The sequence below is a fragment of the Pan troglodytes genome, chromosome 20 (genome assembly GCF_028858775.2).
Source record: "Pan troglodytes isolate AG18354 chromosome 20, NHGRI_mPanTro3-v2.0_pri, whole genome shotgun sequence".
NCBI classification, from domain to species: Eukaryota; Metazoa; Chordata; class Mammalia; order Primates; family Hominidae; genus Pan; species Pan troglodytes.
In genome coordinates this window covers 26,145,122-26,217,210 of record NC_072418.2, presented here as the reverse complement: position 1 = coordinate 26,217,210, position 72,089 = coordinate 26,145,122, and the positions used below count along the sequence as shown (strand labels likewise).

Below are 72,089 nucleotides of genomic sequence, written 5' to 3'. Positions count from 1 at the left end.
AAAAAGCTTTCTCCAGTGAATGTAAATTCTAAAATAAAATGAAGCAATTGTCTCTCCAGATGTGCAGAAATCAGTATAAAGACCCAGAAATACACAGGAAACACAGATAAGCAAGGTTTATGCCACTTTTAAAGAAATTCCATAATTCTTCAGTACTCTAAGAAAAAAAAATTATTGAAATGACTTTATAAGACTTTTAAAAAGGGCCAGGTGCAGTGGGTCACTCCTGCAATCCCAGCACTTTGGGAGGCCGAGGTGGGTGGATCATGAGGTCAGCAGTTCGAGACCAGCCTGACCAATGTGGTGAAACCCTGTCTCTACTAAAAAATACAAAAAAAAAATTAGCTAGGTGTGGTGGTGGGCACCTGTAATCCCAACTACTTGGGAGGCTGAGGCAGGAGAGTCTCTTCAAATTGGAAGGTGGAGGTTGCAGTGAGCCAAGATTGCACCACCGCACTCTAGCCTGGACAATGAGAGCAAAACTCCATCTCAAAAAAAAAAAAAAAAAAAAGACTTTAAAAAGACTTCAAAATATAGATTTTAAAGAAGCTCAAAGATGTTGCGGGAAGTCAGGGACCCCAAACGGAGGGACCAGCTGGAGCCACGGTAGAGGAACATAAATTGTGAAGATTTCATGGATATTTACCACTTCCCAAATAATACTCTTATAATTTCTTATGCCTGTCTTACTTTAATCTCTTAATCATGTTATCTTCATAAGCTGAAGGTGTACGTCACCTCAGGACCCTGTGATAACTGTGTTAACTGTACAAATTGATTGTAAAACGTGTGTTTGAACAATATGAAATCAGTGCAGATATCGCTAAATTCTTTTCCTAGCAAGGAATATTGATATTAATACTCTAGGAAAAGAATTTCATTCCTGGGGGGAGGTCTATAAACGGCCATTCTGGGAATGTCTGTTCTATGCGATTGAGATAAGGACTGAGATAAGCCCTGGTCTCCTGCAGTACCCTCAGCTTACTAGGATTGGGAAACTCCAGCCTGGTAAATTTTTGGTCAGACCAGTTCTCTGCTCTCAAACCTTGTTTTCTGTTAAGATGTTTATCAAGACAATACGTGCACCGCTGTAGAAACCCTTATCAGGAGTTTCTGATATTGCCCTTTGAAGCACGTGATCTTTGTGACCTACTCCCTGTTCTTACACCCCCTCCCCTTTTGAAATCCTTAATAAAAACCTGCTGGTTTTGTGGCTCAGGTGGGCATCATGGTCCTACCGATATGTGATGTCACCCCCAGCGGCCCAGCTGTAAAATTCCTACCTTTGTACTCTTTATTTCTCAGACTGGCCGACAATTATGGAAAATAGAAAGAACCTATGTTGAAATACTGGGGGCAAGTTCCCCCAATATCTGGCATGCCAACATGGTTTTATCCTAAGTGCATGTGGGAACCCGATTCCCTTTGGTAGGTGTGGAGAAATGTTTATTGGTCCAGACCACAGAAACGCTTGTTCGGCTCCCTGATGATTGGTGAGTTGTCTGTGTACTGTCTGGGGGTAAGTATGGGTCACACAGAGTCTAAACATTATGCTTATCTCTACTATATTAAATTCCTGTTAAAACAGGGAGGAGTTTGAGTGACCATGGAAAATATGGTCACCCTATTCAGGGTGGTGGAAGAACACTGTCCTTGCTTTCCTGAAAAGGGAACGTTAGATGTGGAACTATGGGATCGTGTTGGTGTAAAATTCCAGGAACTGGTCCCGACAGGAAATTATGTTCCTGTCACCGTTTGGGGTGATTTGGCCTTGTAAGTGCCATCCTAATGACATACCAATCCCATAACCCCCTGCAGTTACCACAATTTTCTGAATCTGGCAACCCTCTCTCTACCTCTTCCTCAGCTTTCCTCTTCTGTTCGGCCTTTGTTATCTGCTCAGCGTCTCCCTTCACCTACTCCTCCCCCACCTGATGATGTTGAGGATTCAATATCTAACTCTGGTGACTTTGGCTTAATGTCACCCCCAGATGATCTTATTTCTTTTCATGAAGAACCAATACTTGTGGCTCTCACGGCCCTGACACAGACAGCCCAGGACCATATCTATGCTAACTCTTCCCTCTCCAAACCTTTGCGGTCTTTGCCTCTGGAGCCACCTAATGGCTCTGGGACCAAACTATAATTCACCTGTACTTCTGCAGACCATCCCCCATCTACTGCAGCCCCTCACCCTCCTGTCATTTTGGTCCCTCATCCAGTCACTTTGCCATCCATTCAACCTGCTTCTCTGTACGTTTCTTCATGAATGGACGCCAATAATCACCAGTATGCTTCTGCCTCTTCTGCTCCCCCATGCCCCTTTCTCACACTCTCATACCAGTCTGACTTCCTCAACTTAGTTTCCCTTATCTACACATGCTTTTCCTGTCATTTCTATGCTGACTCTGTCTCATGTTCCTGCTCTTGAAACTTCCACCCAACGCTTATTATGCCAAAACAAACAAACAAGTGGATTAGAGGTGTGGGCTTATCTGGTCGTGCTGGAACCTCCTAATGCTCGGATACAAGTGCATCAGTATGTGCCTCTCAATCTTACGTTTTTAAAAGAATTCAAGGATGCTTGTACTCAGTATGGTCCTACTTCTCCATATGCTAAAATGGTATTACAGACTCTTTGTACTGAGGTCATTCTGCTTCCTTTAGACTGGGACATTTTGGCAAAAGCTGTTCTAACTCCATCTCAGCATTTACAATTCCATACCTGGTGGTCAGAGAAGGCCCGTCTGCAGGCTCAGCTAAATTGTGCTGATGGCATTCTAATTACTCAAGCTCAGTTCACAGGCTCTGATAATTAATCTGATACTACTGTTCAATCAAGTTTTGATGCTTTCACCATGGAACAAGTAACAAAGTTGTGTATGAGAGCTTGGGATAAATTACGTGCCCCAGGCGAAGCTCCTGTTTCTTGTACTACTGTTAAATAGGGTCACAATGAATTATATCCTGATTTTTTGGTTAAATTACAAGATGCTGTTCAAAAATCTGTCTCTGATGAGCACGCTCAAGGTATTCTCCTTCATATGTTAGCTTTTGAGAATGCGAACCATGAGTGTAAAATGGCCATTCGTTCCATCCAACGACAAAATTTACCTGATCACAAGGTGTTGCCTGCATATATTAAAGCTTGTGAAGGCATTAGATCAGAGACCCACAAAGCTATTCTGTGGGTATGGGCCATGAAGGATGGCAATCAAACTGGCTCAACTGATTCTTTTCTTGGAGCCTGCTATAATTGCAGTCAACTTGGTCATACTCAAAAAAATTGCACCGTTAAAAACTTAAAAGCAGCCAAGCTGGCTCAACAAACACAGTCAAATGCTGCTGCTACTGTTTGCCCACATTGCCATAAAGGTAAACATTGGGCAAGTACTTGCCATTCTAAGTCTGATATAGACGGAAATCCCTTGCCACAAAACCAGGGAAACGGAAAGCAGGGCCAGTCCCAGGCCCCAATATCAAATGGAACACCTCAGACTCAGACCAATGTGTTCCCACTTCAAGCAGTCCCAATGCAGCCCCCAGCACAAACAAATTTACCTACAGCCAACCCAGATGGGTCCCAGCCTCTTCTGTCTCAGTACAATGCTTGTCCACCTTCACAGTAGGGGGGTGGAGTAGTAGATCTCTGTAGTACCATTCCTCTAAATTTACTACCTAATTCTTTGCCTTTAATTGTCCCCATGGGGGTCACTGGCCCTTTACCTCAAGGTTCAGTGGGCCTGGTGTTAGGTAGGGCATCCACCTCTGCTAAAGGAATCACTGTTCATACTAGTCTCATTAATTCTGATTCCTGTAATGAGATTAAACTTATGGTGTCTGCCAAGGTTCCTGTTTCCATTCCGGTCAGTGAGTCAGTTGCTCAATTACTTTTACTACCTAATATTGTTTTAAACAAAGGAGATAAGACACGGGGCCCTGGGATGGGCTCCAGCAGTGAAAAAGCCGCTTATTGGATTAATGTAATTTCTGAACAATAGTCCACCTGCACCATACACATTCAAGGAAAAAAGTTTGATGGCCTAGTAGATACTGGGATTGATGTTTCTATTATTTCCTCTAATTTATGGCCTTCCTCCTGGCTTAAACATCCCACTAACATGGGACTAGTAGGTGTTGGAAAAGCTGATGAAATTCCCCAGAGAACATTTATCTTGCCTTGCACTGGCCCTGATGGTCAAAAGGGTACAATTCAGCCTTATATCATGCAAATCCCCATTAATCTTTGGGGTAGAGATTTGCTGGCACAATGGGGGACTGAAATTAATATTTCACATAACTCTTATAGTGCTCCCACCCAACATATAATGAAAAACATGGGGTTTGTTCCCAGACTCGGTACCAGCCCAAAACATGAAGGAATTACTAAACCTCTCCAAGTTACTGTAAAAGAAGACAGGGTTGGTTTAGGTTATCCCTTTTAATGGCAGCCAATGCCATGCCTCCTAATCCTGTGCCTTTATAATGGGAATTGGAAACACCTGTTTGATCAGTGGCTGCTCTCTAAAGAAAAACTGGAGGCTTTAACTCAATTGGTTTCTGAATAGTTACAACTTGGACATGTGGAATCTTCTTTCCCCCCTGGAATTCTCATGTGTTTCTAGTAAAAAAGAAATCAGGCAAGTGGCGGATGGTAACTGATTTAAGGGCCATTAATGTTGTAATTAAACCTATGGGAGCCGTCCAACCTGGCATGCCTGCCCCTGCTTTAATACCTAAGAATTGGCCTCTCATAGTTATTGATCTTAAAGACTGTTTCTTTCATACTGCTTTACATAAATCGTATTGTGAAAAATTTGCCTTTACCATCTATCAATAATCAGGAGCCTGCAGTTCATTATCAATGGAAAGTACTTCCTCAGGGAATGCTGAATAGCCCTACCATCTGCCAGCTTTATATTGGACAGATGCTTTCACCAGTTCGAGCTCAATTTCCCCAGGCCTATATTCTTCATTATATTGATATTAATTCCTGACCCCACTGACAAAGAATTGACTGTTATCAATTTTTGAGCCGCTGAGTTACAGAAGCTGGATTACACATTGCTCAGGATAAAATTCAACAGACACCTCCTGTTCAATATTTAGGAATGGCAGTTGATAAAGAATGTATTCAACCTCAAAATGTTCAGATTAGGAGAGATTCTTTGAAAACCTTAAGTGATTTCCAAAAACTTTTGGGTAACTATTGGGAGCAAGCCCCCCAAAATCTGGCCATAAACTGGCCCCAAGACTGGCCATAAACAAAATCTCTGCAGCAATATAACATGTCCATAATGGCCCTAACGCCCAAGCTGAAAGGTTCTGGGTTTACGGGAATGAGGGCAAGGAACACCTGGCCCACCCAGGGCGGAAAATCGCTCAAAGGCATTCTTAAGCCACAAACAAAAACATGAGTGATCTGTGTCTTAAGGGCATCTTCCTGCTGCAATTAATTTGGCCCATCCTTTCATTTTCCTTAAGGGATACTTTTAGTTAGTTTAACATCTATAGAAACAATGTTAATGACTGGTTTGCTGTTAATAAATACGTAGGTAAATCTCTGTCCAGGGCTCTCAGCTCTGAAGGCTGTGAGACCCCTGATTTCCCATTTCACACCTCTATATTTCTGTGTGTGTGTCTTTAATTCCTCTAGCGCCACTGGGTTAGGGTCTTCCTGACCGAGCTGGTCTCAGCAAGTGGCGTCCATTCGTGGGGGCTCCAATCCAGGTCTAAGGGTCGCCAGAGCAATGGTTGGAATGGAAAGCTAGTTGGAGGACACCCAAGTACTCTTAAAGCAATCCCTGTGGTGTGAGTAAGAAGGGGAGCTAGGAAGCATCAGGGTAACAATGGGACAGGTATGGGGTCTGGTTCCTTCCACCTTGGAACTTTTTCACACTGATGACGAGGAACAAGAGTATAGCGAAGTAACAGAAGAGGTTACAGAGCATGTTTATTTGCCAGCTAAAGATAAAGTGGCAAAGGAGAGGTTTATCCCTACCCTTCTGCACCCCCTCCTTATTATTTTGAAGAAAATGACCCCCCAGATCTTTCTTTTCCAGAGGACACTGGGCAAAAAGTAGTTGCCCCAGTGACTGTTCGAGCAGCGCCTTGAGCGACGGCTCTTAGTTCTATTCAGGCAGGAATTCAGCAAGCTAGAAGAGAGGGTGATTTAGAGGCTTGGCAGTTCCGTTAGAATACACCCCCCAGATCAACAGGGAAATATTATAGCTACATTTGAGCCTTTTCCTTTTAAATTACTCAAAGAATTAAAACAAGCAATAAGTCAGTATGGACCAGGTTCTCCTTTTGTAATGGGACTGTTAAAGAATGTTACTGTTTCCAGTAGAAAGATTCCTACTGATTAAAACGCTCTTACTCAAGCTTGTCTAACTCCTGCTCAGTTCTAACAATTGAAAACTTGGTGGGCAGATGAAGCTTCCATTCAGGCTGCTCACAATGCCCAGGCCCATCCTCAAATTAATATAACTCAGACCAACTTTTGGGGGTTGGCGGCTGGGCTGGTTTAGATGCACAACTGGTCATGCAGGAAGATGTCACAGAACAGCTTAGAGGAGTGTGCATTAGAGCTTGGGAAAAATCACTTCAGGTGGGGAACAATACCCTTCCTTTAGTGCTATAAAACAGGGACCCAGAGAACCATATGTTGATTTTATAGCTCGGTTACAGGAGTCTCTTAAAAAGATGATTTCAGATTTGGCTGCTCAGGATATAGTGTTGCAGTTATTAGCTTTTGACAACGCTAATCCCGATTGCCAGGCTGCTCTGCAACCTATCAGAGGGAAAGCACATTTAGTTGATTATATCAAGGCCTGTGATGGTATCGGAGGTAATCTGCATAAAGCTACCTTGTTGACACAGGCAGTGGCAGGACTGAGAGTGGACAAAGGAAATACTCCATTTTCTGGAGCTTAACTATGGGAAGCATGATCACACTAAAAAAGAATGTAGAAAAAATCAGCAAGTCAGGTCGCCAGATATGGGAAAAAAGAAAACCGTTAAGCCTGAAATGTCTCCAAAATGTAAAAAAGGAAAACACTGGGCTAGTCAGCGTCACTCTAAGTTTGATAAAGAAGGGAACCCAATTTCGAGAAACACCACGAGGGGACCGTCCCGGGCCCAGTTCTAAACTGGGGCATTTCCAGCTCAGGCTGTACTCACCCCTGTGCAATATCTGTCCCCTGCCACAGCCGGTAGTGCTGCAGTAGATTTATGCTGCACAAAAGCTGTGAGCCTTCTGCCTGGGGAACCCCCCCAAAACGTCCCAACAGGAGTTTGTGGACCCTTGCCAGCAGGGACTATAGTGTTACTTTTAGGAAGGTCTAGTTTAAGTTTAAAAGGCATACAAATACGGCCGGGCGCGGTGGCTCACACCTGTAATCCTAGCACTTTGGGAGGCCAAGGCGGGCGGATCACGAGGTCAGGAGATCGAGACCATCCTGACTAACACGGTGAAACTACATCTCTACTAAAAATACAAAAAATTAGCCAGGCGTGTTGGCGGACACCTGTAGTCCCAGCTACTTGGGAGGCTGAGGCAGGAGAATGGCGTGAACCCGGGAGGCAGAGCTTGCAGTGAGCAAGATCACGCCACTGCACTCCAGCCTGGGCAACATAGCGAGACTCCATCTCAAAAAAAAGAAAAAAAAGAAAAAGAAAAAAATAAAATAAAAGGCATACAAATACATACAGGAGTCATTGATTCAGATTATAAGGGGGAAATTCAAATTGTTGTATCTACTTCTGTTCCCTGGAAAGCAGAGCCAGGAAAGCACATAGCACAGCTTCTGATTGTGCCATATGTGGGAATGGGAAAAAGTGAAATTAAATGAACAGGAGGATTTGGAAGCACAAATAAACAAGGCAAAGCAGCTTATTGGGTAAATCAAATTACTGATGAACATCCTACCTGTGAAATAGCTATTCAAGAAAAGAAATTTAAAGGTTTGGTAGATACAGGAGTGGATATTTCAATTATTTCTCTACAGCACTGGTCGTCCATGTGACCAAATCAACCCACTCAATTTAACATAGTTGGAGTTGGTAAAGCCACTGAAGTATATCAAAGTAGTTATATTTTGCATAGTGAAGGGCCCGATGGACAACCTGGGACTATTCAACAAATTATGACTTCTGTACCTATAAATTTATGGGGGAAAGATTTATTACAACAATGGGGAGCACAAGTTCTAATTCCAGAACAATTATATAGCCCTCAAAATCAACATACAATGCATGAAATGAGGTATGTCCCTGGTATGGGACTAGAAAAAAATTTGCAAGGTTTGAAAGAGCTGCTTCAAGCAGAAAAACAAAGTTCCCGCCAAAAATCAGGAAATAATTTTTGATGGCGGACATTGTTAAGCCTCCAGAACCTATATCTTTAAAATGATTAACAGATGAGCCAATTTGGATGGAACAATGGCCACTAAGTAAAGAAAAACTGGAGGCTTTAGAGAAATTAGTTGCTGAACAATTAGAAAATGGGTACATAGCTCCAACATTTTCTCCTTGGAATTCTCCAGTTTTCCTAACTAGGAAAAAAATCAGGAAAATGGAGAATGTTAACTGACTTAAGAGCCATCAATTCAGTTATACAACCTATGGGGGCATTAAAGCCAGGATTGCTTTCTCTTGCTATAATTCCAAAAAACTGGCCTTTAATAGTCATAGATTTAAAAGACTGTTTCTTTACTATCCCTTTAGCTGAGCAAGACTGTGAATGGTTTGCATTTACAATTCCTGCAGTAAACAACCTGCAGCCTGCTAAGCATTTTCATTGTTTTACAGATGGGTCTAGTAATGGTAAAGCTTCTTATTCTGGCTCAAAAAGTAAAGTTTTCCAGACACCCTATACTTCAGCTCAAAAAGCAGAGCTTGTAGCTGTAATTGAAGTATTGACTGTTTTTGATATGCCTATTAATGTGATTTCTCATTCCACACAGTTAATTGAAAATGCTCAGTTACGATTTCATACAGAAGAACAACTGATGACAAAAACAAAAAAAGGAGGCAAAATAGGGATTACAGGACAGCCCATAAACAATTGAATCTAGCATTATTTGGTGAAGAGATCCGATTACAAAAAGTTGGGAAATAGGTAAAATAATAACTTGGGGTAGAGGTTATGCTTGTATTTCTCCAGGCAAAATCAACAGCCAATTTGGATACCATCAAGACACCTGAAACCTTATCATGAGCCAGATGCCGAGGAAGAGATTCCGGGAGGATCCCGAGGACCCCTCTGTTGCAGCCATGTTGAGATTGACACTGAGGAGGACCCCAGCTGTCACGAGCAACACCTGTCGAACACAGCCACCCACCTGGGGACAGATCAAGAAGCTGTCATAGATGGCAGAAGAAAACCTGAGGAAAGCGGGACAACCAGTCACAATGAATAATTTAATGGTAGGTATGATAGCGGTTATCACCACTGCAGTGAGTATTCCTTCAGTAAGGGCTGGTAATAATGCCTGGATGCAATCACTCTGACACAGTTACACATGCTTTCTGATCTCAGTATTTACCATAATAACCTGCTCCTATAATTGAAGCATAGCACCCTCAAAAACCTATTTGTAAACAGGATTGGACCCAGTTAGAAAAAATGAACGTACTTGTTTAGGAAGATTGCTTTGCAGAACAGGCAGAGGTGCTGCACAACAATTCCTATGGAATCATTATTAACTGGTCCCCTAACGGGATGTTTAGGTTAAATTTCACCTCTCAGTCTACATGCCACGGTCACACTATGTTCAGATGATCTGAACAAAACGGTCAGATGGTAGAAATAAGTACAGCAAAAGTTCCTATTATCTGGAACCATGTCGGTATAGTGGCACCTCAACCTCAAATGATATGGCCCGCTCTAGGAGCTAAACATAAGGATTTGTGGAAACTATTAAATGCTCTTAATAAGATCAAAATTTGGGAAAGAATAAAAAAGCATCTAGAAGGACACTCTACAATCTTGTTTTTAGATACAGCAAAATTAAAAATATATATATTTAAAGCATCCCAGGCACACCTGACCTTAATGCCAGGAACTGGAGTGCTTAAAGGAGCTGCAGACAAATTAGCAGCTAGTAACCCATTTAAATGGATAAAAACACTTGGAAGCTCTGTGATTTCAATGATGATTGTGCTTTTAATCTGTGTTGTCTTTGTATAGTCTGCAGATGCAGATCCTGACTCCTGCCAGAAGTAGCTCACCGTGACAAAACTGCCTTTGTTTTTATCTCTTTGCTAATCAAAGAAGGGAGACATGTTGGGAGCAAGCCCCCCAAAATCTGGCCATAAACTGGCCCCAAGACTGGCCATAAATAAAATCTCTGCAGCACTGTAACATGTCCGTAATGGCCCTAATGCCCAAGCTGTAAGGTTGTCGGTTTACGGGAATGAGGGCAAGGAACTCCTGGCCCACCCAGGGTGGAAAACTGCTTAAAGGCATTCTTAAGCCACAAACAAAAGCCTGAGCAATCTGTCTCTTAAAGGCGTGTTCCTGCTGCAGTTAACTAGCCCAACCTATTCAATTAATTACGCCCATCCCTTCGTTTCCCTTAAGGGATACTTTTAGTTAATTTAACATCTATAGAAACAATGTTAATGACTGGTTTGCTGTTAATAAATACGTGAGTAAATGTCTGTTCAGGGCTCTCAGCTCTGAAGGCTGTGAGACCCCTGATTTCCCACTTCACAGCTCTATATTTGTGTGTGTGTGTGTGTGTGTGTGTGTGTGTGTGTGTGTGTGTGTCTCTTTAATTCCTCTAGCGCCGCTGGGTTAGGGTCTCCCTGACCGAGCTGGTCTCAGCAGGTAACATTAATTATTTAAGACCTACTTTAGGCATTCCAACATATGTGCTAACTTGTTTTCTATGCTGCATGAAGATTCCCATCTCCACAGTCCCAGAACTTTGATCCCTGAGGCTTCATTGGAACTGGAATTCATAGAAGAATCCAAACTGCCCAGTTGTCTAGGGTACAGCTGTCTCAGCCTTTTCAGCTTCTAGTTTTCGCTTCATTCCACTCCCCTACTGGGCTAATAGTTCAACATAATGATTTAGTAGAGTGGTGTTTTCTTCCTCATTCTAAAATAGCCACCCTAATTGGACAAGCTCGGTGCAGAATAGTTCAAATTTCCGGATTTGATCCAAATTTAATTGTGGTTCGTTTAAATCGGCTCAAAGTTCAGGCCGCTTCTCAACATTCCATACTGTGGCAAATTCACTTGGCTGATTTTATCAGCATTATTGACAATCATTTTCCAAAAAACAAATTGTTTGATTTTATAAAAATGACTTATTGGGTGGTCCCTCGACTGACCAAAGATCAGCCCATTCCTGAGGCCGTTACAGCGTTCACTGATGGCTCCAGTAACGGAAATGCTGGTTATGTGGGTCCTACAGACAAGCTTATTTCTACCCCTTATACAACTGCTCAAAAGGCAGAGTTAATTGCTGTAATTACTGCCTTACAGGGTTTCCCCAAACCTTTAAATATTGTCTCTGATTCTGCTTATGTTATGCATGCCACTAAAAATATAGAAACCACTACTATTAAACATATTGATAATTCTGAATTGGCTTATCTTCAAGGTTACAACAGGTGGTTCACCAATGTAGACACCCTTTCTATATTTCACATATTAGATCTCATACCACTTTACCAGGACCCATGGGTGCTGGTAACCAAAAGGTAGACTGTTTGGTCTCTTTTGCAACCCAAGAGGCTCAGAAGTTCCATAATCTCACTCATGTCAATGCTGCTGGATTAAAAGATAAATTTGCTCTCACCTGGAAAGAGGCTAAGCTTACTGTCCACTGCTGCTCTCAGGGCCAAGTTTTTATACTTCCAAATCAGGAACCTGGTATTAATCCCAGAGGCCTAACTCCTAAAGATTTATGGCAAATGGATGTGACTCACATTAGCTCCTTTGCAAGACTTTCATAGGTACATGTTTCTGTAGACACCTTTTCAGGCTTTATTTGGGCTACTTGCCAAACAGGAGAAGGCACGGCCCATGTTAAAAGACGTAAGTATTCTTGCTTTGCAGTTATGGGGCTTCCATATCAGATAAAAACAGACAATGCCCCTGGATATGTTAGTAAGGCTTTTGATTTATTTATGCAACAATGGGAAATTTCCCATATTACCAGAATCCCTTACAATCCTCAGGGACAGGCTGTTGTGGAAAGGGCCAATCACACCTTAAAAACTCAATTGTCCAAACAGTCTAAACAACAAAAGAATAATTTAACCACTCCTCATTCCCAATTACATTTAGCATTGTTTACTTCAAACTTTCTGAACGTTCCTAAAGACAATACTCTGACTGCAGCTGAAAGCCATTATACAGGCAAAAAAAAATTCTCCCTAAATGAAGGCAAGTCAGTGTTATGGAAAAATTCCCAGACCAATACCTGGGAACCTGGAACGATTATAACGTGCGGAAGAGGGTATGCTTGTATTTCACCAGGAGATCATCAATCCCCTGTCTGGGTGCCCACTAGGAGACTTAAACTTCGTGTGAATACTGACAATGAAAACCACAGAGAAAAGACGTCTGTGTCAGAGACCACCCTCATACCTGGTGAGATCTGTGCCGACTCCTTAGAAACTGGCACACAAATCAAAATGGGTCTGGTTCAATCCTCCCTAATGGCAATGGAGACCCCTCTAACTAATCCCACTTCTCCTAAACCAAAAAATCTCACCATTTCTATTAGCCTTAAAAATAACATCCCTCTGTTCTTCTCTTCCTCCTTCAGCACTGGATCTTGCTTAAAATAGGTTTTATTTAATATTTCTCCTCCTTATACTTTCTGTCTCACCAATTTCCCCTCATACTGACTTACCTGCTACACAAACTTATTCTTATTGGGCTTATGTGCCTTTTCCTCCACTTATTTGACCTCTCATCTGGATGGATGCTCCTGCAGAAATCTATACTAACAATAGTGTGTGGATGCCTGGAGCTAGAGATGACCATTGCCCCGCTCAACCAGGAGAAGGCGGCACTGCATTTAATGTTACTAGGGGTTATAAATACCCTCCTCTGTGCCTCAGACATGCACCTGGTTGTATCCATCTACAAACTCAAGTCTGGGCTGCTTATCTTCCGGAGAGATTAGCTACAAGAGAACCGGGACATTTGGTCTCCGGCCTCTCCCTTTCTCCTTTAAGACAAATGAAAAGGGAAGCAATAGGAGATACCCCATACTTTCAATATAAACCTGTAGGAAAACTATGTCCTAAAAATGTTGAGGGCCCATCTAAAACTTTAATTTGGGAAGATTGTGTTAACTGACATGCAGTAGTATTTAAAAAAATGACTCATATGGTTTAGTAATAGACTGGGCACCAAAGGGCTATTTAAAAAACAATTGCTCTGCTGGCAGGAGGGAATGCCTGGAGGCTACTTATTTTATTTCTTATTGGAAGGATGCGGATCATCATTCTACTTTGGATAGGAGGTTCAGCTCATTCTTTCCCTTGAAATGGGAAGATAAGGGCATTACCCACCTGAGGCCTTGTATGATATTCCCCATTCTGTGCCCAGAACACCCAGAACTTTGGAAATTGGCTATTGCCATGTCCGGGCTGTGAGTATGGAAAGCGGAAACTTTTCTGTCTGTTGTCACCACTGCCGCCCCTCGCATCCATGATTCTGAACCCCATGATAAATCCCCTTTAAACCCTTTTCCTCTTTTTGATGCCAATCTTCCTTTATGGGACCCTAATTGGCATTATAATTCTTCTCAATCCAGGTATGCCCCTCTACCTCTTTGGCATCCCTGGGCACCTCAGATTGCTTCATTATGGTGGAGAGCATCGGGCATTGCCACTGCTGCTCCCCTCCCTCAGTATCAAGGTAGATTCAAGCATTCTGCTTTGTTTACCTCCAATCTGACTATTCCTATACAGAGTTGTGTTAAGCCTCGTTACATGCTGTTAGTGGGAAATATCAAAATTTGGACAAACAAACTGCCCAATGTATTAATTGTCATTTATACACTTGTATTAACTCCCATTTTGACTCCAGGAAAAGTGAAATGTTGGTTTGAGCTCGAGAAGGAATCTGGATACTGGTAACTTTACCCAGACCTTGGGAATCTTCCCCCTCAGTACATTTAATTAATGAATGTTACAATGAATTCTCAAAAGAGCTAAGAGATTTGTTTTCACTTTAGTTGCTGTGATCATGGGTGTAATTACAGTCACTGCACTGGTCACCACTGCTGGAGTGGCATTACACCAATCTATTCAAATGGCTCATTTTGTCAATGATTGGCAAGCCAATTCCACCCAAATGTGGAATTCTCAACAAGGCATCAATCAAAAATTAGTTCACCAAATGAATGATTTAAGACAGTCTGTTATTTGGCTTGGGGATCAGCTAATGAGTCTCGATCATCACATGCAAATGCAGTGCAATTGGAATACTTCTGATTTCTGTATCACACCATATTCCTACAACAAGACTGATCATTCATGGGAAATGGTCAAAGGACACCTTCTCAGTAGGGAAGATAATTTATCCTTGGACATAACTAAATTAAAGAAACAAATTTTTGAAGTCTCTCAAGCTGGTTTATACATTGTGCCTGGAGTTGAGGCATTAGATCAGGTGGCAGAAAGTCTTTCTGGACTAAACCCCATGACTTGGATTAAGTCTACTGGGGGCTCCACTGTAGTAATGTTTGGAATTATGATTATCTGTTTAATCGGCTTGTTTTTAGTGTGCTGGACCAGTCAAAGAATCATGTGTAAAAATTGAGAGAACAAACAAGCCTTCATCGCCATGGCACGTTTATATAAAAAGAAAGGGAGAGATGTTGTGGGAAGTCAGGGACCCCAAACGGAGGGACCAGCTGGAGCCACAGCAGAGGAACATAAATTGTGAAGATTTCATGGATATTTATCACTTCCCAAATAATATTCTTATAATTTCTTATGCCTATCTTACTTTAATCTCTTAATCCTGTTATCTTCATAAGCTGAGGATGTACGTCACCTCAGAACCTTGTGATAATTGTGTTAACTGTACAAATTGATTGTAAAACATGCGTGTTTGAACAATATGAAATCAGTGCACCTTGAAAAAGAACAGAATAGCAGCGATTTTAGGGAACAAGGGAAGACAACCATAACATCTGACTGCCTGCGGGGTCGGGCAAAAAGAGCCATATTTTTCTTCTTGCAGAGAGCCTATAAATGGATGTGCAAGTAGGGAAGATATCCCTAAGTTCTTCTCTTAGCAAGGAATATTGACATTAATACTCTGGGAAAAGAATTGCATTCCTGGGGGGAGGTCTATAAATGGCCGCTCTGGGAATTTCTGTCCTATGTGTTTGAGATAAGTACTGAGATACGCCCTGGTCTCCTGCAGTACCCTCAGGCTTACTAGGATTGGGAAACTCCAGCCTGGTAAATTTTTGGTCAGACCAGTTCTCTGCTCTCAAACCCTGTTTTCTGTTAAGATGTTTATCAAGACAATACGTGCACCACTGAACATAGGCTCTTATCAGGAGTTTCTGATATTGCCCTTTGAAGCAAGTGATCTTTGTGACCTACTCCCTGTTCTTACACCCCCTCCCCTTTTGAAATCCTTAATAAAAACCTGCTGGTTTTGTGGCTCAGGTGGGCATCATGGTCCTACCGATATGTGATGTCACCCCCGGCAGCCCAGCTGTAAAATTCCTCTCTTTGTACTCTTTCTCTTTATTTCTCAGACTGACTGACATTTATGGAAAATAGAAAGAACCTATGTTGAAATATGGGGGGTGGGTTTCCCCAATACAAAGAGATGCAAGAGAAATCTGAAAACCAATATAAAAATAAATAAATAAATTTAGAGTATGAGTAAGAAATGTGCCAAGGAGACAAACATCCTTAAAAAAAAAAAAAAAAAAAAAAAAAGAAACAAAAATTGAAGAACTTAAAGATTTAATGAAGGAAAAAGAAAATACATTCAAAAATTCAATAATAGACTGAAACAAGCATAAAAAGAATTTTCAGACCTTTAAACAGGCCTTTTAAAATAATTTACTGAGACAAAAATAAGGAGAGAAATGAAAAAGAATGAACAAAGATTTGGAGATATTTGCAACTACATAAAGTGACTAAACAAAAATTATCAGTTTCTGAGGAAGAAAAAACATCCAAAAGTTTAGAAAACCTATTTAAGAAAATAATTGATGAAAACTTCCCAACTCTAGCAATAGAATTAGACATACATATACAGGAAGCTCAGCAATCACCACCAGAATACAATGCAAAACAGACCTCAATATGGCACATAATAATCAGAATATCTAAACTCAAAGTGAAAGAAGTAATTCTAAAATCAGCCAAAGAAAAGCATCTAGTCATTTATAAATAGAACCACATCAGACTAAAAGCAGACTTCTCAGCAGAAACTTTACTGGCCAGAAGAGAACAGGATGGTACTTTTAGAGTGTTGAAAGAAAAATGCCAGCCAAAAATTTTACACCAAGCTAGATTAACCTTCACAAGTGAAGAAGAAATAAAGTCTTATCCTGACAAATAAAGGCTGGGGAAACTAACTACCAATAGACTGGGCCTACAAAAGATGTTCCAGGGATTTCCAATATAAAAACAAAAGATTGATATTCACCATCATTAAAACATATAAAAGTATAAAACAGGCCTTATAAAACAAAGAGAGAAATAAATCACAACAGGACATAATTTTGTTAAACCACAAATATAAATAGATAAAAAGAAAAAATAAAACAAGAAAATAATTAACATTATGACAGTAACAAAGCCTTACATATTAATATAATCTTTAATATAAATCAATTAAAACCTTCATTGAAATGTATAGATTTATGAAATGAATAAGAAAAAATGATCCAACTGTGTGTTGCCTACAAGAATCTTACCTTACTTGTAAGATACATATAAACTAAAAGTAAAGGGGGTAGATATTAACACAAACAGAAACCAAAAACAGACAGCAGTATCTATACTTATATCAAATAAAACAGACTTTAAAAAGAAATATTATTAAACCTATAGAAAGAGATGGACACATCTCTTTAGGTAACACAATATCTCTATAGGTAACACAGTAATAGTGGAGAAATTCAGCATTCTACTCACAGCATTAGAGAGACCATTGAGATAGGAAAGCTGGCAAATCAACAAAGTACTCCCAAAAATCAAAATTATATCAACTACCTACTTAGTCCATAGTAGAATAAAATTATGAATTGATATCAAGAGAAATTTCAGAAACTATAAATTTACAAACAATTAAAACAACATGATCCCAAACAGTCACTGTAAATGAAGTAATTAGGATGACCAGCCAGAGGTGGTGGCTCACACCTGTAATCCCAGCACTTTGGGAGGCTGAGGCAGGTGGATCACCTGAGGTCAGCAGTTTGAGACGGCCTGAGCAACATGCAAAAACCGCATCACTACAAAAAAAATTAAAAAATAGCTAGGTGTGGTGTTGCGCACCTATGATACTAGCTACTCAGGAGGCTGAGATAAAAAGATCACTTGAGCCTGGAAGGCAGAGGTTGCAGTGAGCCAAGATTGTTCCACTGCACTCCAGCCCAGGTGACAGAGTAAAACCCATCTCAAAAAGAAAATTAAGATGAAAATTAAAAATGTGTGGGGAAAAAAGATGGAAATAGAAACACAATATAATAAAACCTGTGAGATACATCAAATATAGTACTAAGAGGGCAGTTTATAGCCTAAATGTCTGCATCAAAAAAGTAGAACGCTTACATGTTAAGGACCTGACATCATACTTCAAGGAACTAGAAAATTAGTAACAAACAAAATTCCAAGTTAGAAAAAGAAAAAAAAACATAAATCAGAACAGAACCAAATGAAATAAAAACCAAAAACAATAAAAATGACCAATAGAATAAAAAATTGCTTTTTCAAAAAGACAAAATTTACAAATTGCCAGCTAGATTAACCACAAACAGAAGAGAAATCTAAATAAACAAAATCAGAAATGAAAGAATAGACATTACAATGGATACAACAGCAATACAAAAAATCACTAGCAATGATTATAAACAACTAGACACTCATAAACCTGAAAACCTACAAAGAATGAATAAATTCATGGAAACATACAACCTCCCAAGATAGAGCCAGGAAGAAACTGAGTACCTGAACAAACCAATAATGAGTAGCATGATTGAGTCAGTAATAAAAAAAAGTCTTGAAAAAGAAAAGCTCAGAACTAGATAAATGCACAGCCAAATTCTACCAAATGTATAAAAATTCTACCAAATCCTCCTGAAACTCTTCCAAAAAATTGAGGATAATAAAATTCTTCCTAAGTCACTCTCAGGTCAGTACCACCCTGCTATCAAAACTAGCCATGAACACAACAAAGAAAATTGTTATTATTATTATATTATCATTATTAAAAAATAGACAAATTAGATTCAAACTAAAAAGTTTTTGCACAGCAAATAAAATAACAGGGTAAATAGGCAACCTAAAGAATAAAAGAACATATTTGCAAACTATGTGCCAACATGAAACTTATATTTGGAATTTACAAGTAACTCAAACTAAAAGCATAGTAAGAAATCCCATTGAAAAATGGACCAATAACATTACTAAGCACTTTTCAATAAAGACATACAAATAGCCAACATAAGTATGCTTAATCTCAGATAACTAAAAATAGAACTACAATTTGATTCAGAAATTTCATCATTGGGTATCTACCCAAAAAAATAGTTTATTATATGAAAATGATACCTATACTTGCATGTTTATCACAGCATGCTCACAATAGCAAACCATACATACAAGAAAAGTTTAAAATTCAAAATATATAGAAAATTCAAAGCAAAGACAAGTATAATAACAATGATAAACCAACTGAAAAATAGTCAAAACACTGAAGAAATATTTTGCCAACGAATTATATACAAATGACCAATAGATATATTTAAAAAGTGCTAAATAGCCCCTACGAACAGGCAATTACAAATAAAAACAACGATGAGCTATCACTTCAAATCTGTTAAGATTCCTAATATCAAAAAGAAAAAATAGAGGCCAGGTGCGGTGGCTCACACCTGTAATTCCAGCACTTTGGGAGGCCAAGGCAGGCAGATCACCTGAGGTCAGGAGTTGGAGACCAGGCTGGCCAACATGAAGAAACCCCATCTCTACTAAAAATACAAAATTAGCCAGGTGTGGTGGTGCATGCCTGTAATCCCAGCTACTCAGAAGGCTGCGGCAGGAGAATCGCTTGAACCCGGGAGGCAAAGATTGCGGTAAGCTGAGACCTTGCCATTGCACTCCAGCCTCGGCAACAAGAGTGAAACTTCATCTCAAAAAAAAAGAAAACAGAAGAAAAAAGAAAAGACAAGACAATATAGATAAATAACAAGTAACATGTCATTGATGTTCCTGAGATTTCTGAAACAAATCTTAATATCACCACTGCTCTCACACATTTCAGACATGATGGGAAAAGAAAACCTAACAAATGATCTAACATGCAGTTTCTCAAAAATAGTTAGAGATATTCTCATATTGCCCCAAAGCAATGGAAGAGCAGGCATATCATGCAGTACCTTATAAGCCATAAAGAGGACTTTAGCTCTCATGGTACCCTCAAAGGAAAATCACTAAATAGGAAGTAGAGTCCATAAAGAACTTAATGGTATGGGACAAAAGATGCTCCTATATAAGAACTAGGGAAAAAAACAAAATGGCTTTTTAGGAACCTTTCCATTGAAGCAGAGCATCCCATACCACATTTTAAGGTCTGGAATTCTTTTTGACCTTTGTACCTCTTGTCTGTGTTATCTGCTTCATTCATGCTTACGTGCCAGAGTATTTGACCACTGTCTCATGTCTCTTTACATACCAGGGTTCTTTTATTTGCTCAAGGCAGGAGATCAGATCAGGTACAGAGACACCACGGCCTGTTTTGTTAGAAAAAAGTTAACATGATTTGTTGGGATTCTCCAGTTACCATCCTAGTACCATGTTTAGTACAGAAGAGAGAATATTATGAAAGATTCTAGAAATTTAATTCCAAAATACTGTTTTCTGACAGAACCTTTAGAATACTTAGAACATATTTTACATTTCTGGGTCCTTAGCTCTACTATCCAATACTACTGAATTTAAAATTGGTGCTGGATATTGGATTTTATTATTTGGGCAATAATATTTAATGCCACTGAATTTCTAGAATTATCATTAATCTAGAGTGAAGGATACAGATTATCTCAAAAAAAGGGGATGGTTCCTGTTAAGATAAAACATCTTGAAGATTTTTTCTATTTCAATAAACCGTCAAGTTTTCCTTAAAAGGGTTGATCTAAAAATAATTTATGTGGAGCAAAAACTCCCAAAATCATTCTACAAAGGGAGAAAATAGAAGCCTTAGGGTATATTAGGAAATCTAGTGAAAATTTATTCTGAGAGACCAGGTTTCTGTTGTTCTCTAACATTACATCTCTATACAAATTTCACTGAGCAGGATTCAGACATTCCCACTCCTCCTGAGAAAATTCTATGGCCACAGCCTTGAAAGTTAACATTTCCTAAAAAAAAACAAAACAAAACAAAAAAAAAAACACTCATATATTTAGCAAGTGGTCATGGGCAGAATTGTTAATTTTACTCTAGGTGTTTGAGAGTTAAGAGAGTTGGCTCTGTTTTACATAAGAGACTGGAATTATCCAATAAAATATTGTTTAACAGAGAAAGATTCTCTAATGTATTCCTTCATTCTGAACAAAGAGGATAAAATAAGATCCAAAAAACCAGTGTAATTACTATAGTTTTCCGAATAATACGGCATAGAACTTATGGCATAAACACAAGTATATACAGTTCTGAATGCCATATTTACATTATACAGAGTAAGCTGTGTACAGTTCTCACATGGAGAAGTCACAGTAACTTAGGAGATACCTCTCAAATTTTAATGCATACATCAATAACCTGGAGATTTTGTTAAAATACGTATTCTAATTCAAGAGATGTGGGATGAGACCTGAGTTACTATATTGCAAACAAACTCACCAGTGATGTCAATCATTCTAGCTTAAGGAAAATACTTTGTAAAACATCTAGTAACTGATAGAACCTGGGTTTTATCCCAGTGTATATGACCAGTAAACAAAGATGACCGCCTTCATTTTCCAAAGCAAAGTATAAACAAATAGAAACTATTCAGAAAAGGGGTGTAAGATAAATGGATGTGCAGTGGTCAAGAATAGGCCGTGGTAAACATCTGGTTCAGCCTGACTCAGTAAGTTTGGAGTACAAGTGCTCATCTCTGCTAATATGTAACCTGGTTGTATAAGCTCATACTTAGCTCTCAGCCGCTACTGAGTGTAAGGAGTACACAGACAGGTGAACAGGAGGAGGAGAGAGAGTAAGCTGCTCACCCTGTACACAGGGCTCATGCCCAGGCTTATGCCTAGAGAATAAAGCCATCTCAAAACTGCCCACAATTCCATGAGTGTTTTTCCAGTAACCCACAAATCACCCACCCACTCCTGTCAGACCTCAGATTGGGTTGGAACCTGACACTTGGCGTGACAGGGGAGCTTTCAGATTAAATGTGATTGTTTATGCACATTAGTCAGAAAGTTTCTCCAACATACCTGTTAATAATACAGGTTTTTGTTTTGTTTTGTTTTGTTTTTTGAGATGGAGTCTGGCTCTGTCGCCCAGGCTGGAGTGCAGTGGCGTGATCTTGGCTCACTGCAAGCTCCACCCCCCAGGTTCACACCATTCTCCTGCCTTAGCCTCCCGAGTAGCTGGGACTATAGGTGCCCGCCACCACGCCCAGCTGATTTTTTGTAATTTTAGTAGAGACGGGGTTTCACCATGTTAGCCAGGATGGTCTCGATCTCCTGACCTCGTGATCTGCCTGCCTCAGCCTCCCAAATAATACAGGTTTTTAAAAGAAACATTATAGGGAAGAAATCCTTGAGAAAACACGTTAACCAAGTAAATAAAATTAGTGAGACAGATTGGTATCAGGTGCTGATACATATAGGAGGATGCAACATGACTTCTGTGAGATTACTGGCCAAAAAAACATAAATCATAAAAAACATGTTTTATGTAAAGTTCAAGCCACATATGTTGTCCATGTTTTGTCTTTTTTTTTTTTTTTTTTTTTTTTGAGACGGAGTTTTGCTGTTTTCACCCAGGCTGGAGTGCAATGGTGCAATCTTGGCTCACCGCAACCTCTGCCTCCTGGGTTCAAGAGATTCTCCTGCCTCAGCCTCCCAAGTAGCTGGGATTACAGGCACGTGCCACAACGCCTGGCTAATTTTTTTTTTGTAATTTAGTAGAGATGGGGTTTCACCATGTTGGTCAGGCTGGTCTCAAACTCCTGACCTCAGGTGATCTGCCCGCCTCAGCTTCCCAGAGTGCTGGGATTACAGGTGTCAGCCACCGTGCCCAGCCATGTTTTGTAATTTCTAATAGTGTATCTAAATACTCTCTCTTTAGCATTCTAGAAGGCACATTTCTTTGAATTCATTCCTTTACATATCTTTCTAAATTATTCCAGGCCATTAATTCCATCTTTTTTAAGTGTGCATTTAAAAATTATGTTATTCATAGAGCTGATGGAGCATTCAGATAGAACCTAAATGGTGCAGTTTTCTCCCTCACTGATATCTGAGGACCCAGCACCATCCCCAATAAGAATGTTTTATATCTTCACCTGCCCAGGCTCATCTGTCAACAAAGGGAATACTTTCAATATTTCACGGTATAAATTCAAGGTGAGTACTATTTGTGATATGTAAGAAGCCTGGATGGAGAGAATAAAGATAAGGCTCTGAAACACAGGGGAGAATTATTTTAATGAGGTCATTTCACTGTCATGAGAAGAAAAAAGGTACTTCAAATAATCTTGTTAGGCAAAAGCATCAGAAGTAGAAATGAAAATGATTGCAACTGTAAATACATGACCTTCTAGAAGAAAATGTGGACACAGTTTTGAGCTGGGACACATTCATTTGAGAATCAACCATTTTTTCTCTCTTCTCTGATTCCTTCTCAGGAGACAGTATCTGAACAAATCACCACCTTTATCTTCAGAATATGTCTTTAAAGGCATCAGGACAACCCTCTGAAGGAAGCAGACTGCTCCTGCAGGACCTGACAGACACCCCAAATACAGTGAGTGCCACCACTGCAGAAGTGGGAAAGGGAGACTCTTTTCTCCTGAACACAACGACCCCACTGGAGAAACTGAAAGTCTGTTTGTGGGAGAAGCTCCTTACTACCTGGAGGTGAGTCAAGTTAGAGAGCCAAGCTGAGTGAAATACAGGGGTTCAGGAGGCAACAGGGAGGCCCTGGGAGCTCGCTGAATCCCCAAGGAGCCCATTCCTGCCTGGCCCCACAGGGATCCATGGGAGGGGGAGGAGGACAGAGGAGCAAGGGGTAAAACTCCAAGGGGAGAAGGATTTCCCTAGCTGAACTTCGTAACAATTTGAATGGGGCAAGAAGCCTCCTGGCAAGAACTCCGGGAAGGCGTGAATCTGGCTTGAACACTTCACAGGTGGGGAAGAACTAAAGCCTTTTTATTTTACCACACTGAGAAACAGAAAGCCTGGGGTAATTTTCAAGCCCAACTCGCCCTCCACATGGAAACAGATTTGGGGCTGTTGTGAAGGGTGCCGTGGGTGTGAGACCAGCCTTTTGGTTTCCATTGGAGCTGAGTGAGGCCTGTGACTGCCAGCTTTCCCCCACGTCCCTGACACCCTGAATGAATCAGCAGAGACAATCATAATGCACCTCAATAAATTTAAGAAAATTGACATTATATCAAGAACTCTCTCAGATCACAGTGGAATAAAACTGGAAATCAACTCCCAAAGGAACCTTCAAAACCATGCAAATACATGGAAATTAAATAACCTGCTCCTTAATGAGCATTGCATTAAAAACAAAATCAATATGGAAATTAAAAAATTCTTCAACTTAATGACAATAATGATACAACCTATCAAAACCTCTGGGATACAGCTAAGGTGGTACTAAAAGGAAAGTTCATAGCCCTAAATGCCTACATCGAAAAGTTTGAAAGAGCACAGACAGACAAGGAACTAGAGAAACAAGAACAAATGAAACCCAAACCCAGCAGAAAAAAAAGGAAATAATCAAGATCAGAGCAGAACTAAATGAAATTGAAACAAACAAACAAACAAAAAATACAGAAGGTAAATGAAACAAAGAGCTGCTTCTCAGAAAAGATAAATAAAATTGATACATCATTAGCAAAATTGACACATCATTAGCAAAATTGACCAAGAAGAGAGAAAATCCAAATAACCTCACTGAGAAATGAAACTAAAGAATATTATAACTGACACCACTGAAATACAAAAAAAATCATTCAAGGCTCCTAAGAACACCTTTACACACATACACATAAGCTAGAAAACATAGAAGAGATGGATAAATTCCTGGAAAACGTAGAAGAGATGGATAAATTCCTGGAAAAATATAACCCTACTAGCTTAAAACAGGAAGAATTAGATACCCTGAACAGATCAATAACAAGCAGTGAGATTAAAATGGTAATTTAAAACTTACAACCAACAAAAAAAAATCCAATGGATTCACAGCAAAATTCTACCAGAAATTCAAAGTGGTACCAAACCTTTTGACACTAGATAGAGAAAGAATTCTCCCTAATTCATTCTATGAAGCCAGCATCACCCTAATACCAAAACCAGGAAAAGACACAACCAAAAAGAAAACTACAGACCCATATCCTTGATAAACATTAATGCTAAAATCCTTAACAAAATATTAGCTTACCAAATCCAACATGTCAAAAAGATAATCCACCATGATCAAGTGGGTTTCACACCACAGATGCAGGGATGGTTTAACACACACAGGTCAACAAATGATACACCACATAAACAGAATTGAAAACAAAAATCACATGATCATCTCAATAGATGCAGAAAAAACATTCAACAAAATCCAACATCACTTTATAATTAAAACTCTCAGCAAAGTTGGCATAAAAAGGACACCGCTTAATGTAATAAAAGCTATCTATGACAAACCCACAACCAACATAATAGTGAATGGGGAAAAGTTAAAAGCATTCCCTCTGAAAATGGGAACAAGACAAGGGTGCCCACTCTCACCACTCCTCTTCAACATTGTCCTGGAAATCATAGCCAGAGCAATAAGACAAGAAATAAAGGCATCCAAATCAGTAAACAGGAAGTCAAACTGTCCCTGTTTGCTGATGACATGATTATTTACCTTGAAAACCCTAAGGACTCCTCCAGAAAGCTCCTAGGACTGACAAAATTCAGAAAAGTTTCTGGATACAAGATTAATGTACACAAATCAGTAGCTCTTCTACTCACCAACAGCAACCAAATGGAGAATTAAATCAAGAACTCACCCCCTTTTACAATAGCTGAAAAAAATAAAGTACTTAGGAAATATACCTAATGAAGGAGCCAAAAGAAGGAAAACTACAAAACACTGCTGAAAGAAATCATAGACGACACAAACAAATGGAAACACATCCCATGCTCATGGATGGGTAGAATCAATATTGTGATAATGACCATACTGCCAAAAGCAATCAACAAATTCAACACAATCCCCATCAAAATACCACCATCATTCTTCACAGAGTTAGAAAAAACAATTCAAAAAATCATACGAAGCCCACATAGCCAAAGTAAGACTAAGAGAAAAAAGAACAAATCTGGAGGCAACACACTACCTGATTTCAAAGTATACTATAAGGTTATAGTCACCAAAACAGCATGGTCCTGGTATAAAAATAGGCACATACACCAATGGAACAGAGAACCCAGAAATAAACCCAAATACTTACAGCCAACTGATTTTCAACAAAGCAAACAAAAACATAAAGTGGGGAAAGGACACCCTTTTCAACAAACGGTGCTGGGATAATAGGCTAGCCACATGTGGGAGAATAAAACTGGATCCTCATCTCTCATCTTATTAAAAAAAAAATCAACACAAGATGGATTAAGGACTTAAACCTAAGACCTGAAACTATAAAAACTCTGGAAGCTAACATTGAAAAAACTCTTCTAGGCATTGGTTGGCCAAAATTTCAAGACCAAAAACCTAAAAGCAAATGCAGTAAAAACAAAGATAAACAGCTGGGACCTAATTAAACTAAAAAGCTTTGGCATGGCAAAAGGAACAGTCAGCAGAATAAACAGATAACTCAGAGAGTGGGAGAAAATCTTTACAATCTATACATCTGACAAAGGACTAATATACAGAATCTGTAATGAACTCAAATCAGTAAGAAAAAAATCAAAAAATAGACAAATCTCAAAAGATACACAAATGGCCAACAAACATATAAAAAAATGCTCAACATCACTAATGATCAGGGAAATGCAAATCAAACCACAATGCGATACCACTCTATTCCTGCAGGAATGGCCGTAATCAAAAGATCAAAAAACTGTAGATGTTGGCATGGATGCAGCGATCAAAGAACACTTCCACACTGCCGGTGGGAATGTCAACCAGTACAGTCACTATAGGAAACTGTGGAAATTCCTTAAAGAACTAAAAGCAGAATTATCATTTGATCCAGCAATCCCACTACTGGGTATCTACCCAGAGAAAAATAAGTCATTATTTGAAAGAGATACTTGCACATGCATATTTCTAGCAGCACAATTCACAATTGCAAAATTCTGGAACCAACCAAAATGCCCATCAATCAACGAGTGGATAAAGAAACTGTGGGGGGTGTGTGTGTGTGTGTGTGTGTGTGTGTGTGTGTGTATGTGTGTGTGTTGGAATACTACTCAGCCATAACAAGTAATTAATTAAAAGCATTTGCAATAACCTGGATGAGACTGGAGACTATTATTCTACGTGAAGTAACTCAGGAATGGAAAACCAACCATCATATGTTCTCACTGATATGTGGGAGGTAAGCTATGAGAATGGAAAGGTATAAGAATAATACAATGGACTTTGGGGACATGGGGAGAAGAGTGGGAAGGGAGAGGAATAAAAGACAACATATATGATACAGTGTATACTGCTTGGGTGATGGGTGCACCAGGATCTCACAAATCACCACTAAAGAACTTACTCATCTAACCAAATACCACCTATACCCCAATAACTTATGGAACAATAAAATTAAAAATATATATATTCTTATAATTACAGACCAGTTCACATAATGAATACTTCATAAACTATTACACAGGCTGGGTGCAGTGGCTCACACCTGTAATCCCAGCACTCTGGGAGGCTGAGGTGGATGGATCACCTGAGGTCAGGAGTTTGAGACCAGCATGACCAACCTGGTGAAACACTGTCTGTATTGAAAATACAAAAATTAGCTGGGCATGGTGGCGGGCACATGTAATCCCAGCTACTTGGGAGGCTGAGGCAGAACTGCTTGAACCTGAGAGGCAGAGGCTGCAGTGAGCCAAGATGTCACCATTGCACTCCAGCCTGGGAGACAGAGCAAGACTCTATCTCAAAAGAAAAAAACAAGAACAACAACAACAACAAAAAAACTATTAAACAAACAAAAAAAGAATATTATGGGACTAGCATGAGTACCAGTCAAATTAAAACAGAGAATTTGCATGGGGAGATTCTGAACCCTGAGCCAAAAGATTGCACAGTAATAAATTCAATACAAAGCAGAGAGCATAGATTTGCTTCCACCATTTTTGAGAATTTTTGTTTTCTAGTGAATTAGGCCCCTGATTAAAATGATTTATTTTGTTCCAATATTTTTTCTGCTAAAAATAGTTTCAAATTTATACTCACACAAACAGACTTACTTACTCCATAATTTATTTAGACCTAAAGTTTATCTTTAGACTAATAGATGTGAATATTTAACTCTATGTAAATCAATACTAACAGTCCATATGTGCTTGCAGGCAAAGGCCACATGTTCAAAGAAAAATATATTAAAATTTATAAAAATATTTATTCAGGATTTAGAAATGTATGGATTTTACATGTTTGTATATAATTTGTATTATGATGATAAAAATGACCCTGTAGTCAATAACAATTTAATTGTACATTAAAAATAACTAAAACTGTAGAATTGAATTGCTTGTAATACAAAGAATAAATGCTAGAGGTAATGGACATCTCATTTCCTCTAATGTGATTATCATATTTTGTATTCCTGTATTAAAATATGCCATATATGGCATAAACATATAAACATATATCCACAGAAATTAAGAAAAATACATTTAAATGTGAAAATAAGAATAAAAATATAACCTATAGGAACAATATTTTTTAACTTATTGGCCATTTAAAGTTACTGGCAAAAAAGATTACTAGCGATGTCAGTCCATTATCTTACCAAATAATGTATTGTTACCTACACCCTTGTGTAAGATGGAATAGGTTAACGTTAGTGGCACAATAACATTTCAATGGATTCATGATAGTATTTAACATGTTAAAAATGTGGAATTGAAAAGTTAATTTCACAAATAATTTATAATTTAAAATATACTGTATAGTATTCCATAAAAGTACAATTAATAAAATAACATTACTAACCTAATTTTAACTAAAATTAAGAATATTTTTCTTTCATAATAATGCAGAAGAGTATTACTCTGAATACCTACCTCATGTATCACACAATATTATAAGTTAACCACAAAGAGCCTCTCTACTTAAATTTTCATTATGCATCTTACATTTTAATGTCCTTACCTTTCCACAGAAAAGGTCATAAGTAATGCTTACCTAATAAACAAGAATCTCTCATATATTTTGTCCAGCAACAATTAGTCACATGCTTTCACATTTGAATAAACCAGGAATAATGGAACAGCATGAAGTAATTTAACAGTTTAACTTCATTATTATTCACTTCAAAAAAAACCTGTATTTTCATAAAAAGTATAATTTGAATGTAATTATAACTCTCCAAAAAATATTCTACTTCTTTTAAAGTTATATACAAATAATGTTTATGCTATCTTTCGTTTTGTATTATTTTTTATACGCAGCACTCTGATTTACTATAGTGTCTAAACATTGAGTGGCCCTAGATATTTCTACTGTGGATTATTCTGATATTTACATAGACAATTTTGGATTAAATATCTTTCATATTTACTGCACCTGCAAAAATATTTTTTAGTATAAACTCTTTGGTGTTTTGTAGTTTTTTTTGAAAAAATGTTTTTCCAAATTTATTATATTTGCAGGGTTTTCTTCAATATAAACTCGCTGATGTTGGACAAAATTTTAACAACTGCCTCAGGGTTTTCCTCTAGCACAAAATGTGTACAATAAGATTTATGATGCAAGTAAAGGTATTACAACCCTATTTATATTTGTAGTGCTTTTTTAAAGTAAATACTCTTCTGCACTTTAAACACATATTTTCTAACAGATCTTTGGACAGTAATTACACTTTTATGCTTTTATTTCATATGAACTATCTGATTTTGAGTAAGATGTGAGCAGGTATTAATGGCTTTTTTACTTTATATTTGCACATTTGTTCTCAAGTATAAATGCTTATAAATGCTTTCCTGTGCAATAACGTGTGAGCATTAGTTAGAAGCTTGGCCATATTGTACACACTGATAGTTATCTCCAGTATAAATTATCTTACCTACAATCAAGTGTGACAATCATTTAAAGGCTTTGTCACATTCTTCACACTTCTAGGATTCTCAGCAGCATGATTTTCTTTATGTTTAGAAAAGCTTGAGTTGTTGTCAAAAGCATTGGCACATCTTTCAGGTTTGTAAAGTTTCTCTCCAGTATAAATAACCTTATGTCTGTAAAGAATTGAGGACTTTTTATAGGCTTTGACACCTTATTCACACTTGTAATATTTCTCTTCAATATAAGTTATCTTATGTGTATTAAGTTGTAAGGATTAAAGGCTTTGCCAAATTTTTCCCATTTGTAGGGTTGCTTTCAAGTATAAATTTTCTTGTGTTTAGTTAGGGCTGAGGACCAGGAAAAGGCATTGGCACATTCTTCACATTTGTAGGGTTTTAAACCAGTAAGAATTACCTTATGTTTAGTAAAGCTTGAAGACAGGTTAAAAGATTTGCCACATTCTTCACATTTGTAGGGTTTCTTTCCAGTATGAATTCTCTTATGGTTAGCAAAAATTGAAGACTGCCTAAAGGCTTTGCCACATTCTTCACACTTGTAGGGTTTTACTCCACTATGAATTACCTTATGTTTAGTAAAGCTTGAAGACAGGTTAAAAGATTTGCCACGTTCCTCACATTTGTAGGGTTTCTCTCCAGTATGAATTCTCTTATGTGTAGTAAGGGTTGAGGACTGGCTGAAAGCTTTGCCACATTCTTCACATTTGTAGGGTTTCTCTCCAGTATGAATTATCTTATGTCGAGTAAGGATTGATGACTGGCTAAAAGCTTTTTCATATTCTTCACATTTGTAGGGTTTCTCTCCAGTGTGCATCCTCTTATGACCAGTTAGGGTAGTGAACCATAGAAATGCTTTGCCACCTTCTTCACATTTGTAGGGTCTCTCCCAGTATGAATTACCTTATGTGTAGTAAGGTGTGGGGACTGGCTAAAAGCATTGCCACATTCTTGACATTTGTAGGGTTTCTTTTCAGTATGAATTATCTTATGTATCATAAGGTTTGAGTTTTGGCTAAAAGGTTTGCCACATACTTCACATTTGCTGGGTTTCTCTCCAGTTTGTATCCTCTTATGTCTAGCTAGGGTTGAGAATTGAATTAATGCTTTGCCACATTCTTCACATTTGTAGGGTTTCTGTCTAGTATGAACTCTCCTAAGTTCAGTAAGGCCTGAGGACCAGATAAATGCTTTGCCACTTTCTTCACACTTGTAATGTTTCCCTCTAGTATGAATTCTCTTATGTTTAGTAAGGGTTGAGAACTGGGTAAACGCTTTGCCACATTCTTCACATTTGTAGAGTTTCTTTCTTCTGTGCATCCTCATATCTAGTTAGGGTTGAGGGCTGGCAAAATGCTTTGCCACATTCTTCACATCTGTAAAGTTTTTCTTCAGCACAAATTATTTTATGTGTAGTAAGGGTTGAGTGTTGCTTAAAAGCTTTGCCACATTCTTCACATTTGTAAGGTTTCTGTTCAGTATGAATTTTCTTATTATTAGTAAGGATTGAGGACCAATTAAAGGTTTTCCCACATTTTTTACATTTGTAGGACTTCTCTCTAGCATAAATGCTTTTATGTTGGGTTTTGTGTGAAAGCATGCAAAATGATTTGACACATTTTTGACATTTGAAAGGTTTTCTTCCAGTATATCTTATTTTTTGCTTGAATTTAAAAATTTATAAAGGACTTTCAAACATTTACCACATTGAAATACTTTGCTCTGAGTAGTTGTGAAACACTTGTTAAGTCCATTATAACCTTCTTTGTGCACCTGACACTCATCCACACTTTTACAGCCATTTCTCAACAGTAAATTATCATGTCCACATTTTTCATGTCTTCTCAGTATTACTTTTTAAAAGGAATCTTCCATGCCCTGCTCTGGCCAGAGGTCTTAAGCAAAATGAGGGCATATACCTAAAAAAAAAAAATTAAAAATAATAAATTACTCCACCTAATAGACTCACATGGATATAGTTTTAAAATCTTACCTTTAAAATTATACCAAATACATAAACAAGAGGGCATTGCAAAATACCACAGGCTCTAATTCATTTATAGATATATAAATGTAACTAAAATATACAGACCCAAATACATCTGTAAAAAATTTATAAATAAGTGTTTGCAGTGTTCCAGGTGAGCACAAAGAAAAAAAGGAAGTGTTAAATTCACCCAACACAGCTTTTCCTGCTTTCCACTATAACGTGGTACCTTCAGAAGTAAATTCCTAACTCTTGGTTTCTGTTTTAAAAGAAAGCTAAAATACTGGCACATTCGTTGTTATTTCTGACTTTTAGGGACCTTTTCTGACACTTGTTTCAGTCTCTCATGATATAAAGTGCTGAAAGAAATGGTGGTATATTTTGAAATGAGAGTTTGAGTCAGCTGAGACCAAAAAAAAAAGTGGTAGAGCAGCAGACTGACTGCAGTACCACAGAAAAGGAACAGGTGTAGCAAGTGATTTCTGACTCCTACAAAATAACAAGAGTAAACTCTGTTAATTAAAAAATAAACACAAAATTTCAGACAGCACATATCCTAAGAATATGTGTGAGAAACTCCCATAATCACCAGCCAAAACGATTGTTTTCAGACTATGCCAGGACAGAACAACATTATAAAGATTTTGACAGGTAGCTTTTTTTAATGTCCAAATCACAATCAAAGATAATATATACAAAATAGGGCAATATGATCCCACCAAAAATATTATAAAATTTTCTGAAAGAAAGCATACAAAAAATCAGAGGTATAAATTACTTTTAATAATTGGCAATAAATTGAATAGTTCTCATTGATTAAAATAGGAACAGAGACAACTATGGAAATTCAGAAAAATGAGGACAAGAACAAAAATACTTAAGATTTCAAAAAAACAAAAATTGTGGAGGTAAAAAAATTTAAAAAAAACTAATAGATCCTAAAAGTAAGAAAATATGATGTAAAAATAAAGAAGTACAACAAACTAGTATCACAGAAAGATATTTATAACAAACATGTATATAACCACAATTTCTAGTCAAAGACAAAAAGATTATCTTTGAAGCTGCAAGATAAAAGTGATGTGCCAGGCCAGGCATGGTGGCTCCTGCCTGTAATCCAGGCACTTTGGGAGGCAGAGGTGGACGGATCACCTGAGGTCAGGAGTTCAAGGCCAGCCTGGACAAGATGGTGAAACCCTGTCTCTACCAAAACGACAAAAATTAGCTGGGTGTGGTGGCACATGCCTGTAATACCAGCTACTCAGGAGGCTGAGGCTGGAGAACCGCTTGAACCTGGGAAGTGGAGGTTGCAGTGAGTTGAAGTCATACCACTATGCTCCAGCCTGGCTGGGGGATAGAGAGACGTTTAGTCTCAAAAAAAGAACTATGTTATGGAGTCATGAAAAAGTTGTTTAAAAAAATACCTATTAAGTGAGAATTATACCATCAGTGAATCTATCCTGCCAAAAAAAAAAAAAAAAACCTTCCAAAGTAATGAAATTCTAAAAAAGTATATTGGATCTGCATATGCCCTACATACAAAAGGTGCTAACAACAGTTCCTTTTACTGAAAATAACATGATTCAAAAAGCTACACATAATTATATAAAAATACATTATTTTCCAGAAAAAATATGCAAATACACTTTGTAGAATTTCTTAGCATTATCCTAGTGACGCAGAAAACATTTTTAATTATTCTCTGAAATTTGAACAATAAAAGAATAGAAATCATTATAAACATCAGTTAATGAATATACAACATAAGAAGATATAATTAGCAATATCAATGACAAATTTGAGGGAAGATGTAATAAAGAAGAATTTTTGTATGCAACCTGTTTTTCTACCAGATTAAAATGTATTGTTGTATCTTTTAGACATTATATGTAGTCCCCAAGGTACCACAAAAGTATTTGTATAAATACACAAAAGAGGTTGGGCATGGTGGCTTATGCCTACAATTCCAGCACTTTGGGAGGCCGAGGCGGGTGGATCACCTGAAGTCAGGAGTTCAAGACTAGCCTGACCAACATGGAGAAACCTCATATCTACTAAAAATACAAAATTAGCCAGGCTGTAATCTCAGCTACTCAGGAGGTTGAGGCAGGCAAATTGCTTGAACCCAGGAGGCGGAGATTGCGGTGAGCCAAGATCAATGCCATTGCACTCCAGCATGGACAACAAGAGTAAAACTCAGTCTCAAACAAATAAATAAATAAATAAGTGAAAGCATATCAATGCAAACATCAAAAAGACACAAAGATGGAAAGAGAATAAGAGACAAAGATGCAATAATCAAATAAAATGCATAATAAAATAACAGTAAGTCTAATAATCAAAAAAGACTGTAAGTGGCAGGATGGAAGTAGACATTCCATGCAAACATTAATCAAATGAGAGCAGAAAGAGTCAAAATAATATCACACAAGCTACATCTTAAGTCAGAAAGTATAATATTTTATAAAATGTGCTTGAAATTGAAACTCCAAAGAAACAAAGAAGGACATCAAAAAATAATAGATTCATTCACAGGGAATCTATGACAAATTTGTGTGTGTGTGTGTGTGTGTGTGTGTGTGTGTGTGTGTCTCACATTAGGGTTCCAAGTATATAAAGCAAATATTGACAGAATGGAAGAAACACACAGAAAGCAATATAATTAGAACAAGATATTTTAATACCACACTTTTTGTAATAAAAATAAAACAAGAAAGAATGTTAATAAGAGAACAGACTACTTAAAGGCAGTATAAAACAATTATTCCAAACAGAGTTATGGAGAACACTCCTCAACAACATCAGAATACACACCCTTCTCAATAGCTCATACAACATTTCCCTTGAAAGACCACATCTTAGGACAAAAAGGAAGTCTTATCAAATTTTTTAAAAGTAAATTTCTATGAACTACATTCTATGACAAAAATGGAATGAGAGTATACAACGATAAAAGAAAAAAAAACTGAAAAATTTACAAATATATAGAAACTAAACAACACACTCTTGAGTGTGCTCTTACACAAAGGTTGAAATACTTAATATTGCAGAGTCCATCCTGCTCAATGCAATCTACAGATTTAATGCAATATTTTTCAAATTTCTCATTGCATTTTTGAAGAAATAGAAATACCAACCTCAAAAGTATACAGAGACTCAAAACAAAAACAAACTACCCAACAATATTTAAAAAAAAAAGAAAGAAAGAATGCTGCAGGCATTAAAGTGCCTGATTCAAAACACATTACAAAGCTACTGAATTAAACAATTTGATATGAGTATAAAGGTGAAAAAGTAGACTAATAAAATAGAATGCAGCACATATATAAACTTTCACATATATGGTCATATAAGTGGTCATTTATAGACTCATAATTATTGCAGCATTGTTACTGTAAGCAAATAGGTAAAAGCAATGCAAATATCTTTCAATAAATCATTCAGTAGATATAATTTGATATATAAAAATTCTTCCCAGGCACGGTGGTTCACACCTGTAATCCCAGCACTTTGGGAGGCCAAGGCAGGCAGAGCACAAGGTAAGGAGTTCGAGATCAGCCAGGCCAACATGGTGAACCCTGTCTTTACTAAAAAAAAAATACAAAAATTAGCCAAACGTGCTGGCATGTGCCTGTAATCCCAGCTACTCGGGAGGCTGAGGCAAAAGAATTGCTTGAACCCAGGAGGCGGAGGTTGCAGTGAGCCAAGATCGCCCCACTGCACTCCAGCCTAGGTGACAGGGCAAGACTGTCTCAAAATATATATATATATATATTCTGGAATATACTCAATATTCAAACGCAGGAAATAGTCTACCAACTATAAATATAAATCTTGATGGCATTATGCAAAATGAAATGAGCCAATCACAAAAAGACACAGATTTTATGACATACATGAAGTAGTTATACTGTTAAAAACAAAAAACAGAGTGGTGTTTGCAAAACGCTATAAAACAGAAAAAATTGTGGCCAGGCATGGTGGCCCATACCTGTAATCCCAGCACTTTGAAAGGCTGAGGCAGATAGATTACCTAAGGTCAGGAGTTTGAAACCAGGCTGGCCAACATGGTGAAACTGCATCTTTACTAAAAATGCAAAAATTAGCCAGGCATGGTGATGGGCACCTGTAATTCCAGCTATTCAGGAGGCTGAGGCATGAGAATTGCTTGAACCCGGGAGGTGGAAGTTGCAGTGAGGTGAATCATGCCACAGCACTCCAGCCTGAGTAGCAGAGCAAGACTCCAGCTCAAAAAAAAAGAAAAAGAAAAAAAGAAAAAATTAAAAATTAGTACTTGTTATTTAATATGTGTTAAGATTTAGCTTTGCAAGATAAAAACATTTTAGCAATATGTTGCATGACAATGTCAAGATAATTGATATGACTAAATATTTAAAAATATTTTGTGGTAAATTTTGTGGGGTTTTTTTTGACAAGAAAAAATAATAATAACTAAAAGAGATACAGAGTTATGATAGTTTTAAATTATATTCAAATCCAAAAGTGTTTCTCCCACACAGAAATCATATAGATTTACAAATAAATAGGTTGTTGAAATTATAAAAATTGTATGGGCTGAGCATGGTGGCTCACACCTGTAATCTCAGTACATTGGGAAGCTGAGGCAGGCAGATCACCTGAGGTTGGGAGTTCAAGACCAGCCTGACCAACATGGAGAAACCCTGTCTCTACTTAAAATACAAAAATATTAGCCAGGCATGTTGGCACATGCCTGTAATCCCAGCTACATAGGAGGCTGAGGCACTAGAATCATTTCAACCCAGGAGGCAGAAGTTGCAGTGAGCTGAGATCGTGCCACTGCACTCCAGCCTGGGCAAGAAGAGCAAGACTCCACCTCAAAAAAAAAAGAGAATTTTATGATGACTCATCTACGCAGAATTAGAAAAGCATTCACAACAAACCTACACAACAAATATACAAGTTAGAAAAAAAAATACAAGGATAACATTTATTTTTGTATACAGGAAAACAAACAGAGATAATTCTATTGGAAAAAGACGTATAGCTCATTCATATTTGACTTTCTTCCACGCTGTCTTAAATTATAAGATGTTAAAAATTAGCATGCATAATTATAATAAATACTAAAAAATCAAAACACAATTAATGAATGTGTGGTGGCATACCCTAAAATATATAACACAAAAATCTACAATTGCAAAACAAAGTTAAAACATGGAATGTAAAACTTATTAGATACCTTGGGAGGCCAAGGCAGGCAGATCATGAGGTCAGGAGATCAAGACCATCCTGGCTAACATGGTGAAACCAAGTCTCTACTAAAAATATAACAAAATAGCTGGGCGTGGTGGCGGGCACCTGTACTCCCAGCTACTCAGGATGCTGAGGCAAGAGAATGGCATGAACCCAGGAGACAGAGTTTGCCATGAGCTGAGATTGTGCCACTGCACTCCAGCCTGGGCAACAGAGCGAGACTCCATCTCAAAAAAAACAAAAACAAAAACAAAAACAAAACAAAACAAACAACTTATTAGATAACCATCAACTAGATTTAGGAAATCTTAGAAGAAGAAAATGAAGAAAAAAAATGCAGAGGTTATTTGAAGATAAAAAAGGGTGAAAACTTCCCAAATTTTGATGTAATAAAAAAAATTTTCTAACCAATAATACTTGATTTAAATTTACTTCACTTTAAAAAGAAGATGAAAATAAAGAATTTCCAAAATAAAAGATGAAGATGTTCATCACCACTAGCACAGTTCTACACAAAAAGGTACATGGTGACCATCATGGCTCATGCCTGTAATCTTAGTTTTAGGAGGTCAAGGCTGTCAGAACACTAGAGACTAAGAGTTTAAGAGCATTCTGAGACTCTGCAAAAAAAAAAAAAAAAAAAGAAAAAAAAAGAAATGCTATAATGAGTCAATTTTGCTTAAAAATAAAATAATAATGAACACCATCATAAAACTGAAGTAGAGGATGTAGAGAAAACTAGTCCTTAGCCCCTCTCCTCCCAAAGAGCAAGGATGGGAAAAACAAGTTTTCCTCCTCTCCCAGCTTCCCCGTCTCTTTAGTAATTTTTCCTTAGGGAAACTCAAGGTTATTTCACAACAACTCCAGTTTCTCTGTTCTGGGCAACATGACAAGGTCACAAGACAAGCTTGAGTAAGACGTGTACCAGCTGCAAGGCCTGCTTTAGTTTGTTAACTTCCTGTTTTCCTCCCAATGCAGCTGCAAGGTCAGCATAACCTGTCACTGTTTAATTAACTGCCTTTGTTCTGCTTCTGTGAGCCTGCTTGCTTGCACCAGGAGCCTTGTGCTACTAGATGGCCACCATGCACATATAAAAGACAAGCCCTGTACTTGTCCAGGTCTCAGCTTTTTGTGTGCGAATCCACTGAGCCAGTGTGCACCTTAATAAAATCCTCTAGTTTCACCCACTGGCCTCTCCTGCCTCCTGTTTTCTGCAACACTTTGGTGAGCCAGCCAGGAGATGGAGACGACAGGTTTGCTGTCTACTTTGCCTTTAGGTGTGAGACCCCAAGCCAGGAGAGACCCATGACCTCAGGTGCCATCAGGAGAACTTAAACCTGAAGAAGGGATCAGCTCTCCCACAACCCAGTGCCCCTCCCAGACAGCACAACAGAATCTAAGGGGCTACAGGACGATTCCAGGAACAGTGCACTACAGGACCACAGTAAGGTTTTGGGGCCCAAGGCAGGAACCATCCCATAAGGACGGAAGGGGAGCCCGATCACCTTCCAAGGTGTAACTAGTAGACTGACACAGGACGCAAGAATGGTTTGCAAACTCAGGGAAACTTACACCCCAAGTGACTAGGGCATAAGAGTGGCTCGCGAAGTCAGGAAAGAAAACTGGGAGTGGGACGGTGTGTGACTGTGTGTGAAAGAGATGGTTTCGGGAGGAACCAATGCAGACAGTGACATGTGGGGGCTACAGTTCTCTTAGTATAGACTGTGCGCTCTGAGAGAATTGTGGGACCAACCGGGACTAGTGGCAATCCACATACGGCTTATGGAGGTGCCCCACAATTTAGTAATTGTGAGGGAATTAACAAACTCCAAAGCTAAGCAGTGTCTGAAAACTCCTGCGAGGGGGATGGTTTAATTGGTCTGAATCGAAAGGAAGAATGAATGTGCTGTATTGGGGAGGAAATGGGAGGGAAGTCACCAAAACCCACCCCATTAGAATGTATGTTAAGGAACTTTAAGAAAGGTTATTTGGGGGACTATGGAATTAAGTTGACCCCAGAGGCTGAGAACTCTCTGTGAAATACAATGGCCCTCTTTTGATGTTAGATGGCCAGCTGAAGGAAATGTAGATAAGGAAACAATTGGCTATGTATTTAAGGTGGTAACTGGGGTCAGAGGACAGTCAGGGCACCTAGACCAGTTCCCTTGTATTGACTCATGGTTAAATATAGTACAGACTCGACCTGCATGGTTGCAGCCTTGCCTGGCAGCTTTTTGCTTAAGCTGAGCCTAAGCCACCAAAAAAAAATCAGCTTTGCTGGAAGCTAAAGAGACAAAGGGAAAGCCACAGGAAAAACCAGTTTTGGAGGAACCACCGGAGGAGATAGAAACCCCTCCTCCCTATGCACCAATCTACCCACCTTTACCAAGGCCGGCCACTGAGCAGCCCAACTCAGATGGTATCATGCCCCAGGCTACACCCTAAAGGGGCAAATCTGAGCCCCTGTCCCAGGAGGTGAAGAAGGAAGTCAAGATGATCAAGCAGGCCACCTTCAATTTGCCCACACCAGAGCTTTGCAGATGCCCCTCCAGAAAACACAGGGACCTATTTATTATGATGAACAGGGCCAGGTCCAAGGAGGGCAACAGACTTTTATTTGCCAGCCTTTTTCTACCACTAATCTCCTAACCTGGAAACATCATACCCCCTCCTACACGGAGAACCCCCAGGACCTCATAGATCTAATGCAATCTATCTTCCTAATGCACAATCCAACCTGGCCTGATTGCAGGAATCTCCTCCTAACGCTGTTTAACACCGAGGAGTGTCAAAGGATAGCCCAGGCAGCTCTCTGCTGGCTAGAAGCCAGTGTGCCTGAAGGCACCCTTAATGTCCAGGCATATGCTCAGGGCCAATTCCCAGAAACAGATCCCAACTGGGACCCAAATGATGCAACCCAGCTTCAGCACCTGCAAAGGTACTAAGAAGCACAGCAGCAATGATTGAGGGAAGGTGGAAAAAAGGCAATCAATATAAGGAAGGTCTCTGAAGTACTCCAGCGAATTGATGGGAGCCCTAGCCAGTTTTATGAGAGACTGTGAGGCATTCCAGTTTTACACTCCATTTGACCCCGAGGCTACTGAAAATCAGTGCATGGTGAATGCAGCATTTGTAAAACAAGCCCAGGGTGACATCAGAGAGAAGCTGCAAAAGCTAGAGGGTTTTGCAGGCATGAATGCCACCCAGCTTATAGAAGTGGCCACCAAGGTGTACATTAACTGTGACCAAGAGGCAAAAAAGGAAACAGAGCAGAGGCTTAGGAAAAAGGCCAACCTGTTAGCGGCAGCCCTCACAAAAAGGAAAATTAACATTGTAAAGGGACGCGAACGTTCACATGGGTGTGGGCATGGAAGAGGCCAAGTTGAACAGCGAGCCAAGAGATGGCTGAGGCTAAAGGGAGGTCAATGCGCGCAGTGCAAAAAGAAGGGACACTAGAAAAATGAATGTCCAGAGGGCAATGAAGAGAATGGCAAAGGCTATGAAACAAAGAGGCCCCCAGCCAAGGGCTGCCACACCCTGAGGGAGCCAGATGCTGACCTGACCAGGCTGGCAGAGAATTAAGAATATGAGGACTAGGACCAACCGGGTTCCTTCTGCCTAGGCCCCCAGGAGCCCATGGTCACATTAGAAGTGGGGGAGGAGGGGAAGAAGCCCCTCCTCTGGGAGGCAGACCAGGAAAAGGCATTTAAACAAATCAAAGAAGCCTTAACTAGGGCTCCAGCCTTAGGACTGCCAGGTCTAACTAAGCCTTTCTTTCTATAGGCCCATGAGTGAAAGGAAGTGGCTATAGGAGTCCTAACTCAGGTCATGGGATCATGGCATCGCCTGGTGGCATATTTATCCAGGCAGTTTTCTCCATGGCACTGGGATGGCCCCCATGCTTCAAAGCATTAGCTGCCACAGCCCTACTGGCATGGGAAGCTGACAAACTAACTCTAGGACTGCAACTAACCACCTGAGTATCGCACTGAGTTACAACATTAATCGATCAGAGAGGGCACCATTGGTTATCAAATCCGATAATGAGTTGGTATCAAGGGCTTCCATGCAAAAATCCTCACGTAACTCTAGAGACTGTGAACACTCTAAACCCAGCTACTTTGCTCCCAATTCAATCAGAACCAAGAGGCCCTCTTCATTGCTGTATAGACACAGTCGATGAGGTATTCTCAAGCTGGAGAGATCTTACAGACCAACCCCTCAGGGACCCCGATATCGAGTACTTTACAGATAGAAGCAGTTGTGTACTGGAAGGAGTCCAATGGGCCAGGTATGCAGTAGTAACATTGCACTCAGTGGTGGAAGCTCAGTCTCTGCCACAGAAACTTCAGCCCTAAAAGCTTCAGCTGATAGCTCTAACAAGAGCCCTTTTGCTAGCAAAGGACAAAAAGATCAATATTTATACTGATTCCAAATATGCTTTTGCCACATTGCATGTCCATGGAGCTATATATAAGGAGAGAGGAGTTTTAACTGCCAGGGGCAAAGAAATAACATACAAAGAAGAAATTCTACAGCTCTTAGATGCTGTATGAGCCCCAGAGAAGGTAGCTGTTATGCACTATAAAGGACACCAGAAGTCAGGGACACAGGAGGCCAAGGGAAATGGAAGAGCAGACAGAGAAGCAAGACAGACAGCAATGACTGCTCCACACTCTAGAAAAGGAGCCCTGACCAGGCCTCTCCTCCCGCAATCTCCCCTCCAGGAGACCCGAAGTTACTCTCTAAGTGACAGGGCCTGGTTTGCCCAAGAATCTGGAGAACATATTGAAGGAGGATGGTGGAAATTATCTAATGTGAGACTAGCCATCCCTGAAATGGTGGCCTCCAAATTTGTGAGGCAATTCCACCAAGGAACTCACATGGGAAAAACGGCACTAGAGACGCTATTAGGACACCACTTCTATGTGCCACGGCTCACTGCCATCACATGAGCCATTTGTGAACAATGTCTAACTTGTGCCCAGAACAACCCAATACAGGGGCCCACCAGGACCCTGGGAATGCAGGAAATAGGGGCCGCACCTTGTGAAAATCTGCCTATGGAGTTGCCCCAAGCAGGGGGATATTGAAACATGTTAGTACTTGTCTGCACCTTTTCAGGATGGGTCAAGGCTTTCCCCATCAGGACTGAGAAAGCATGAGAAGTAACTAAAGTACTGTTAAGAGACATCATCCCCGGATTTGGACTGCCCCTGACTCTAGCGTCAGACAATGGACCAGCATTCATAGCCAAGATAGTTCAAGAACACAGTTATTGAAAATAAAGTGGAAGTTACACATAGCCTACTGGCCACAGAGCTCAGAAAAAGTGGAACACATGAACCAGACACTCAAACAGCTACTAAAAAAATTTTGCCAAGAAACTCATCTAAGGTGGGATCAGGTCCTGCCCATGGTCCTCCTCCGAGTGAGATACACCCCACCAAACAAACTGGGTATTCACCCTATGAGATCTTGTTCGGCCAATTTAAAGGTGATCTCTGTGAACTAGAGGAATGAGCCTTAGGGAGACAGATGCAGGCTTTAAGAATAGCCATGCAAAAAATTCATGGCTGGGTATGGGAAAGAATGCCCATAAGCCTCGCAGACCCAATTTATCCCTTTAGACCCGGGGGCTCTGTTTAGTTTAAAAAATGGAATCCAACAACACTGGGACCCATATGGGATGGGCCCCATATTGTAATCTTGTCTACTCTCACTGCTGCTAAAGTTGCAGGAATCGTGCCTTGGATTCACCACAGTTGGCTGAAACTGGTAGCCCAGGACAAGTGGACCAGCCAGCAGGACCCAGGCCATCCAACCCAGCTGATCCTATGATGGGACCGAGGTGCCAATGAAGACTACAACAGCCCTGCTCTGGTCACTTCGGAAGCTGACCAGTCTACACACGGCGGAAGCTTGAGGAAACAACAGCCCTGCTCTAGTCACCCCAGAAGCTGACTCGTCTATGTACGGCCAAAGCTCAAGGCATCATCAGGAAAGTAAAAGTGGTTAGAAATCTTACGTCTGGAAACTTTCCTTGTAATATTAATTGTTTTACTATTGTCCTGTTGCTTTGCTCAACCTCCTCCTCTAGGAAAGGACCTCTTCTCTCCATGCTAGGTATAAATATGTTATTCATTACTTTTGCTATTCCCCTTAACCATGTTAAAGGGAGAATCCTTAGAAGGATGCCCCCACTGCACTGACAATACGTAGACAGGAAACACCATGACTAGAACCCTGTTCTACCACTTATTATAGGTATGCAGGGACCCATTGAGGAACTTGTACACACAACCAGATAACCTACTCAATCTGCAACCCAGGAAGTGGCCAGCCTTATATATGTTATGACCCAAAGTCCTTACCTAGAACCTAGTTGGAGGTTCATGTCAGGTCAAAAGAAATAAAAGGAGAATAACCATAAAGAATTAAAGATAATGAATGGCCACCTGAAAGAATAATGCAATACTATGGCCCAGCCACATGGGCAGATGGATCATGGAGATACCACACCCCTATTTACATGCTAAATCACATCATATGGTTGCAGGCAGTACTGGAGATCATTACAAATGATACTGCAAGAGCCTTAAATTTGCTGGCTCGGAAATCTACAGAAATGAGAAATGCCGTTTATCAAAATAGACTGGCTTTAGACTACCTCCTAGCCAAAGAGGGAGGAGTATGTAGAAAGTTCAGCCTAACTAATTGCTGTCTAAAAATCGATGACAATGGAAAGGTCGTCAAACAAAAAGCTGCAAGAATTCAAAAATTAGCCCATATTCCAGTCAAGACTTGGAAAGGATGGTCTCCAGATTCCCTCTTCAGGGGTTAGTTCTCATCCCTTGGAGAATTTAAAACCTTAGTAAGAATAGTTCTAGCCATATTAGGAGTCTGCCTCATACTCCCTTGTCTCTTACCCCTCCTTGTCAAAAACATCTAAACGGCCACAGAGGCTCTTGTAACCAGGCAAACTACTACACAACTAATGGCCCTAACTAAATATCAGCCTTTGCCAAATGAAGAAAACTTGCCTTTTCATGAAAAATTAAGTCATAGTGATGCTTTCTATTAAACGTCATTTATAAAAAGCATCAAAAGGGAAAATGAAGTAGAGGATGTAAAGAAAACTAGTCCTTATCCCCTCTCCTCCCTTAGAGCAATGATGGGAAAAACAATTTTTCCTCCTCTCCTAGCTTCCTCCTCCCCTTAGTAATCCTTCCTTAGTGAAACTCAAGGTTACTTCACAACAACTCCGGTTTCTCTGTTCTGGATAACATGACAAGGTCACAAGTCGAGCTTGAGTAAGACATGTACCAGCTGCAAGGCCTGCTTTAGTTTGATAAATTCATGTTTCCCTTCCAATGAAGCTGCAAGGTCAGCATAACCTGTCACTGTTTGATTAACTGCCTCTGTTCTGCTTCTGTGAGCCTGCTTACTTGCACCACGAGCTTTGCGCCACTAGATGGCCCATGCATGTATAAAAGACAAGCCCTGTCTTAGTCCAGGGCTCAGCTTTTTGGATGCGAATCCATTGTGCCAGGGTGCACCTTAATAAAATCCTCCAGTTTCACCTACTGGGTGTCTCCTGCCTCCTATTTTCTCTAACAAAACCACATATAAAATAAGTCTATATTAAATGTAAATATACAAATATAGAAATCTTTACTATCATAATAATGATGCATAAAACCCTTAAAGCTCCTCTGTAGAATATTTAAAACAGAATACAATCTGCATAAATATGTTAATAAATACACAAAATAATTTTTATTTATTTATTTTATTTTGAGATGGAGTATCGCACTTGTTGCCCAGGCTGGAGTGCAATGGCACAATCTTGGCTCACTGCAACCTCTCCCTCCCAGGTTCAGGCAATTCTCCTGCCTCAGCCTCCCGAGTAGCTGGGATTACAGGCATGCACCACCATGCCTGGCTAATTTTGTATTATTTAGTAGAGACAGGGTTTCTCCATGTTGGTCAGGCTGGTTTCAAACTCCTGACCTCAGGTTATCCACCCACCTCAGCCTCCCAAAGTGTTGGGATTACAGGCGTGAACCACTGCACCCAGCCTAAAAATTTTTAATATTAATAACAAACTGAAAAACATAGAGGTATAATTTTATATTCAATTGAAGTTGTCATGAAATTAAAGTATATTGTTTGAATTTTAAGATATTTAATGTAAACTCCATTTTTAAAAATAATATGGTTTGGCTGTGTCCCAACCCAAGTCTCATCTTTAATTCCCACATGTTGTGGGAGGGATGTGGTGGAAGGTAATTGAATCATAGAGGCAGGTCTCTTCGGTACTGGTCTCATGATAGTGAATAAGTCTCATGAAATCTGATGGCTTTATAAGGCAGAGTTTTTCTGCACAAGCTCTCTGTCTGCCACCATGTGAGACATGCCTTTCACCTTCCACCATGATTGTGAGGTCTCTTCAATCACATGAAACTGTAAGTCCAATAAACTTCTTTCTTCTGTAATTTGCCCAGGGTAAGGTACGTTTTTATCAGCAGCATGAAAACACATGAATAGATAACATGATTATAAAGATAATAATTAAAGAAACTATGCAAAACAAAATTAGAAAAATAATTGAAGCACATCACTACACAATCAAAATAAAATTTAAGGCAATAAAACAGTAAATAAGAAAAAACATACCACTCAGGAACACATAAAACAATTAAAATAAAACCAGTAACTTCATTTTTAAGAAGCAGTTTTAAATATAAATTAAATTACTTAATAAAAAGAAATGTAATCTCAGGACTTTGGGAGGTTAAGGCGGGCTGATCACTGGATCTCAGAAGATTGAGAACAGCCTTGACAGTGTGGCAAAACTCTGTCTCAACCAAAAATACACAAAAAGCTGGCTAGGCGTGATGCTACACACTTGTAACCCAGCTACCTAAGAGGCTGAAATGAGAGAATCTTCTGAGTTTGTAAGTTGAGGCTGCAGTGAGCCATGATCACAACACTGCAAACTAGCCTGGTTGACAGAGTGAGACCCTATCTCAAAAATAAATGAATAAACAAGTAAATAAACGAAATTATAAAAAGAAAAAATAAAATGCTTTACTAGCTCAAGAAAAAAGCAAACAGTATGTTGCCTACAAGGGAATCATTTCAGCACTAAGTCAAATACGCTGAAAACCACAGAGTGAAAAAAAAAAACATTTTATGAAAATAGTAACTACAATTGTGTATTAGATATAATACGTTTTAAGTCAAGTGCTAACATGAGACAAACACTGATATTACATACTCATAAAATAGGTTGATTTACCACAAATCTATAATGATTATATCTATCTACCTATCTGTATGTATATGTATATATAACATAAGGTCTCCAAAATATATAAAGCAAATATTGACAAAAGTAAAGCAAGAAATACATAGAATATAATTGTAGACATCAATACCCCATTTTTAATAATAAATAGAAAATTCAGATTAAAAAATCAACAAGAAAACAAAACCTAGACGACACTGTAGACCGTATTAATCATTTTGCATATAGAGGAATACCTGAGTGGATAATTTATAAAGAAATAAAGATTATATGGCTCACAATCCAGCAGACTGTACAAAAAGTGTGTGCCAGCATCTGCTTCTGGTGAGTGTCTCAGCAAGTTTACAATCATGGTTGAAGGCGAAGAGTAACTGTACATGTCACACAATAACAGACAGAGCAAGTATGAGGTGAAGGAGCCAGGTTCTTCTAATAAACCTGCTTACATTTGAATTAATGGAGTGTAAACATTTTGATTACCAAGAGGATGGTGCCAAGCTATTTATGAAGACTTTGCTCCCATGACCGAAACACCTCCCACCAGGTCTCACATCCAACATTAAGGATTACACTGCAGAATAAGGTTTGGAGAACATGAACATCAAAACCATGTTACAGACCAACTAGGTTTAACACATGAGTACAAAACTTTCCAGTCAAAAGCAAGAGAATACACAATATTCTTATTTGCATCTGGTGTATTCTGTTAGGACACATACTAAGTTTTATTAAATTTAAGAATGCCAGCTGGGTGGTGTAGCTCATGCCTATAATCCCAACACTTAGAGATCAAGGTAGGAGGATCACTTGGAGTTAAAAGTTTGAGGCCAGCCTGGGCAACATAGTGAGACTCTATCCCTACAAATAATCAAAGAATTATTCAGACATGGTACTTTATGTTTGTAGTCCCAACTACATGAGACACTGAGGAGGAAAGATCACTTGAACCTGGTAGGTTGAGGCTGCAGTGAGCCAAAATCATGGCAGTACACTCCAGCCTGGTTGACAGAGTAAGATCCTGTCTCCAAACAAAAACAACAAACACAACAACAACAACAAATACATTTAAGAAGACCAGAATTATACACTTTGTGTTTTCTGACCAAAACTGAATTAAGCTAGAAATTAAAACCAAAAAAAATCCAAAAATATAAGAAAATAAAACATACTCTTCAACATATGTTTGCTCAGGAATCAAAAAATAATAGTTTTTCAAAGATGTCAATACAACTTACAGTGGTAGACAAATTCAATATAATCTTCATAAAAATCCCAACAGCAGTTTTTTAAAGAAATATTGTTTAAAATGTTAAAATTTTATTATGACCTCTAGCCAAACACCCATGAAAAAGAACAAAGGTGCATTATAATTTCTGATTATGAAACATATTAAAAGCAGCAATAACAAACACAATGTGGTACTGACAAAAAGATAAACAGATGAAAGAACAGAGAGCCCAGAAATAACCCTTCTGAATATGGCCAAATAATCTCCCACAAAATTGACATGAGCACACACTAGAAAAAAGATAATTTTAAAACTGAATATCCATACTGAATATCCATACTGAATTATCCATACTGAATATCAATACTGATAAAATTAAGTTCGATTATTTCCTGAAACCATAAGTGAAAAATCTTTTAATTAGACATAGAAGATAACTTCTTTTTTGTTTTGTTTTTATTTTGAAATGGAGTCTTGCTCTGTTGCCCAGGCTGGAATGCAGTGGCACGGTCTCAGCTTGCTGCAACCTCTGCCTTCCAGGTTCAACCAATTCTCCTGCCTCATCTTCCCAAGAAGCTGGGATTACAGGCGCCCGCCACCATGCCTGGCCAATTTTTATATTTTTAGTAGAGATGGGGTTTCATCATGTTGGACTGGCTGGCGCGGTGGCTCACGCCTGTAATCCCAGGATGTTGGGAGGCCGACGTGAGCAGATCACAAGGTCAGGAGTTCCAGACCAGACTGACTAACATGGTGAAACCCCATCTCTACTAAAAATACAAAAATTAGCCGGGTGTGGTGGCACGTGCCTATAATCCCAGCTACTCAGGAGGCTGAGGCAGGAGAATCGCTTGAACCTGGGAGGCAGAGGTTGCAGTGGGCTGAGATCATGCCACTGCACTCCAGCCTGGGCAACACAGTGAGACTCTGTCTCAAAAAAAAAAAAAAAGAAAGAAACCGGTGTTGATTGTCGGTAGAAAACAAGCAGGCATCCATTATTTTATGTTATAAATGTACTTCTTATAATTAAAAATAAAATTATTATCAAATACAGCAATTCCATTTATTAATCTATATCTAAAATATGCAACATAGGACCTTCAAGACATATTTGATACAATGGAATATTATTCAGCCTTAAAAAAATCTTAAAAATCTTGACACATTTAAAGATACACTTTGAAAATATTACGTCAACTGAAATCAGCCAGTAGTGAAATCATAGATATTATGATTTCACTTATGTAAGATATATAAAATAGTCACACTCATAAAAACAGAAAGTGGAAGGGTGTTTGTTAAGGGATGGAGAGAGCATAAAATGGGTAAATGTTATTTAATGGATATTGAGTCTTAGTTTTACAAGATATACAATTTCTAGAAGTCTTTTGCATAACAATGTGAATATAGTTAACATACCTGAAATACACAACTTCTTTTTTTTTTTTTTTTTGAGACAGGGTCTCAATCTGTCACCCAAGCTTGAGTGCATGGCACAATTATGGCTCACTGCAGCCTCACAGTCCCAGGCTCAAGTAATCCCGCCCCTCATTCTCTCAAGTAGCTGAGACCACAGGTACACACAACCCTGCCTGGCTATTTCTTAGAAAAAAAAATGTTTGTAGAGAGGGTGTCTCCACATTTTGCCCAGGCTGGTCTCAATCTTTTGGGCTCAAGCAATCCTCCTGTCCTGGCCTCTCAAAATCCTGGTTTTACAGATGTGAGCCACCACCATGCCTGGCCGTGACATGTACATTTAAATAGATTTAAGAAACTAAATTACATGTTACGTGTTTTTACAACTACTTTTTAAAAAACTGAAAAAAATACCAAATTATAAATCTTTTTAAAAATTACCTCCAAATCACAAAGTGTTTGTCTCACACAAAGGAAATACATATTCATCATTAAACACATGACAAAAATGAGACTATTTCCAAGACTACTCACTTAGACAAGATAAAACCAACACTGAAAATGAGCTAAGAGGTAGGGCACAGTGGCTAATGCCTGCAATCCCAGCACTTTGAGAGGCTGAGGTGGGCAGATCACCTGAGGTCAGGAATCCGAGACCAGCCTGACCAACATGGAGAAACCCCGTCTCTAATAAAGAAAAATACAAAATTTGCCAGGCCTGGTGGCACATGCCTGTAATCCCAGCTACTTGGGAGGCTGAGGCAGGAGAATTGCTTGAACCCTGGAGGCAGAGGTTGCAGTGAGCCGAGATAGTGCATTACACTCCAGCCTCAGCAACAAGAGCAAAACCCCATCTCAAAAACAGAAACAAAAAAAAAAAAAAAGAGAAAAAGAGAATGAGCTAAGAAAGAATATATACAAGATAAGCTACAACAAAAATTGGGGTCACATTTGCAGATATAAACACACACATATCTGATTGTGATAGACATATGGCCCATTTATCTTTTAATTAAACCCCACATTAACTTAAAGTATACAAACAGAATTGCCAATTATCTAAAATTATAATACATAAGTAAAACCAAAAACACAATAAATTGATATTAAGAAATTTACAGTAAAAAACCACAATATAGAACTACAAGACAATAATAAATGTTTACTCATAAAATCTAGTTGGCAACATCAATGTACATTAACAAATAATTTGTCTAGATAACTGCAATGCTTGACTGTAACTGTGCATTCCCGGAAGGCAGGCATTTTAAATTACTGATATCTATTGTATGGCAATAAAATTTCAGAGAAAAGGAAATACTATCATAAACAGGAGATGCTAATGAGAAACTTTTAATAGATAAGCATTTAAAAGAAACTACGCCAATTTTTGTTTTAAATGTTTGCTATTTTTACACAAAAAACTACTGTAATCCAAATATAGAAGCAAATAATACCTTACATTGCTAAATTATACATATATTTAGCAGAATATGGTTAGAGCCTCATATATAAAACAAATATTTGGGAAATAAACTATGTTATTATTTAGATATAGGCTGACAAAAGCGGTTGAAAATTTTATAATTCCTTTTTGCCTGCCTGCATACTAATTACCTAATTTAATTCAGGCACAACATGTAAATTCTAGTATATTGCCCTAAATGTCTGAATCTAAAATTGCAGACAAATTTAAAGTAGAAAATAGAAAGTAAAAATTTATATGGAGAGTGATATTAACAAGATAAAAAAAAAAAAAGGCATCCTATTTGCTTATCCCCTGACAGCAAGAAAATTTGTCAGTCATTCCTGACGAAAATGCCTTTTTAAGAGAATCACGCATCATGGTTTACACCGGTAATGACAGCTACATGATACATTAAAGAACTGCTTGCAGTCAAAATACTAAAACTTGCCTGGGTTATGTAACAAGACCCCATCTCAAAAATAAGTGCCTTTGGCCAGGCACATTGGCTTACACCTGTAATCCCAACACTTTGGGAGGCTGAGGTGGGTGGATCACCTGAGGTCAAAAGTTCAAGACCAGCCTGGCCAACCTGGTGAAACCCAATCTCTACTAAAAACAAAAAATTTAGCTGGGTGGTGGCGGGCACCTGTAATCCCAGCTACTCAGGAGGCTGAGGCAGGAGAATCGCTTGAACCTGGGAGCCGGAGGTTGCAGTGAGTCAAGATCGTGCCACTGCATTTGCCACTGCACTCCAGTCTGTGTGACAGAGCAAGACTCCGTCTAAAAAAAAAAAAAAAAAAGTGCCTTTAAGAGAGTTCTGAGATCCAGGAAGGGAGTTGTGAAACTCTGCTAAAGCCCAAGATTGAAGATCATTCTGTTTAGAAGGCAGGCCCTCATTCAGGTGGCAAACTACAGGACTACTGTTGTTGGCTACAGACAAGACAATGTTCCACCTAACTTGGTTCCAGTGAGAATTCTGAACTTACTCTGTAACAATCCCAAACTCTTCCCAGTCACAGTCTGGGGGAGGTCCTGCTCTTCCAGAGGCCTAGAGGAAGACACCCATTTATAGCTATGCTGAGAGGCCTGCAGACCTTGGCCTTTACTGTGGTCTCTGAGGCAGTTCCATGACTCATTTCCAGCTCCCTGAGCCACAGTTCATGGCCGGTTCTGCCTACGTAGAAACCCAGAGTGACCTGGGAAAATTCTCTCTTGTACTCAGTGAAAGCCACTCTCATCACATCCTGATATAAAGAACACCATATGCAGACCCGACTGCAGAAACCTGCCCCTGGGTCTGCAATGCACAGCAAAGTCCTGAAAGATATTCATTCTGTCCAAAAATTAAATGAGAACTACTACTATCCAAGCCCTTTTTTTTTTTTTTTTTTTTTTGGAGAGGGAGTCTCGCTCTGTCGCCCAGGCTGGAGTGCAGTGGCACGATCTCGGTTCACTGCAAGCTCTGCCTCCCGGGTTCATGTCATTCTCCTGCCTCAGCCTCCCGAGTAGCTGGGACTACAGGCGCCCGCCACCACGCCCGGCTAATTTTTTTGTATTTTTAGTAGAGACGGGGTTTCACCGAGTTAGCCAGGATGGTCTTGATCTCCTGACCTCGTGATCCACCCGCCTCGGCCTCCCAAAGTGCTGGGATTACAGGCATGAGCCACCGCACCCAGCCTATCCAAGCCCCTTTTAACGAGACAACTAAAGGTGAACCCTTGTGCAAACCCAGCAGCCTTAAGACCAAGCTACAACCCTTCTTCACCACAAACCCAGAGGGCATTCTATCACATTGGGGGGCCAAACAAAAATTTATTTTTACTCTCTGAAACCAGTTTATAAAATCTTGAAGAGGTGTTTGCTCCTTTAAATTTATAGACCCCATTGCAAAACAATTGTTTCTTATTGTCAATGCTTCTATTTTAACATAGCACTGAAAGTAAGTGGATGAAGAAATAGTCAAAAGAAAAATTTAAAGTCATTGAAATTGAAGACCAAAAGTAAAACGTTGCTGTTGGTAGACCATGTAATCTTATATATAAAAAAAAACATAAACAGTACATTAAAACTTGTTTAAACTAAAAATATAAAATTAACATACAAGTATAAGTTATGGTTCCATACACTTAAAACAAACGGTCTGATAAGAGAAAAAAAATCTTATTTACAATAGCAATGAAATAATTAATTTTAGAACAAATTTAAACAAGGAGCTTGTAAATCTTTTAAGTGAAAGATATATCAATGAAAAAAATTAGAGGACACAAATAAATTTAAAAATATTTTATTTCTACTGAAAGAATAAGTATTATGAAACTGCCATATTATCCAAAGTGATCTCTAGATTCAATAAACTCCCTGTCAAAATTCCAGTGTTTTTTTTTCACAGTAATGAAAAACACAACCCTAAAACATACATGAAACTACAATAAACTTTGAATAGCCAAAGCAATCTTAAGAAAAAAGAACAAAGCAGAAGGACATCATACTTTATAATTTCAAACTATATTTCAAAACTATGGTAATGAAAACCGGATGAAATGTGCAGAAAAAATGAACAAGAAAACCAATGAAACAGAAACCACCACTCTCACGCATTTCAGACGTGATATAAAAAGAGAACTTAAAAAATAGTTTAACATAGAGTATCTCAAAATTATGGAGATATCTCTCTGTCCACAAAAACAAGAAAAAAGAAGTCAGATTGTGCACTCTTTTTGTATGTCATGAATAGTACTTTAGCTGTCACTGTAAATTTGAAGGAAGAACACTGAAGGGAAATTAGAATTCTTAGAAATTTTATAAACATAAGACATAAGATGCCCCTATGTGAGAGTATAATTTTTAAAAATTTCAGGCTTTCCAGAAACTATTTCCTTTTGAACACAGCTTCCCAAATCACTTTAACGACTTGCTTTCTTCTTGATTTGGACCTCTCATCCATGTTGTCTGTTGTATTCACTCTAACCTACCTGGGAGTTCATCCACCATCTCATGTCACTTCATATTCCAGGGCTCTTTTTCTTGCTCCAGATAGGTGATCAGGTCTGGCTTAGAGACAGTAATACCTGTTTTATTAAAAATAACTAACATGAATCTTGCTCATATTCTCCAATTACCAACTTAGTAATGTGTTCAGTAAAGAGGATATAATATTCTAATAAATTTATCCCAATACACTAATTTATAACAGAAATGTTTAAATATTTAGAAAATACTTTTATTGGTCAGGCGCGGTGGCTCACGCCTGTAATCCCAGCAATTTGGGAGGCCGGGATCACAAGGTCAGGAGTTTGAGACCAGCCTGCCCAAGATGGTGAAACCCTGTCTCTACTAAAAATACAAGAATTAGCTGGGCATGGTGGCAGGTGCCTGTAATCCCAGCTACTTAGTAGGCTGAGGCAGGAGAATCGCTTGAACCTGGGAGGCGGAAGTTGCAGTGAGCCGAAATCATGCCACTGTACTCTAGCCTGGGTGACAGAGCAAGACTCCATCTCAAAAAAAAAAAAAAAATTTAATTTTGTAGGTTCTTAATTTCACTGCCTGGTACTACTGAAGCAAAAATTGGTAATGGCACTTGGATTTTAAGGTGTGAATAACAATATTTTATGCCACTAAACTTCTGAAATTACCAATAATCTAAAGTGAAGGACGCAGATCCGCTCAGGAATGTGGAAAGTTCAGGTCAAGATGAAACATCTTGAAGAAATTCTTTTCTAAACAGACAAATCCCCAGGATTTTCTTGAAAACAGAAATTTGAAAGCATAAATTACCAGAAAACATTCTACAAAAGAGAAATGAAACCTTTAGTTTATATAATGAATTTTGTATTAAAGTTATCCTCACCCAGGAAGGCCAGGTTTTCATAACATTCCTCTATAAATTCTGCTGTGCAGTGTCCAGGCACTGCTACTCCTCCAGAGAGAATTCTATGGCCACACACCTAAACGTCAACAGTCCCTGGAAAACACACACAAACACACATATTTACAAAGTGGCCATTGGCAGAATTTTCCATTTGACTCAAGGCAAAATGAGAAAGTAAATAAAACTTGTTCTGACTTACAAGAGTGACTGAAATTATCCAATAAAATAATTGTCAACACACAAACCTTTTCTAATGTATTCTCTAACTCTGAGAAAAGAGAGTGGCATAATATCCACAACATCAGTGTATATATGATACTTGTCTGGATGATAAAGTATAAAATTGAGGGCATAGACACTAACATGCACATTTTTGAGTACTATATTTACATAATACAGAATGAGTTGCATATGTTTTTCAGATGAAAAAGACATAGTTCTTTACATTTTTCAGACAAAATAGACATGTTGACTTAGAAGGTACCACTCAAATTTTAATGTGTACAATAAACTGGACATCATGTTAATGCAGATTACTTTTTCAGGAGATCTGAAATAAAGTCTGAGTTACTGAATCTCTACCAAGTTTACCAGTAATGCCAATGTTTTGGCCCCAAAATATCATTTTGTCAAACATCCAGTAAGTGGAAGAGCCTGTGTCTTTTTCAGTTTTTCTGGCCTGTAAACAAAGATGAGAGCTTTCATTTACCAAAGAAAGATAAATACAAAGAAAACCTCAAAAACAGGGCAGCTGCCAGATTAAACGTGATGGTTTATGGACATCAGCTGCATAAAGATGCTTAATGATGAAGAGGAAAAAAAAACTCTATAGTGCAAAAATCTGTAAGAGAGTTTATTAAGCAAGTGAGTTATTAACATCAAATGCACTCGAACAAGTTTTTATAGTGTGCTGATGCACCCAGAAGGACACAGCATCACTACTGAGATATGGCCCCCCACTAAAGTAAATTACAGTCTCAATTTAACCATAAGAAAACATCGGTTATATGGAAAGTCCAAGATAGAGATATTTTCCATGTTCTACAATTTTTAATAGTGACTTTAAGTAGTCTCTCTTTAGCACCCAAATAAGCAGGTATCTCCTGGTAATTTTTTTTTTTTTTTTTTTTTGAGACTCAGTCTCGCTCTGTCACCCAGGTTGGAGTGCAATGGTGCGATCTTGGCTCACTGCAACCTCTGCCTTCAAGGTTCAAGTGATTTTCCTGCCTCAGCTTCCCTAGTAGCTGGGACTACTAGCACGTGCCACCATGCCTGGCTAATTTTTTGTATTTTTTGTAGGGATGGGGTTTCACCGTGGTAGCCAGGATGGTCTCAATCTCCTGTCTTCATGATCCATCCACCTCAGCCTCCCAAAGTGTTGGGATTACAGGCATGAGCCACATGGCCCAGCCACTTTTTTCAGAACTTTTTGGGTAATAAATGCCATTCCGTTTAAATGAGCATTTTCTTAATGGTGTAATGCCATTAAGAACACAGAAGGAACCTCAACATTACATGTACTCCATCTTTACTAAGAACCCCAGGTTTTCCCCATAGAAATGTAGTGTATCATTGCTGGATGCTGCGGCTCATGCCTATAATCCCAGCACTTTGGGAGGCTGAGGCGGGTGGATCATGTGGTCAGGAGTTTGAGACCAGCCTGACCAACATGGTAAAACCCCGTCTCTACTAAAAATACAAAAATTAGCTGAGTGTGATGATGCGTGCTTGTAATCCCAGCTACTCAGGAAGCAGAGGCAGGAGAATTGCTTGAACCCGGGATGTGGAGGCTGCAGTGAGCCGAGATCATGCCACTGCACTCCAGCAGGGACGACAGAGTGAGATTCCGTCTCAAAAAAAAAAAGAAAGAAAGAAGGATAGATAGATAGATAGATAGATAGACAGACAGACAGACAGATAGATAGAAAATCCACACCTATCCATGTTCAACAGCCAAAGACATTTTTATTATTGCAGATCACGAATTCATGGTGAGAATTCTGCATGGCATATAAGAAGCTGTGATGTAGAGAAGGCTGTGATATATAGAAACGAAATATTTTTCAGAGACCCTTGACTATCATAAGCATTTATAAAAGTAGTTAAGAAAAACTCATTAGGGAGAAAAAACACAAGTATAGAAGTAAAGATTTGCACATACTAAGCACATGGCAATCCAGGAGGCACAGCGGACACAGCTCTTGATGTCAGAAATGCTTAGCTGAAAAAAAGTCATTTTTTTCTCTTTCTCCTCCTCCTCTAGAATTATTTCTCAGATGACATTTTCTGGACTAATTATACCTGCATCTTCAGAATATGCCTTAAAAAATTTGAGCACCACATGTTCATCTCTTACCACCACACCCAAAGGCAGAAAGCCCAAGACAGAAAAACTCTACCCATTTCTGTCCTTTATAACAGAAATGATTTAGGAACTATAAATTTCTCTGCAGCTGGGCAAGGTGGCTCATGCCTGTAATCCTGCACTTTGGGAGGCTGAGGTGGGTGGATCACTTGAGGTAGGGAGTTCGAGACCAGCCTGACCAACATGAAGAAACCCCATCTCTACTAAAAATAGAAAATTAGCAGGGCGTGGTGGCACATGCCTGTAATCCCAGCTACTCAGGAGGCTGGGGGAGGAGAATCGCTTGAACGCGGGAGGTGGAGGTTGCAGTGAGCCGAGATTGCACCATTGCACTCCAGCCTGGGCAACAAGAGTGAAACTCCATCTTAAAAAAAAAGAAAAGAAAAAAAGTGTGTGTGTGTGTGTGTGTGTGTGTATGCTTTTTATTTTTTTGGTCCTCAGGTTCTCTCCTCTGCTACAGACACTAGCAATTTCTGCTACAGTAATAGAAATATTGGCCACACTGTCCTGTCCTTACCAAACCCAAACAGAACAGGTTCCTGGACCCCTCTTTAGTGCAAAGGCCGCACTTAACTCTCATAAATGTATCTTGAACTCGTCATACTTGATTCTGGCAAATTAGAGTCACATGAGACACTTAATTAAAACAAATAGACGCTTTCACCCAGAACATTAAGAAAACTGTGAAAAGGGCACAAGAGAGTTCTGCAAATTGGCCATGTGATTCTAATTAGAAGTCTGGGCTTATAACCACTTACCTAAGCATTGCTACTCAAGCTTTAATGAGCTTATAAATCACTTCGTAAATTTGGCCCCACTCTATGTAACACGATTCTGTGGGTTTGGAAAGGGTCCATAAATGGGTGTTTTAAAGAAGTCCCCTGTCAGTGCTGATGTCGCTCTCTCTGGGCTCATTATTAGCACTGGTTAGAAAAATGAGGCACAGGCCGGCCGCGGTGGCTCACCTGTAATCACAGCACTTTGGGAGGCCAAGACAGGTGGATCACGAGGTCAGGAGATCGAGACCATCCTGGCTAACACGGTGAAACCCCATCTCTACTAAAAATACAAAAAATTAGCCGGGTGTGGTGGCGGGCGCCTGTAGTCCCAGCTACTCGGGAGGCTGAGGCAGGAGAATGGCGTGAACCCAGGAGGCGGAGCTTGCATTGAGCCGAAATGGCGCCACCGCACTCCAGCCTGGGTGACAGAGCAAGACTCCGTCTCCAAAAAGAAAAAAAGAAAAAGAAAAATGAGGCACAGCACAGAGTCCCTTATATTCAGCAGTCTTGTCACAACACAAATACTTTTGATACAAATGAAGACAACCATTCTTTATCTTAAAGTATCATATTATTTCCTGGCTCTTTAAAGTTTACAGAGAAAACAGAAAGCAATTTCTGAGTAAGTCTGCATTTAGAAAACAACATGTACACATGTACTAATGCAATGTTTATTAAGCAGGTACTGTGTGCTCAATAAGACGTTACAGAGCACTGTGATGACCCATTATTTAATTCTGATAAAACCCTGTGAGTTTATACTGTGTTCAATAATTCCAAGGATTTAGAATAAGAACCCAGCATTTTTATTTCTTCTTCTGTTTATCTGTCACTGATTTTTAAAAAAAGTGTATAGAATATAAATACAGACAGATGAGAGGGATACAGATAGAGTTGCATATAATTTAGATTAATTTTTGTTGTGTTTATATTTACTATTTTGTGATTTGTGAATCAACAACTATATCTACAGGGAGAGAAAACAAGTTGCTAAATGTAATGTCTCTGCAAACAATGGTTTAAAAAAATTTTTTTTAATTAAGACCCTATAAATCATATTTTATATTTTCCATTTATCTGCTTTTGGGTTTCAGAAAATCATGAGCACCAACCCTAAAAAAGCAACAGGATGCATCACCCAAAACTCTGATCTCTTCTAGTTAGTTCTGTGAGGCAAGACTCCAGAGTATGGCCACACCTAAATAAGGTCTTCAAAAAGGGTGAATCTGATCAGGGTTGGGACAGGGTGTAGAGCTAATGGAAAATTCTGTTTTTTATGCCACTGGGGAGTATTTTCAGTTCTGTTTCATTTTTTAAGTGTACCAAAAAAAAAACTTAAATCTCAGAGTTTGTATAATTTTTAATCTTTTTAAACCCCACTCCCCTTTCAAGCTTATATCACATACTAATAAGCAATTTAACAAATCTCTTAAGGTTTTCTAAAATAGTTTTTTAGAAGATAAATAAGTATTCTTAGCAAGCTAAAAAATACAAATAATAATTCTTGTTTATAAATATATGTTCAGGTGTAGACATCAGAAGTCTCAACAATATAAAGAAAATGGTGCAAATATATCCCATATTTTTGCACATGTCTATTTATTGTACCCATCATATGATGCATAATTAAACCACTTATGCAGTTGATAGTCAAGACTAAAAGTTCTTGCATGGTAGGGACCATGACTGCTTCATCTATTTTTCTAATGACTATATGAAATGGAATCAATTTGTTTATCTGTTTGAGTCTCCAGACCTCCTCCTTGTTTTTCACTCAAGTACCAGGGAACCAGAGAAACTCTCACCTGGGTACCAACCAAAGACATCTCTTGTATGATGGGAGGAACACACACCAGATGATTCATTTCTTTTACAGTAAGACAGAAGCAAAATTAACCACTCTTGTCAGCCTGACACAATTGTTCTGGAGATTCTCAAATGTCTCAGATGCCTAGGTGACTGTGAGAGCATTTCCAGTGACCCTGGGCTGACGGACCAATAATAAGCCAGCAGGAGAGACTCAGGCTGATTCTAAAAAGAAAATGAAACTATCCTGGTGGAGCTCCAGAACCTGGATCACCTGTCCTGATTAGCTAGCTTTTGGGTATGTAGGACAATATCACTCTAGTATCACATTTTCCAGGTAGCTATAGTTGTGCTCAGGGCTCTGGCTACTTTGTGGTCTTGATCTCTCACTCCTAAGATGCTTGTTTACACTTAGAGATTCTGCCATCAGATTCTATTTAAACCTGTAGCCTCTCACATAAAGGTAGTGATGTGAAAAGGTCAAAGAGCCACACTCTCAAAGGAGGGATCTGAAGTGTCTATGTTGACATCTCACAAGGCAGAAAATGCCTCCTGTTGGTTTTCTGTACATTCTCAATCTAAAGTCTGGCCCTGTCTTGTAAATTCCAGGCAGAGACCAGACCTTATGTGCAGATTCTAGATAAAATCATCATCACTTTGCATTTTTGGCTGTTACAGCAAGTACAATCAAAGGAGAAATCTACTCACAGAGACTGCTCTAGAAAATTCTAAATAATATTTTACCTAAAAAAAAAGCTGACACAACATGAATATAAGTACACAGTTTATTGGGGCCAAGCTTAAGCATTGTAACTTGAGAAGAAATATTCAAGATGCCTGGAATCTATACTGATTAGCAGCAATTACAAGTGGATTTGTGAAGGGAAAAAAAGAAGAGAGACAGAGAGTGGGGTGATACAAACTAGTTTGTGAGAAATTCTTATTTGTTTAAATAAATAACTTATTATTGGTTTAACTTATACCTACTTTTGGCAATAGTGAACAGCTTCAAGAGATCAATATATAGTTGAAAGTAGGGAGAAAGACATAATTGTGCTCTTATTTTAATGTCTGAGTTTTATAAGTAAAAAGACTGGCAGACAGCCACAGTGGCTCACGCCTGTAATCCCAACATTTTGGGAGGCCGACGCAAGTGGATCACGAAGTCAAGAGATCGAGACCATACTTGCCAACATGGTGAAGCCCATGTCTGCTGAAAAAAGTAATACAAAATTAGCCAGGTGGGATGGCACATGCCTGTAATCCCAGCTACTCGGGAGGCTGAGGCAGGAGAATAGCTTGAATCTGGGAGGAAGAGGTTGCAGTGAGCCGAGATCACGCCACTGCACTCCAGTCTGGTGACAGAGCAAGACTCCATCCCCCCCAACCCTCCCCCCCCCAAAAAAAGACTTGCATTTCTCAAATGAAACTTTTGTTTTGTTTTGTTTTTTAATTTCTAGACCTAGATTTAGAATTTGGAGCTGCAGATTTAGGTCCTGGATGGGTGGAGTAGCAGCAGGTGTTACCTGCAATTGTGAGCATTTTAGCAAGAGGAGAAAAAGAGAAGTGGAGATTCTCATGTCTCCATGTCTACTCAATGCACACTTGTTACACTGATTGGGTTTCTGGGCTCCATGGTCTCTGAATCAGTTTCAGGTCTGAAGATACAAGAGTCACTGAAAGAAGTAAAATGGTTAATATCTGCCCTATTAAGTTTGTAGAAATCTAGGCCAGGTGAGGTGCTTCACACCTGTAATCCCAGCACTTTGGGGGCTAAGGTGGGTGGATCACCTGAGGTCAGGAGTTCAAGACCAGCCTGACCAATATGGAAAAACCCTGTCTCTACTGAAAATACAAAATTAGCCAGGCTTGGTGGTGCATGCCTGTAATCCCAGCTACTCAGGACGCTGAGGCAGGAGAATCACTTAAACCCAGGAGGTGGAGGCTGCAGTGAGCTGAGATTGTGCCACTGTACTCCAGCCTGGGCAACAAGAGTGAAATTCCATCTAAGAAAAAAAAAAAAAGTTTGTAGAAATCTGCTCTAGCCTCTCTAGAAGTGACTGTGGAGGACTATAGATACCAAATAGGCAGAGACACAATTCTGCCTGCATATTTAGGTGACAGTATGCACTTTACAGCATAACTGTGAGTTGGCTAGAAGCCTGAGAGGGAAAGTCCCCTCTAGAGTAAAGCTTGGTTGGCACCTTATTTGTTTATATTATGTCCGGTAATTCTAGGAAATATAATTTTTAAAAAATTATCTTCAGCCCCAGAGAAACCACAATAATAGAAAAGAAAGAGGTTGGGCATGCTGGCTTACACCAGTAATCCCAGCTTTGGGAGGCCAAGGCGGGTCGATCATGAAATCAGGAGATAGAGACCATCCTGGCTAACACGGTGAAACCCCATCTCTACTAAAATAAAAAAAAATGAAAAAAATTAAAAAGCCGGGCGTAGTGGCATGTGCCTGTAATCCCAGCTACTTGGGAGGCTGAGGCAGGAGAATCACTTGAACCTGACAGGCAGAGGTTGCAAAGAGATGAGATCGCACCACTGCACTCCAGTCTGGGAAATACAGCGAGACTCTGTCTCAAAAAAAAAAAAGAAAGAAAGAAAAAGAAAACTCATTACACAATTAAATCTGAATGTCACATGTATTACAGTCAGTCTGCTTAAGAGATTGAAAAGACATAAAGATGGTTACAATAAATAGTTCACAAGTAGAAGAATTCACAGCACCATGTCATACATAGTTCATCCTAAATTCACCTGGTCATTGGGGAGGTCATCCATGTATGCTAATTGGTTATATTCAATGACAAAATAAGCTTTTCACATCTTCATGACAAGATAGTTCTGCAACTTGAAGCCAGCTGCCTGCTGAAGGTAGACTTTCACTCTTCTACAAAAGTGGTTGAATAGGGTGCTATCTTTTTGGCTACTTGCATTTTAAAGCAGTACCTCTCTCCTCCCTGAGGATGGGGTTATAGTACTCCGGCTTCCCCTCTCCTGGTGGCCAGTGTCCTCTTTTGTTTCCTACCATCTGCCACTGCGGTACGCCCACAGCACAGGGCTTACAGCTGGCAGCTCACATCACAGGTGAACGCCAATTGCCATAGCAGCACTTTAGTGTCACATCAAAGAGTGAAGCCTGAGCTGCAGGAAGAGAGCCTCCCTGGGTAGAACTGCACCTTCACAATAACGGAAATGAGAGCATTATTTAAGCCACAGTTTCTATTTATAATGGTGACATGGAAAATATACTGCTAGATTTCCACCATGCATCCAGATAGAGATAGCTCCAAGAGTTCTCACTGTGACAGCCATGTCTTTTACAGACATTATGGGATACTAGTAGGGCTTCTAAAACAGATACACAAAGCATTCTACAGAAAAACAGCTCTCACTCTGAGAAAGATTATATTGAGAGAAAAAAAGAAGTTAAAAGCATCTTAAGAAAAAACTGAAATTAGATATAAGATTTATCAAGTCAGCCAGAAAATATTCCTGCAAAAACAATTTCTCTCTAAATACCCAAAGTGCATAGCTACTCTCAGCATGAGAAACATGAGTATTATGAAGAAAAGAGGTATATTATCAGCAGAATCATAAAATATTTTTTCTATCTCTGCTGCTCTCTAATTTTCTAGCCTTTGAATGCAGAATCTATATTCAAATATATCTGACAACTTCCACCAGCACTTTGATAAAAAATTAAAATCTGACTGTGTTAATATAGTGGAATATACATGAACCTGCAAGGTAGCTAACTGGAGAGCTACTACAGTTTTTGGGTGGCCACATCATCTGTCTTTATTTGTCCTATAATAGCAGCATTCCAATTTGTGAAATGAAAGACACTGAAATTATGCTTACTTATAATTATCTCTATTGGTTAAATTAATAAGCATAGCAGACTAATATCTACTGTAACAACGTGGTAGTAAAATTTCTTTGGATATTAGATAGAAATATGTAAGTAGGAAATAATTTTAACATACTAGTCATAATGTATGTAGGATTTTTAAAAAAATTTCTGTAACTATATTTCAATTGAAAAACTTTACATTTCAAAAGTATGAATCACAATAATAAAAGAATTAAGGAATTCATTCAAAGTAGACATTGTGGCTTTATATTCATACTATTGTAGAAAATACTATTAAATGTATATGAATGCAGGTTGTCTAACAACACCACACATAACTATGCTAATTGTACTGAAGTAATAAATAGAAACCAAGGTATGACAACATACTCCACTGTTCAGTTTATAAACTGTACTATTTTTGCTTTTGTAGTGTAAGTACTTCAGCCTGTAAATAATCATGTTGGATAAACAGGTTTCTGTCAATCAAATTACCAATATCTTTTAGTCCTTATAATTCTGTTTTGCTAAATTTAATCCTATTTTTATGCTAAACTTTTGTGTGCTCTTGGAATGAGTTTTACTGTGAACAAATCTGTGTCAACTTTAAAAGACTAAACATAATAAGAATAACCTTTTGCCAAAGCAGAAACAAAGCAATTAATCTCAGGTCCCAGATAAAGGCAATCGTGAGTAAAAAAAAAATAAATACATAACAAAGATTTATTTAGCTGTTAATATGATTTACATATATTTCAAAAAAAGGAGATAAAAATCTACACATAATCTAAGTGTTTTAAGAAAAGAGATTTTAGTAAGATATTTTCTCTTATTTTTATGTGGACTAATTAAGCCTCTTATTTCTAATTTGTATTTTCTTTTACAACAGCTAGGTCTCTAAACATGTTCTTGAACTCATGGACATCTACATTTTGCACATTGTGCACACGGGAAAGAATGTTTACGGAAGAAAAAGCAGAAAAGAGAAAGGTGTTATATAAAATTCATGGGTTCATATGAATAAAGCAAGTTCTTAGAGACCTATGAAGAGATTTAGATTCTGACACAACAATAGTGGGAGACTACAACATCCCACAGGCACTAATAGACAGATAACTGAAGAAGAAAATTAACAAAACATTAGAACCTAAACTCAACACTTGACCAAATAGTCCTAATAGACATCTACAAAACTCTTCAGCTTGACAAAAATATAATTCAACAAAAAGAAAACAACTTGAAACCATACAATTACATAAAAATTAAACAACCTGCACTTGAATAACTTCTTGATAAATAATGAAATTAAGGCAAAAACCAAGAAGTTCTTTTAAACAAATAAGAACAAAAAAACAGGCCAGGGCTGGGCATGGTGGCTCATGCCTGTAATCCCAGCACTTTGGGAGGCCGAGGCAGGCAGATCATGAGGTCAGGAGTTTGAGACCAGCCTGGCCAAGATGGTGAAACCCCATCTCTACTACAAATACAAAAATTGGCCCATCATGGTGGCACATGCCTATAATCCTAGCTACTTGGGAGGCTGAGGCCGGAGAGTCACTTGAACCTGGAAGGCGGTGGTTGCAGTGAGCTGAGATCGTTCCATTGCACTTGGCCTGGGCAGCAAGAGCGAAAATCCATCTCAAAATAAATAAATAAATAAATAAAAATAAAAATAAAAAACCAACACATCAGAATATCTGCAATACTGCTAAAGTGGTGTTAAAAGGGAAATTTATAGCATTTAATGCTAAAAAAGTTTGAAAGATCTTCATTTGACAACCTGACATCATAAATAAAAGAATGAAGGAAGCAAGAGCAAATCAATCCCTAAGCTAGCAGCAGACAAGAAATAACCAAAATCAGTATCAAGAAATCCAGGAATTAAGTCTATGATAAAAAAATAAGATAAATAAACCACTAGCTAGATTAATGAAGGAAGAAGGGATGATCCAAATAAACACAATTAGAAATAACAGGAGACATTACTATTGACCCCACAAAAATATATTTAAGTCTATGAATACCTCTGTGCACACAAACAAGAAAATCTAGAAAAAATGAAAATATTATTGAACAAATACATCCTTCCAAGAATGAACAAAAAAGAAATCAAAGCCCTAAACAGATGAGTAAGAAGCTCAAAAATTGAATTAGTAATAAAGAGCCAACCAACCAAATAAAGCCAAGGACCAGACAGATTCACAGCTGTGTACAAAAAAGTGCTGGTATTATTTCTACTGAAACTATTTTAAGAAATTAAGAAAAAGTAACTTTTCTCCAACTTATTATATAAGAACAGCATTATTCTGATACTGAAACCTGGCTGAGATTTAAAAAAAAAAATGAGGCCAATATCTTTCAACATTCATGCAAAAATCCTCAACAAAATACTGACAAACCAAATTTAGCAGCGTATCAAAAAAGCTAACCCATGATGTTCAAGTAGAATTTATTTTGGGAATGCAAGGTTGGTTCAACATACACAAATCAAATCAATAAATGTGATTCATCACATAAACAGAACTAAAGACAGAAACCACAAGATTACCTCAATAGATGCTGAAAAGGCTTTTGATAAAATATAACATCTTTTATGTTAAAAACTCAAAAACCTAGGCATTAAAAGTACATACTTTACAATAATAAGTTATTTATGACAAACTCTCAGCCAACATACTGAATGGACAAAACCTGGAAGCAGATGGGTGCAGTGGCTCACACCTGTAATTCCAGCACTTTGGGAGGCCAAGGCAGGCGGATCACCCGAGGTCAGGAGTTTGAGATCAACCTGGCTGACATGGCAAAATCTCATCTCTACTAAAAATGCAAAAATTAGCCAGGGGTGCCTGTAATCCCAATTACTTTACAGGCTGTGGAAAGAGAATTGCATAAACCAGAAGGCAGAGGCTGCAGTGAGCCAAGATTGTGCCACTGCAATCCAGCCTGGGAGACAAAGGGAGACTCTATCTCAAAAATAAAGGAAAAAAACAAGCTTGAAGCATTCATCCTCAAAAATTGGCACAAGGCAAAGATGCCTTCTCTCAACACTTCTATTCAACATAAAATAGGAAGTCCTGGTCAGAGCAATCAGGCAAAAGATGACAAAAAAAGGAACTTAAACAGAGAGGAAGTCAAGCTATCCCTTTTTGCAGACAACATAACTCTATGTCTGGAAAACTGTATAGTCTTGGTGGAAAAACTCTTTAAACTTACAGACAACTTCAGTATCATTAAGGATACAAAATAAATGTACAAAAATTAGTATCATCCCTGTAAATCAGCAACATCCATGCCAAATACAAATTATAAACACAATGCCATTAACAATTGCTGCAAAAAGAACAAAATATCTAGGAATACAGCTAATCAGGAAGGTGAAAGATCTCTATGATAAGAATTACAAAACAACGCTTAAAGAAGTAAGAAATGGCACAAACAAATGGAAAACAACTTTACACTCATAAGTAGAAAATATCAATATCCTAAAAATGGTCATACTAACCCCAATATTTACAGATTTAATGCTATTCTAATCAGATGACCAAAATATCTTTAACAGAACTAAAAAAAAAAAAAAACTATTGTAAAATTCATATAAAACCAAAAGAGTCCAAATAGCCAAGGTAATCATAAGCAAAAACAACAAAGCTGAAGGCATTAGATTACCTAACTTCAAATTATACTACAGAGCTACAGTAAACAAAGCAACATGGAACTGGTACAGAAACAAACTCATAGACCAATGCAACAGAATAGGGAGCCCAGAAATAATGCCACATACCTACTACCATCTGATCTTCAACAAAGGTGACAATAGAAATGTGGAAAGAATTCCCTATTTAATAAATGGTGGTGGAATAACTAGCTAGCAGTATGTAGAAGACTGAAACTTTATTACACCGGATACAAAAATCAACTCAACATTAATTAAAGGCTGAAATATTTATTTGAAAATTATAAAAAACCCTGGAAGGTAACTTAGGAAATACCATTCTAGACATAGAAACTGGCAGAGATTTCATGATGAAGATACCAAAAGCCATTGCAACAAAAGCAAAAATTGACAAATTGGACCTAATTAAACTAAAGAGCTTCTTCACAGCAAAGGAAACTATCAACACAGTAAACAGACAACCAACAGAATAATAGGAAATATTTGCAAACTATGCTTCTGACAAAGGTGTAATATCCAGAATCTATAACAAATTTAAACAAGTTTACAAGAAAAAAAAGACCTCACTAAAAAGTAGACAAAAAACATGAAAAAGATGCTTTTCAAAAGAAGACAAACATGTGGCTAACAAGCATGTAATAAAATGCTCATCAATAATCATTAGAGAAATGCAAAGAAAAACCACAAGATGCCATCTCACATCAGTGAGAAGGGCTATTAAAAAGTTAAAAAATAAATGCTGTCAAGGTTGCAGAGAAAAGAGAATACTTATACACTGCTGTTAAAGAGTGTACATTAATTCAACCATTGTAAAAAGCAGTGTGGTAATTCCTCACAGAACTAAAAACAGAATTACCATTTCACCAAGCAACCTCATCATTGGGTATATACCCAAAGAAATACAAATTATTCTGTCATAAAGACGCATGCACAAGCGTGTTCACTGCAGCACTAGTCACAATAACAAAGACATGGAATCAACTTGAATGCCTATCAATGGTGGACTGAATAAAGAAAATATGGTATGATCAGGCACAATGGCTCATGCCTGTAATCCCAGCAGTTTGAGAGGCCAAGGCAGGTGGATTGCCTGAGCTCAGGAGTTTAAGACCACCCTGAGCAATATGGAAAAATCCCATCTCTAAAAAAATACGAAGAAAAATTAGCTAGGTTTAGTGGTGCATGCCTGTAGTCCCAGCTACTTGGAAGTCTGAGGTACAAGAGGATTGCTTGGCCTGGCGGGATGGCTCACACCTGTAACCCCAGCACTTTGGGAGGCCGAGGCAGGCAGATCACCACATCAGGAGTTCAAGACCATCCTGGCCAACATGGTGAAATCCTGTCCCTACTAAAAATACAAAAATTAGCTGGGCATGATGGTGTGGGGCACCTGTAATCCCAGCTATTCAGGAAGCTGAGACAGAAGAATCACCTGAGCTCCGGAGGAGGAAGTTGCACTGAACCAAGATCACGCCATTGCACTCCAGTCTGGGCAACAAAAGTGAGACTGTCTCAAACGAAAAAAAAAAAAAAAAAAAGAAGATTGCTTGAGCCTGGAAGGGTGAGGCTGCAGTGAGCCAAGATCATGCCACTGCACTTCAGCCTAGGCAACAGACTGAGACCCTGTCTCCAAAAAAAATACATAACATAACATAATATAAAATACAAAGAAAATAAAATACAAATACAATACAATAAAATACAAATAAAACAAGAGCAAACTCAGTCTCAAAAAAAAAAAAGATACAACCCCAAAAAAGTGAAATAAATGTATTGAACCAATAAAAAAGGTGGGAAAAGATGAAGCACAAAGGTGAGAAACAGCTGTGATCAATACAATTCTCATCCTTTGTGTTCTCCAGGAAGACTTTAAGGGCAAAAAAAAAAAAAACACCTCTTTCCATTATGACTGAAATGGTGCTCTTTTCTTACCTATCACACAGCCAGAAAAACGCTTTGTACTGTTTCTTTTTACTCACTGAAAAACAAGCTGACTTTGTCTTTAGTAGTCAACATAAAATACTTCTTAATCAAGCTTAGGTTTATTCTCTTCCCACAGGATATGAACTTTGAGCTTACCCTCAGTCTGAGCCACCATACAACCCCATTTTATGTCCCTCCTAAGAACATACTGACGTCCGGGTAAAACATTCTCTAATCTAAAATCTGATTTTATTACACTCAATTTAAACATTCCCCTCCAACCTCCTTTCTAATCTTGTTTGCTTTTCTCTGGAAAGCAAAGCCCTTTTCTGCCTAATCTTTGCAATCTTTAAAACTCTTGGCCTGGCGCGGTGGCTCACGCCTGTAATTCCAGCACTTTGGGAGGCCGAGGCGGGCAGATCACAAGGTCAGGAGTCTGAGACTAGCCTGATCAACATGGTGAAAGCCCGTCTCTACTAAAAATACAAAAATTAGCTGGGCTTGGTGGTGCGCGCCTGTAATTCCAGCTACTCAGGAGGCTGCCTGGGTGACAGAGCTAGACTCTGTCACAAAAAAAAAACAAAAACAAAAAAACTTATAGTTGCTACTTTCTCCTGTTGCAATACTCCTTCAAAATTCAATTTTTTATATACATCTGTTTTATTTTTAAAAGTCTAGAAACTGCCTCAAAACAATAACAACTCCATCTTCAGTAAGACCCTCCCAATCTCCTTTATATTAACCTTATCTGCATCTGCCTGTGGATCCCCAGCATTCCAAGGCTCTGTAGTTTCTCTCAGTATAGAGGCTTCTTCCATGTCTTGGATAATCAGGTTGGGAAATTTGCAGGGGAGGTTCCCCAAAAGGAACTAACTGGGCCTTAATAACCTCCTTTTGCAGGCTCAATATTAGCCTCAGCTTGGAGTCACTGGGCTTAAGCTTTAATTTCCATGTCAGAGTTATTAACTTGGTTTGTGAAACTAAAACTAAGTGTTAGAAAAATTCAGCAATATTACTCAAACACAGTGTTCACATAAAGAAACTTTTAAGGTGCTTACATTTTATATCTCAGTAAGAAAAGCAAAATCATTTATTCCTTTCAGACAATTATTTTATTATTTGTATGAAAAATCATGTAGTAAACAATCAGTCGGCAGGGCGCAGTGGCTCATGCCTGTAATCCCAGCATTTTGGAAGGCCAAGGTGGGTGGATCACCTGAGGCCAGGAGCTCAAGACCAGCCTGACAAACATGGTGAAACCCAAAAATTAGCCAGGTGTGGTGGCGGGCACCTATAATCTCAGCTACTCAGGAGACTGAGGCAGGATAATTGCTTGAACCCAGAAGGTGGAGGTTGCAGTGAGCCAAGATCACGCCACTGCACTCCAGTCTCAGACATAGAGCAAGTCTCCCTCCATCTCAATAAGAAAAAAAAAAAAGATTAAAATAATATAAAAATGTACACTCAAGGACAAACAGTTGATAAAGTGAATTAGGGAGGGGAAATTGGCATTTGGGAATATCAGACGAAACTGGAAATTTAGTATTTTACTGTAAGCCAGAGTTAGGCTGGAGGAATACGGGATGAGGGGTGGACTTTGAGGTCCTGCTTGGCACACGTGTGAAAAATTCAGGGAAAAATCAGTCACCATTGGAGTGCGAAAATAATTAAGTGGCAGGCAATTAGACTGAGGTGGCTCTAGTCCCCGAATTTCTACTTCTAAAAATAAAAATCTAAACTCAAGAGCATTTTTTGGTAAATTACTACATTGCCAGAAACAAGCTTCAGGCTTAACCAACTATAAACTGCCAATTAAACTCTGATTACATAACCAAGATATTTCCACCCTGATCTGTAAAAATTAAGAAACTAGGGCAGGCGCGGTGACTCATGCCTGTAATCCCAGCCCTTACGGGCCGAGATGGGTGGATCACCTGAGGTCAGGAGTTCGAGAAGCCCCTTCCACAGACCACAAATTAAAACCATAGCTGGGTGCTCTACAATTTTTGAATCACCCTTTGATTAAATTATTTAATACTTTCACTGTGACACCCATACATTTTTAATAACCCTGAGTCAGGATTCTGCCCTGATGATTCTCCCGTGGTCCTTGCACAATCTGGGAGAGATGTGGCGCTACTGATGCAGAGCTGCCCAGAGAGGGATCCAGGACATGGCACAGCCAATGTACTGGGAAGACAGGATGCCCGGGGGCCCGGCTGTCAGCCTAGCTGCCATCTTATGGCTGCAGGGGACGGATGCCGACCTGGGCAAGGAGAACTCAGGGCGCAGATTGTGGAGCTGACTGCGGGGAGGCCTGAGTCCTGCCACAGGCACTTCCCACCAGTTCCAACCAGCCCTTGCCCCTCTCCAGATGTCGGAACCGGCAATCTCACCATTTCTAGGCTTTCAGCGGGTCCTGGCGCCTTTGCTGTGGATCTCCAGTACCTGCAGGTCGCAGGGCCACACAGGCTGGGACTCTAAGTCAGAGGACACAGAGCAGTGAAGACGAGACCTGGAGCTCCATCTGCAGCTAGAGACACAGCCCCCTGCCCTACAACCTGGAAGTCGCTCTGTCTGCTCCAGTTGTGTGTGTGATTGGACAGTTTCCAGTCCAATGTCGCTGACTGGATATCGTTCAAGACCCCACCTTCTCAAGGCCCTGAGTGACACAAGAAGTGATCAGCCTAACACAAGAGAGACAGCCTAAGTTGCAGCCTTTTCAGGGAGGACTTCCTCCCTGAACTGAGCCAGGCCCACCCCAGAACATGGGAAAATTCTCTTTTTTCTTTCTCTTTTTTTTCAATGTATTCAAAATGTGAACCAAAATATTTTATGTATATTAACAATACATAAAATTATTGTTCAAGAGAAAATCAGGCCAGGTCCAGTGGCTCACATCTGTAATCCCACCACTTTGGGAAGCCTAGGCGGGTGGATCGCGAGGTCAGAAGTTCCAAGCCAGCCTGACAAAGGTGGTGAAACACCGTCTGTACTAAAAATACAAAAAGTAGCCGGGCACAGTGGCGGGCGCCTGTAATCCCAGCTACTCAGGAGACTGAGACAGAGAATTGCTTCAACCCGGGAGGTAGAGGTTGCAGTGGGCCCAGATCATGCCACTGCACTCCAGCCTGGGCAACAGAGCAATACTTCATCTCAAAAAATAAATAAATATATACATACAAAAAAGAAGCTGGGGGGCAGGCGCAGTGGCTCATGCCTGTAATACCAGCACTTTCTAAGCCTGAGGCCAGCAGATCACCTGAGGTCAGGAGTTCTAGACCAGCCTGGCCAACATAGTGAAACCCCATCTGTACTAAAAATACAAAAAATAGTTTGGCTTCCTGGTACATGCCTGTAGTCCCAGCTACTCAGGAGACTGAGACTGCAGTTAGCCGAGAGTGTGCCACTGCAGTCCAGCCTGGGTGACAGAGCGAGACTCTGTCTCCAAAAAAAAAAGTAACACA

General features: G+C 39.0%; 1 pseudogene; it reads right to left on the bottom strand.

The window, feature by feature from the left end:
• Window positions 1–29,825: 29,825 nt before the first annotated feature.
• Window positions 29,826–56,515, bottom strand: LOC101059559 (zinc finger protein 254-like; annotated as a pseudogene).
• Between the last annotated feature and the right edge of the window lie 15,574 nt (window positions 56,516–72,089).